This window comes from Pipistrellus hanaki, assembly GCF_964339955.1.
Source record: "Pipistrellus hanaki genome assembly, chromosome: 1".
Lineage (NCBI taxonomy): Eukaryota > Metazoa > Chordata > Mammalia > Chiroptera > Vespertilionidae > Pipistrellus > Pipistrellus hanaki.
The window spans coordinates 64,825,185-64,897,273 of NC_140503.1; the positions used below are offsets into that span (position 1 = coordinate 64,825,185).

The window sequence follows — 72,089 nt, forward strand, 5'->3', positions numbered from 1 at the left end:
TAATGGAGACAGACAAGTAGACAGCCATCTATAAAATACTATTACTGTTTATAATCACTCAAAAATAAAATACTGAAGGTATATATCTAACAAAACATGTCCAGGACATGTGTGCAAAAACTATAACATGCTGATGAAAGAAATCAAAGAAGATTATCTACATGGAGTGACATGCTGTCTTTATTGATTGGAGGACTAAAGAGTGTAAAGATGCAATCTCCCTAAATTGATATGCAGATTTAATGTACTCCACATCAATGTACCAGTAAGATGTTTATGTAGATATTGATTAGACTATTCTAAAATTTATGAGGTAAGGCAAAAGAACTAGATCAATAAAGCAATTTTGAAAAAAGCAAAAATCAGTCTACCTGATTTCAAGACTTATTGAGTTGCAGTAATCAAGATTGTGTGTTATTGGTGGAAGGATATACACATAATCAATGGAATAGAATTGAGAACCTAAAAATAGATACACACAAATATGCCCAACTTACTTTTTTAAAATATCGATATGTTTTTACTAGAGGCCAATGCATGGGGTAATAGGCCTAAGCTGGTGGTCGGTCATCCTTAATGCTGCCATGGAGGCGGTAGAGGCTCCTGCCACTACCACTGCACTTGCCAGCAGTGATCCTGGCTTCTGGCTGAGCGGCACTCCCCCTGTGGGAGCACACTGATCACCAGGGGGAAGCTCCTGCATTGAGTGTCTGCCCATTATAGTGAGCTGTTGAGCAGAGCACATCACAGTGAGCTGTTGAGCAGCCTTAGCATATCATTAGCATATTATACTTTGATTGGTTGAATAGCTGATCGGCCAACTGGGCACTTAGCATATTAGCTTTTATTATATAGGATTGACTTTAGAGAGAGATGAAAAGAGAGAGACAGAGAGAGACAGAGAGAGAGAGACAGAGAGAGAGAGAGACAGAGACATTGATGAGAGAGCAATATTGATTAGCTGCTTCCTGCATGGTTCCTACCAGTGATTGAGCTGGCAACCCCAGGCATGTGCCTTGACTGTGAATTGAACATCAACCACTTGGTACATAGGATGACATTCAATCTACTGAGCCACACTGGATAGGCATGCCTAATTTATTTTTGACAAAAATTAAAAATAAATTTATTGGCAAGTTACTGACTGGTAGAAAATATTTACAAACCACATATCTGACAGAGGACCAATACTTAAAAAATATAAAAATCACTTAAAACTCAACTACTTAAAAAATCCAATGAGAAAAATCCATGAAGAGATATTTCACTAAAGAGGATATACAGGAGGCAAGTAAACACATGAGATGTTCAATATTACTAACCATTAGGAAAATGTAAATTATAACCACAATGAGCTATCACTCCACACCTAAAACAACAACCACAAAAACAAAAATACCTAATGCTGGAGAGGATGCAGAGAAACTGGATTGAATTATTCAGACATTGCTTGTAGGAATGTGAAAAATCATAGCCATTCTGGGAAATGTTTTGGCAGCTAAAACAAAAACTAAACATGCAGCAACCATATGGTCCAGCCATTATATTTTCTCAAATTTTTTATCCCAAAGAATAGAAATGTTATTTTCATTCAAAAATCTTTAAATGAATATTTGTAGAAGCTTTATTCATTAAAAAAAAAAAAAACCACAAAAAAACTCTGAACAATCCAGATGGTTTTCATAAGTAAGTGATTGAATAAACCATGGTGCATTCATTCCATGGCATATTATCAGCAATAAAAAATTGAACTGTTGATATATGCAACAACATGGGTGATTTACAGAGAATTATGGTGAATGAAAAAAAGTCAATTTCCAAAGGTTATACACTTATAACATAATTTAAATAACAATCTTGAAATAAAATTATAGAAAGGAAGAAGAGATTAGTGGCTGCTGGAGGTTAAGAAGGATATCTGGGTAGGAAGGAAGTAAATAACTATTGTAGGAAAATATGAGTAATCCCTGTGATGAAACTCTTCTACATCTTGACTATATCAATATCAATAGGCTCTGGTATTATACTATGGTTTTTCTAAGATGATACCATTAGGAAAGCCAGGTAAAGGGTACATGGATTATCTCTTATCTCCTTATTATGTCTTACAATTACATGTAAAAATTTAATTAAAAAACTAAACTGTTTTTAAGATTGAGTTATCCTAGAGGCGACAGGGGAGAAAGGCATTCCAGGTAGGTGAAAAATGAACGGAAACTATATGTCAGCAAAGCTGGAGTGCAGGGTGTGTGTTGAGTGGGGAATAAGGTTGGTGGGGTCAATCAAGGCCAAATTATAAAAGTCATATTTTAAGAAATTTGAAATTTTTAAAACTTAACAAGAGCATTTAAGGAATTTTAAGTAGCAGAGTAATACAATCAGATTTTTTTTGTTTGTTTATAGTGATAATTGGAGTATGACTAGAAATCCAGTCAATAGACAGGAGCTGGCATATGGGGGGAAAGATGAGATTAAAAGTTTGGAGGTGTTGATAAGGTATAAGAGTAGGGGTAGTGAGAATAAAGAGTAAGAAAAGGTGGGAAGATGCAATTTGGGGTTAGATATCAGAATTTTACTTTAAGAGGTAGAATAGTTTTAGAAAATAGTTTTAGAAAGAGCTGGATTTGGAATAAGAGTAAATTGATAAAATAGAATGGAGAGTCAAAGGACTGTGGTCAGCTAGATAGTGTACTTGGACATCAGATTCATCTGGAACCTAGAATGGTGGCAGATCTAGAGAAGAAAGAAGGGTAATAAACACAAGCCAGGCGCCCAAATATGTAATAAATGTGACTAGTAACTGGAAAGTCAATAATAACAATGACAATGGGAAGAGTGGGAGTTATAGATAGGTGCTATAACCCTTAAAGGAAGTATTTTTCTACAAAGCGGAAGAGGTAGTAATCTGAAGGCAGCAACATTAAGCAAGAAAAATGGGATTTTTATCCCTCTTATCATATGGGCAGTGAGGCAATGAATACTTTAGGATTGGGAGGTGGAAATAAGCAAGAAGAGGGAGTGTTTGGGGGGATGGTAAGAAAATAAAGGATAGCTTACAAAGAACGAGGATCCTAGAGAGTAACATGAGAAGGGTTGAAGGATTTGTCAACAATGGATGGGATGATAGGTAGATTTGGGGGCAGAGACACTGAACTGAATGGGGTGAAAATAGGAGAAAAGGCACATGACCAGAAGGGCTTGCATTTTGGAAAGTGATGAAGGATGATAGTCAGTAACAGGCATGGTTGAATTAACAGGCCATGGTTGAATCAAATGGCTTTTAGACTGGCAGAGCCATTAGGTCCTGGTGATGTCTGAGACAGGATGACATATGTTGCTTGTGTCCTAGTCAGTGATTGCAGTGCAGCCTTCAGAGAACAGTTCGTTTCTGTTCAGTAAAGTCCAATACAAAGGATGAGGTTGGAAAGAATTTCTAGCATTGGCTTTGGTAGAGAAGGTTGATGTGGTCAAGTTCAGGCAGACTTATCTCTAATATTTGTGGGACCTGGAGCAAAAGGACAAATGAAGGTCCCTGCCTGTGTTTCACCCCCTTGTCTTCACAGCCCTGGCTTTGTTCTATAACAAGAGGAGTCCTGGGGATTCCCCAGCCCACACATCCAAGCTTTGTCCACTAAATCCTGGCAGCTGCCTCTTGGCAGCCATTCAGGTCTAGGGGAGAGGACACTGTTGGACCAGCCCTTGCTCAGGAGGACTGTTCTGGAAAAAAGTCCAGGCAGGCTTTGAAATGAGTTCCAGGCTATTGGTTGAGCAAGGTATTCTGAGGTTCTGGGCACCTAGACTCTTGTCTAAATAGGGGTGAGTATGGGCATCAGATTGGCATGTTCTCATGAGCCCTTTGCCCCTAGGAAAGGGCACAACTGGATGATGGTCAGAAAGGGGCCATCCAAATGACAGATAGTTCTGGACACATGGGCCTGAGTCTGAGGGTGGTACTGGGTTCGAGTCAAGGTGAAGTGATGTTCTTGAGGTTTTTGACCTGAATAAAGCACAGCATGTGGCAGAAGGCAGTGGCACGTTTAGAGCCATTCCTTTACCCTTCTTTCTCCTCTCCAGTTTCATCCTCTAGAGGTAACCAATGTAGGTGGATGAAGCATTCTTCCATTTATTGTTCAACAATTGCTTTTTATTATTCTAAAGATATCATGGATATGCTTATCAGCTGTTGTACATAAATATGCAACATATTTTAAATGGTAACCTTTTTTTTTTTGTAATAGAGTTACTGTTATTTATTTAGCTAACATTAAGGTTGTTTCTAAGTTTTTTCACTATTATAAACAATGTTGAAAATTACCCTTTTATTAAACATGTACTTATTGAGCACTCACTCTACAAGGAATTATTTTGTCACTGGAAAAACAAGCAATGGACAATGACAGCAAAAATGGAGTGTACGTGCCACTGGGACAAGTCGGGCCGTAAAAAGAATTAGATTATATAAAATATCAGATGAGGGTAAGTGCTACAAAGAAAAATAAAACAGGGAAAGGTGTTGCAATTTTAAATAAGATTGTCTAGGGAAATTAAGATTCCTGAGAAGAACAAGGAGGGGAGGGGACAGAGGCAACAAATGCCTGAAAAGAATATGCTTCAAGCAGAGACCAGTAGTGATTCTCTTTATGTCCATGGGTATTCATGTAATATAGATTCTTAGATGTGTCATAGCTGGGTCAAAAGCCACGTACCTTTTAAATGTAACTAATTTATACCTCTTAGCTTCGTCTTACAGAGACTCTTGTCAAAACTCTTGAAAGCAACTATTTTGGTGGGAATATATTTGGTAAGACTTTTAAGGTGGGGGATGTACCTCCAAATGAACCTGCTTTAGATATAATAGTCTCTGAATTGTTTTTTATGGAGGTTCCATTTAGCTATATGAAAGACTTTTATTGGTTTGTAGTCATTTTTTGAATATTTTGGAGACCAACACTCCTTTATGTGTGTTGCAAGTATTTCCACGCATATAATATTGCCCCTAGGGGTGGTGGACCACAATGTGGGTGTATGCTGTATGCCATCATAGAGAGTTACCTGCTGACCAGCCGCACTTCCTCTGAACCCAAATAAACTTCTTGTCCTCCAAGCAACTGAAATTTTGTCATTTATTTGTGAGGGCAGCTGAACCTACCCTAACTAACGCGTTGGATTTTCTAGGTAGATAATCATATCATCTAGTAAGAGTATATTTAGTTTTGTAAGAAACTGCCAACTGCCTTCAAAGTAGCTGTACCGTTTTGCATTCCTACCACCAATGAATGACAGGACCTATTGCTTGACGTCTTCACCAGCATTTAGTGTTGTCAGCATTTACATTTTAACCATTCTCATAGGTGTGCAGTGGTGTCTCCCTGTTGTTTTCTAATCCCATTTTGACAAGGTCTAAAAAATGTCTTTGCTTAGAGAATCTTTAAATACCATAAAATTAATTATGCTTTCCACTTCCTCTACTGCCACATATATATTGAGAAGCAGGATGAGAGTAAAGAGAATGTGGAACAGAGATGGAAATAAAATAAAGCAGTTTTAGGGTTGTGGGGCAGGATTTTGTGTGTGGGCATACACATGTTCTTACACTAGATAAGCCATTTTCCTTCTGTTTAGTAATCCAGAAATCTTTCCAATTCTTGACAGTTTAAGACAATTCCAGAACACACAGAAAGGTTGATAGAGTAATTTAGTGGTATGTGGGAGGCTCTTGAGTCATTAGGTCTAGTAAATTTATAACCTAAAATATTATCTATTTTATTGTTTAATAAAAAGGAATTATAAGGAGGAAGTTGGTTAAATAAAATTTTCTTAGAAACATTAAGAATACTGGACCTGAAGAGAAATGAAAGGTATCTGTTGACTCATTATGGCACTTTGAGAACTAGGTAGGAAAGTTTAGAGACCCTTTTATGTGAGAAAATATACATGAAGCAAAATCCAGGTTACACTCAAGGGACTTAAAGTTTAGGAAGGACTGTATGATAGGCAGAACAATGGCCTCCTGAGGGTATACATACATTCATCTCTAGAACTTGCATGCTGAACAGAAAAAGGGTTCTGCCAACAGAGGGTCCACGAGGATTCTCAACTCTCTAGGGGCCCACCAAGAGCATCCTTGCTAGCATACACTCAGGTATGGCTGACATGGGCTTATTATGAGTAACTAATGATAGCCTTTTACTCCCATCACTTAGGACATTTCAAGGGTTTCAGAAATTTTTGTGTTAGGAACTGGGGAAAAAGACTGAAAATATATTTCTTCTTATAGTTACAATATCACAAGCAGCTGTAGAAATCAAGTAATAATTATTTTTCTTAAAGTTTGGTATCTGGCAAAATAAAATAGAAAAAAAATACTATTCGTGTGGGCTCTAGGAACCTTGCTAAGTGTGTTTTGTTTGTTATCCTCAGTCATTACGTGTTAAATGAATAGACTGGGACATTGGAACTATCAAACTCAAAATGTTCCATGGATTGAATTAAGGAAAGTAGAGAGCTACCAAGACATCAGGCATGGAATCATGTGTTTAAGACTTCCTGGGTGTTAGCAGGTGGCCTCTTCAGGTGATGCAAGTTCACCCATTATTGACTTATTGCCTCTCAGCTCCGAATCCACCCTGCATTGTCATGCTTCAAATGGATTTTGTAATCAATTCTTCTTTACCTCCCGGCACTATGTTAAGTTTTGCCAGTAGAGGGCAAAGAGGAAACCCGCCAGGCAGGGGCTTTCCTTCCTGGTTCAGATGTGCTTTTCTGCCCTTGTTCCTGCGGTGTTTGGCCATCCTGCTGCAGAAGTGCCAGTGGAGGTGCTGGGCCAGCACGTTTCTGTGGTCCCAACGTCATGCAGCTTCCTGGAAAACTGGCTTCTCTGGGAGATAAACAGCCTCCCTGTGGGTGGCTTCCAGGCGAGGCCTGTGGGTGCCTCTGAGAGCTTCCCAGTGAATGTCACAGCCGCCTCTGCTGGTGCTGCCATTGGCACCCAGGGGTGGTTCCCTGCATCCCTGCCTTGGCCCTCTGACTGCAGAACAGCTGTGGCCTCAGGCAGTCCAGCCTCTTGCATCCCACAGGCTACCCCACAGCCTCTCACCAGGTCTGCTAGCCAGCCTTGGGGAAGGGCCCCTTCCTCCTTTGGGTTCTCTCACTCAGACCTAAAGCGATCTTTAGGGTTCGCTTTCATCCCCGTTTGGTAACTGATCCCCTGGAAATAGTTCGTAATTCTCCATATTAAAACTTTCCTATTCAAATTACAATGGGATTTCTGCATCTTGACTGGCCTTTGATATTAGGACATGAAGCCAAGGAAAGAATTAGATAGTGTTCCATGTAGGGCTAAGTTCACACATTAACTGCACTTCCTTTCAGAATCCTCATCACAGTGTTGTTTCTTTCGGATATATATTTTTTTGTTCTGGCTTGGGATTTGATGTTGCTTACAAACATTTCCTGAGTACATTTTGTATGCTTGAGAACTAATCAGAGTATCTAAAAGCAGTGCCTAATGAACAGTGCAGGCACGCACATGAACATACACACACACAAACACATTTCATCAGGAATGAGATAATAGGCTCTAGACTCAACTCTGACCCTGACTCTGAGAGTAAAAGAGGGTGTCAGAGAGAAATCACTCTGAGCTTTTCTCTTACAGAGTTTGATTAGACAGTTAAGATATTTTCGGCTCAAAGGTTCTATGAAGTTTGATCTAAGTGGTATGAACGTTCAAACAATAAAATGTTGCTGAAAGTTTTGAAGCATAGATCCTGGGGTAGAGAGAGACACACGTGACCCTGAGACATAGAGAATAACCACTGAGGATGAGATGAGCCCTGGCTGGTGCGGCTCAGTTGGTTGGGCCTTCTCCTGTGCACTGAAAGTTTGCCAGTCTGATTCTGGGTCAGCCCACGTGCCAGGGTTGTGGGCTTGATCCCCAGTAGTGCATGTGTAGGAGGCAGCAGATGGCTGTTTTGCTCTCACATCAAAGTTTCTATCTCTTCTCCCTTCCTCTCTCTCTAAAAATCAATAAAAATATGTTTTGAAAAAGAGAATGAGAAGATATGTTGTAAGCCGGAAGTTATTCTCATTGGGCCAAAGGCAGGGAAATCTAGAAAAGTCCTCTCATCACAACAGTGACAGATAGATGCCATTTCTAGGCAGCTACATAGCCAACATTTTGTTTAGAGTTGGAGTGATTATACAAAAACACACGGAAACAGGTGTAACGTTACATAAGTATTGTTGATACTTCTTTATTTTAAAGTCTGAGTTAAGCATTTGCAGATTGAAAGACTGGATTTTTGATTTTTTTTAACAGTCCTGCATTTTACAATAAGCAGATCAATGTGAGTTAGGTTAGTTCAATATATATTTTAAATCAGCTGATTATGAAGAAAAACCAGGAAAACTATCAAATAAAAAGATTGTGTGCAGTAATTATTCTGGCTAGTTGATGGTCTTGAACCTAGAGAATCACTTCAAACCAAGACAAAGAAGAAAACAGGATGAGCTATCACGTCTGAGAGGAGGTTAAAAAAGACGTTGGCTTCTATCTTCTTCCTCTCTCTCCGTCTCTCTCTTGCTCTCTCTGAGGAAGTCAGCAGCTGTGTTGGCTGCCCTGTGGAGAAGCACCGGGGACAAGGAACCAAGGGCAACCTCTGCCCAACATTTGGTGAGAATCCGAGGCTGAGAGGCTCATGAAAGCCTGAATGCAAGTCCTGCCTGTTTTTCTCCCTCAAGTGTAACGATGAGACCACAGCCCACACCTTGGTCACAGCTTTTTAAGGCAGGGATGCCTAGCTGAGTTGTGCCAAGATTCCTGACTCACAGAAACTGAGACAAAAATAAATACTTGTTGTTTTAAGCCACTAAGTTTGGTTATGCAGCAATAGAGAATTAATACCCATGTCTAAAAATAGTGTGTTAGTTTACTATGGCTGCTTTAACAAATTGCCACGAACTCGGTGGCTTAGAACAAGAGAAATGTATTCTCTCACAGTTCGGGAGGCCAGAAGGGTGAAATCTTTATCACTGCGCTGAGATCAAGGTGTGGGCAGGGCTGCACTTCCTCCAGAAGCTCTGGGGACAATCCTCTTCTCTCCCAGTTTCTGGTGGCTGCCGGCATTCTTTGTCTTTTTACCATATCACTCCAGTGTTCAAGACCAGCTCCATTAGATCTCTCTCTCTTTGCTTCATCTTCAATTGGCTTTATCTGTGCATGTGCCTGTGTGTGCGTGTGTGTGTGTGTGTGTGTGTGTGTGTGTGTGTGTGTGAGAGAGAGAGAAAGAGAGAGAGAGAGAGAGAGAGAGAGAGAGAGAGAGAGAGAGAGAGATCTCCCTCTGCCTCCCTTTGCTAAGGATACCTGGATTGCATTTAAGGACCCCTCAGATAATCCAGATATTCTCCTTCTCAAGCTCCTTAACTTAACAACTTCTCCAAAAATGCTTTTTCTGGGTAATGTAACATTTATAAGTTCTGGGATTTTGGACATGGATGTCTTTTATGGGGCCATTTTCGGCCTACCACAAATAGCTAACATTTAAAAACTCTTATTATGCTCTAGATTCCATTGTAAACAGTTTAAATGTATTTTTATTTATATGCATTTTATTTACATTCCTCACTATGTACAAAGGAGCTGAGTCTCAGAGAGTTTTATGACTTTAACTATGTCACCCAGCTAATAAGCAGTGAAGCCAGGGGCACCCAAGCAGTCTGACCTCCGAGCTTGTACATCTAACTGCTATGTTGTATTGCCTCCCTATAGGTTCACAGGCTTAACCCAACTAATTAGAAAAGGGAATACTATATATATATTACTGCATGCAATATATTTAGTGACTTCTTATTAACATTGTGGCTTTTGCTATCTTAAATCCTTAAGTTAAAAGAACCCTTTCAATTATTCTTAAGGAGAGACACTTGAACTGAGAGGACCTTACTTAACATTCAGAATAAAAATCCTGTTGCCTATTGAAGATAGACCAAGTAACTCAGCTTTCATACAGAATGGATCTTGAACAAGATCTATTCCTCGTTGGATGTGCCACAGAAAACAGTCTCTGCGGTGGATGATCTAAAGAGCTGAAATAGCCCAAAACCTCATTCTTTTGTGCAAGGCTCTCTAGGAAAACAGATTGCTTTGAACACTTACAAGCACTTCTCCATCATTAGTTTTTGGTGGATTTATTTCCATCTTTCCTGGGAATAGTGGGTCTAAAGATGAAATATGAATGGGGAAAAAAGAAGAAGATGACGAGGTTATGCTTGCATTGATCAATGTTCAAAATGAGAATGCATGTAATGGATTCCAGATTAGGTTCTGCTTAACATTTGTTATGTTATTTCAACAATTTGCTGGTTTTCTATGTATGACCTGGTAGTCTAAAAATTCCAGATCACACAGAAACTCCAGCTCTGGGTAGATTTAAGCTTTAGTCTTATGAATCTCTTTTCCATATGTTTATTCATGGAAGAAGATCCCAAATTTAAGGACATAATGGTTGGAGGCCTTAGAGTAAGTATTGAGCTTTTGCTTTCATTGCCACTGCATTAATGATGGTATGACCATCCCTCCCTCAGTGTGACATGCCTGAGCAGGTGTACAGATGGTTAAAGGAGTCGGAGATGGAACTCAGATGGCAGATGGTGATGCCTTGTCATGCTTCCAACCACACTTTGAACATTCTGTTCCCCCTCAGATTTATATCACTTCAGATGGCAACCTCATTTGGAGGTGAATTGTTCTTTGCTGTGATGTTTTTTTTGGTTTTGTTTTGTTTGTTTGTTTGTTTTTCTTCATGTTGGAGTTAACCTCATGCCTGGCACTGTGTGAAATGTATTGGCCTGCTTTCTGCCCCAGGGATGACAGAAGCTTTTTGGTACTTAGTGTATGCTTTGCCATATTGATTTTAGAAAATGATGCCTGAAAAAATCCTCTAATTGTGTTGAGATTACTCAGTCATTGGCACTATTCTATTTACCTCAGAGCAGTATCTCTCCAAGGACAGGTGCTTCATAGATAAAGGAATTCTAGAGTCAAGTGAGTTGGGATGCTTCATGGTAGATAGAAAGTGTATTGAGGGCAAATGAAGTCGAGAATGTCGACATCACCATTACCTCTGGAGCCAATATGTCGACATTCATACTTTTTGCTCTTCATCGCCTCTTTGAATATAGCCTTGGTAGATGTTTCTGGCAAGTTGGTAGCTTCCTCCCGTAAGCTCTCTTCTTTGCCCAAGGACTTCCTTCAGCACCCTGGGAGCTTCTCTGGGCTCCTGCAGGTGCAACATAAGTGTGAGATTATTTATACCCTCAAGACAACTCTAAACCACTGAGAGGTCATCCTCTGTGGAATAATTTTGAAGCCACAATATAGTTTCTCAGAGAGTTTCCAGTAGAATTGAGCTCCAGTTACTCACATAGTAACTTGTTCATTAACATAAACTATATGACTGTTCTCATTTCCCTATCTCAATTTTCATGTGTCGCTTGTGTTCCCTATTTTGCCTCTGACCAAAACTACCAACACTCAAATTTTTGTCTGAGATTTGGCTTTTGGAAGACCCCTCATGTGGATAGTCCTAATACAAAGGTTAGAGAAGTCCTGGAGTAGAGAAATTCATTTAATCCTGTTTCCTAAATATATTCCATGGGTATTTCTTTTTACTTGAAAATTCTGTGTATATAATGTTCTTCACAATATAATCCCTGGATTACTCTGGTTCCTGGAGCTATCTGAGAGAGATGTTTCTTAATAGGGCAAGTCCACAGATTCCCTTTCAGAACTTATTTTTGTTTACCGTTGGCAAAACCCCAAGGTCAGTAGTCTGCAAGTTGACTCATTTCATATCAATGGAGAAACTAAGACATAGAGTGGTGAACTGTCATCTGGTTCAAACATCTGAGATTTCATAGGAAGTATTATTTAGCCCAAGGATAAGTAACTATGGCTTATGGGCAAAACTCAGCCTGCTGTCTGTTTTTTATAGCATGCAAGGAAAGAACAGTTTCATATTTGTAAATGGTTGAAAAATGTTTTTAAAAAATACTATTTCATGACAAATGAAAGTCAATGTGAAATTCCAACATTAGTGTCTATAAATAAAGTTTTATTGAAACACAGATACACCCATTTGTTTATGCATTGTCTATAGCAGCAATGGAAGAGCTGAGTAATTGTAACAGAGACTGTATGATCCACAAGCTTAAGATATTTACTAGCTGATCCTTTACAGAAAAATTTGGCCAGTCTCTGATTTAGATTCTTAAAAAAATGAAAAGAATTGCATAAGTCCATATGCATATCAGCATCAGCCAATAGATAGTAGCAGATAAGTCAGAGAGTTGGGATTAGTGCTTGCGAATTCTATTCCATGAAGCACTGCTAACAAGCTTCAGTGGATTTTGGACAAATGATACTGCAGCTTTAAATATCAGTGTCCTTATTTATAAAATGGAGGGACTGGACTGAGGCTTCTTAAACTCTATTAATGTTTTAACTTTTTTCTTAGATTCTGTATTTTCCTATTTAGCATTCACTAATCAATCACAGGGTCAAACTAATGGCCAGAGTTTTTTTTTTTACAGCTCCCATGCAATCTGGTTTTTGCAGGTGTGCAAAAATTATATTATAAATTCTCTAGCCTATCCCCAATCAACTCCTTTAACTAACTCTCACCAAAGCCATATTTCCCCTTCCTAATCACCCAGGGCCAGGTACCAAACAACTAGAGATCCCTTCTTATAACCCAAAGGCTGCCAACATTATTCAAACTTACCAATCCTAAGCTACTTTTTCTTCCCCTCCTTTCCTCTTCCATGACTAACAAGCTGTAGACGATGCTGTCTCCTCTTTTCTGCTTCCGCCTCCTGATCCGCTGTGGTGCTTCCCAGTGGCCCTGCCTGGTGTGCCATGACTCTCATTCCTAGGGGACTGTGAGTAACCATGCACTTGTCTTTCAGTGATTCTCACCTCTTCGTGTCCTCACTTAGTCACCTCTGTAAACTCAGACTCAGGCACCGAGTGTTTAAGCACAAATGATTTCTAGTTCTGTGCAATTGTCTAAGAATTTAATGAGTATAATCCTAGAACATGACTTGTTCCTGATGTTCAGCCTGTGCCACACCTCCTTTATTGCAGCTCAGTTCCATCACTCCCCATCCACGAGCTGTGGGAAAGGAACACATAGGCTGTGCCCTGGCCACACAGGGAGCCTTGGACCACTTCCTATGACTTGTCAGTAAGTCTTGTGGTTTACCTCCTCATAAATCGAAAGCTGAGATTCAGGAAGGCTTTCTCATCACATCATATGGTTTTCCAGTTGTCTCTCCTCTTTTCACTGCTCTGAGTCCCTCGTGTTTTCTACTTACCCCAGTGTGAGCTATGCTATATTACCTTTTCTAGGTGTTTTCTTTAGTTCTGTGAGTATGACCATGTCCTTTTCAGAAAGTTGTCTGTTTTCCAGTACCTCCCCACACTGTTGGCATCATCATCTTCCTTTTAAGGATTCTGTCTCTGTGTGGCCCTTAGGAATGAAGATCAGTAAGGACTTACAGGGGAGTGGTGGTGGCAGTGATGCAGACCAAGTAGGACACAGTAAGGGAGATGGGGACTATGGTGAACAAGCGAATATATACTCCGTTGATTTAGCTGCTATTTCTCAGCTTTGAGTAATTAATGTCACATGAAAATCCTGTCCAGTGGTGACAAAATTTTTCATTTTTTAAAGAGATGGCCAAAATCTAGACTTTTAGATGGCATCTCCAGAATTTTAAATATTTGCAACAAATGCAAAAACAACAACAATAAAACACAAAAAACACAACAACAACAACAACAACAAACAAACAAACAAACAGAACTGTATGAACCAAACAAAATGTAACTGTGAATTCGATGGAGCCTGTAAGACATCACTGTGCTAGTATGATCTGTGATAAATGGGAAAATTCTTGCATTCCTATTCTTGCTTGTACCTCAATTTATTTTTTTACTTTTGATCTTAGGACTGCCAGACTTTTTGGCCTTTGTTGGCATTTAATTTTCCAATACACCATCTTCTCAGCATCCAGCTTCTTGCTATTCTAAAGGTGAATTAACCAATCTAATGAACTCATTTATCCTAATAGGAATTTTTCCTAGGGTCTTTCCTTCTTTCTCTGTTAAAATGTATAGTTTGCCGAGACTGGTTTGGCTCAGAGGATAGAGCGTCGGCCTGCGGACTGAAAGATCCCAGGTTCGATTCCGGTCAAGGACATGTACCTTGGTTGCAGGCACATCTCCAGTCGGGGATGTGCAAGAGGCAGCTGGTCAATGTTTCTCTCTCATTGATGTTTCTAACTCTCTATCCATCTCTCTTTCTCTCTGTAAAAAAAATCAGTAAAATATATATATTTTAAAAGAAAATGTTTATTTTATGGAGATATAGAGATGATATTCTTAGCAATTCTTCACTAAAGTTGAGGATTTTAAACATGTAAAAGGGTCAAAAGTCTGACAGGCCAGAAAGCGTATTTGGGTATATTGCAAGTGAAATTTGATCCTGCCTCCCAAATCAGCAAGCTGCCAGTGCCTAGGGCCAGGTCTGAACACACTTTGGACTAGTATCATCGTGCTCATGGTTGTATTGTTATCAGTATCAGCATCTGATAAGGGCTGATTAATAGAGGACGTTAATGAACTTTTGTCAGTTCTCCCTTTCCAAAGTTGAGGGAACACTTTGGTGTTGACAGGTACCATGTTTTAAAAAAACCAACCTGGCAATTGGTTCTATTTGGCATCTTGTACATCGCCTAAGCACTATTTAGCATATTTAACAAGATTCTCCTGAGCTCTAAAATCCTTTAAACGGAAGATTTAGATTCCATGAAAAGAAGAGGCAGCTGGTGAGACTTGGTCGTATGACAGGTTGAGAGCATATTTTTGGGTTGAGAAGCTCAAAACAGACTTTCTAGTCTTTTCTGCCTGTCGACTTGGAAGGCACCACATTGAACCCGCCTTCTTTTATTCAGCAACACCAGTGAAATGTCTGCTGCTCGCATGCATCTTCTCCTACTGCCAGCAGCACTTATAAGAACCTGCCGAGGAGCCCTGGATGGTTAGTTGACCAGCTCCCTGTCAGGCATAGTAAGGTTCTGTGCCAGGACTGCACACATTTAACAGCATAGCGGAGTCACTCTTCTGCCCCAAGGGTTGGTAAAAATTCAATCAGCGACTTGAAGAGAATGGTGATTTGGCTCCTTTTATTACAACTGCCAAATAGGGTGAGGCTGAAGATTAGCATGAAGTCAAATTTTTTAGATGCTTATTCACAGAATTAATGTATAGTCCTCTTAGGGGAGTAGGTCTTGACCACAGTGTTAAATTTTCTCTTTAGTGAGAGGAAAGTGAAACTGTTTTCATTTCCTTTTGGGGTAGTTTTTTTGAGGCTAGCACCACCCTGTGGATAAAGTGGATACAGACTTTTCCTTGGCTTGCATAACAGGCCAACATCATGTCTTTGGAAACGTGATTTTGGTATCTCTTTGCCTATGTCTTATATCTTTTCTGAGTCATCGCAGAGCAGCATAGAGATAAAAATATATTTTTTCAGTAGTGTGATACTGCTCTCAAGAATATGCTTTTGTAAAATGACCGAACTGCATTCAGGAACATGACAGTGGAAGATTCATAGAGCAGCTTTGTACTAGGAGAGTAGAAATCAGACCCCTCATTTGGAATCAGATGATTTGGACCCTAAGAAATCACCAGGAGCTGTTATTGAGGCAACTTTATGACATTTACTGCCCAAGGGATGTGCGCTGTTTCAAAGAAAAGGAAGATAAATAAAACCTGGTTGTAGGATATAAAATAATTTTATCAAATCCCCCCCCCCCTTTGACTCTTTTGGGTGAATGAAAAGAAAAGAAGAGAACAATCAGAAACACTCTATTGACTGTGGCTGTAGGCCTAACAGCATGGTGGGGGAGTGGCTGGCAAAGGGAAATATTTCCCCTCCATAGCAGCCTCTCCCATGCCATTGGCACCAAGAACCCTGGAGAAGGGAAGGCCCGCTTCCTGGACGTTCCTCATTTCTAAAGTGGCTGGTAAGCATCTCAGGAGAGGGCTTTGATAAATGGAGATAGGGAGAGCTGTTGCTTTTCAAGATCTAGTACCACTCTCAGATGTGCTAACATTTTCCTCTCTTTGATGAACTACTAAAGTGATAGGAAAATGTGTAGAACAGTTTCTTGCCACCCGTCACTATTGCCTTAGCACATCCCCTTTACTCTTTCCTATAACCAGTCTTGCTCTTACAGCTGTAGACATTAATATATCTGGAGTTCCACATTGAAAGAGCTTCTTGTGGTTGAATATGGGCTGATGCAAATCTGGGGAGAGTTTCTCGGGACATATTGAGGCGCTGTCCTCTGTAGAAGGCCATTTATCAAACTTAAGTGTGACAAGAAGCTGAGTGAGCCACCTGATACTTGTAGATTTACAGTTAAGTTAGGACTAGAACACAGATAGAAAAGGGCAAGAGAAATCAAAAGTTAGTTCTTGGTAAAAGTAAACAAATTGACAAACCTTCAGTTAGATGACTGGAAAAAAAAAAGAGAAGAATTAAGTAACTTAAGTCAGAAATAAAAGTGGGGGCATTATTACCAATGCTACAGAATTTAAAAAGTATTAGAAGAGAGTGTTATAGCCCTGACCAGTTTGGCTCAGTGGATAGAGCGTTGGCCAGTGGACTGGGGAGGGGGCTATACTGGGTTCGATTCTGGTCAAGAGCATGTACCTTGGTGTGGGCACATCCCCTCCTGTGTGCAGGAGGCAGCTGATCAATGTTTCTCTCTCATTGATGTTTCTAACTCTCTATCCTTCTCCCTTCCTCTCTGTAAAAAATCAATAAAATATATTAAAAGAAGAAGAAGAGAGTGTTATAAACTTTTGTACATCAACAAATTAGAAAACTTGGATGAAATGGACAAATCCTAAAAGTACAAAATCTGTCAAGACTGGATCATGAAAAAGGGTAGAAAACCTAGTCTATGTAACAGATTTATAACAAGTTTGGAGACTGAATTAGTAATCACAAATCTCCCAACAAAGAAAAGCCCTGGACCTGATGGCTTCACTGGTGGAATTTAACATTTAAAGAACTAACACTAATTAATTAGTTCTTTTCAAGAAAATGAAGAGGAGGGAACACTTCCTAACTCACTCCATGAGGCCAACATTTCCCCGATATCAACACCAGACAAAGGCACTATAAGAAAACTAGAGACAAATTTCCTTATAAATTTTGATGCAAAATTTCTCAACAAAATACTGGAAAATCAAGTTCAGCAGCATTTTGAAAGACTGATGCACCATGACCAAGTGGGATTTATTCTGGGAATACAAAGATGATTGAAATGGAAATTGATCAATGTATTATACCACAATAACAGAATTGATACAGAAAAAGCATTTCAAAAAATTCAACATTATTTCATGATAAAAAAACACTCAGCAAACTAGAAGTAGAAGGAAAGTACCTCAACAGAATTAAAAGCCATATATAAAAAAACCTGAGGTGAAAGACTGAAAGCCTTTTCTAAAAAATGAGGAACAGGGAAGGATGCTGGCTTTCACACTTCCATTCAATACAGTGCTGGATGTTTTAGCCAGATCCATTAGGAAAAAAAGTAATAAAAGGCATCCAAATGGGAAAGGAAGAAGTAAAATTATCTCTGTTCATAGATTTTATACACACACACACACACACACACACACACACACTTAAAGATGTCACACAAAAAAAAACCTGTTAGAACTAATAAGCAAATTCAGCAAAGTAGCAGAATACAAAATCAACATGCAAAATTAATTGCACATGTAGATACTAACAATGAACAGTTTGAAAGAAAATTAGGAAAACAATTCCATTTATAGTAGCGTTAAAAAGAATAAAATGCTTAGGAGTTAACCAAGGAGGTGAAAAACTTTAATAATAAAAGCTACAAAACATTGCTGGACAAAATTAAAGAAGACATAATTAAATGGAAAAACATCTCCTGTTCATGAATTGAAAAAAACATAATATTAAGACGTTAATATTACCCCTAGTGATCTACAACTTCAATGTTACCCCTACCAAAATTAAAGATCTCAATGACTATTTATTTATTTATTTATTATTCTTTTATATATTTTATTGATTTTTTACAGAGAGGAAGAGAGAGGGATAGAGAGTTAGAAACGTCGATGAGAGAGAATCATCTATCAGCTGCCTCTTGCGCACCCCCTACTGGGGATGTGCCCGCAACCAAGGTACATGCCCTTGACCGGAATCGAACCCGGGACCCTTCAGTCCACAGGCAGACGCTCTATCCTCTGAGCCAAACCGGTTTCGGCGACTTTTTATTTTTTGTTTTGCAACAAAAACAACACAAAAACCCTTTCAAAAATTTATATATAATCTCAAAGAACAGTGGATAGTCAAAATAATCTTGAGCGGGGACCTCTCAAGATTAAAATCTTGAAAAAAAAAAGAAGAAAAATGTAGAAATAACATTTCCCTATGCCAAAACTTATTACAAAGTTATACAATACACTATTAAGACAGTGTGTTACTAGGATAAGGACATGCACATAGACAAATGGATCAGAATAGAGAACCCAGAAATAAATCCTTGCATATGCATTTAAATGATTTTCAACAAGGATGCCAAGACCATCCAATGGAGAAAGGTCATTTTTATTTTCAACAAATGGGCTGGAAAACTGATTACCCACATACAAAAGAATGAATGAAGTTGGACCCTTACCTAACACCATATAAAAAAATTAGCTAAAATGGGTCAAAGACCTAAACATAAAAGAATTTAAACTATGAAACTTTTAGGAAAAAAACACGATATAGATTTTGTCAATGATTAAATTTGTCAATGATTTTTGTCAATGATTCCTTGAATGTAATAACAAAGGCATGGCAAAAAAAGAAAAAATATTTGACTTCATGAAAATTAAAAATAATTACGCACTAAAAATATTAATAGAATAAAATGCAACTAAGAAAATGGAAATAAATATTTGCAAGATAAACAATATTCTCAATATGTCAAAAATTTCTAAAACTCAAAAACTAAAGAGCAAATAACCTGATTCAAAAATGGGTAAAGGACTAGAATAAATATTTCTTCAAAGAAGATATGGCCATATAAACAATAAAAATGGCCAAGAAACATATAAAAAGCTGCTCAACACATCTATTTATTATGGAAATGAAAATCAAAATCATAAAAACATCACACCATTTTACACCTATTAGGATGGCTACAATATTAAAAATGCTAACAGCAAATAAGTGTTTACATGGATGTGGACACTTTGTGGGAATGTACAATGGAAAAAACCATTGGAAAAAAATATGTTAGTTCCTTAAAATTAAACATAGAAATACCACATGATCCAGCAATTCCACTCTTGATCAAAAGAATTGAAAGCAGGGTCTTGAAGAGATATTTGTCCACCCATGTTCATAGCAGAATATTTACAATAGCTAAAATATAAAAGTAACCCAAATGTCCACTGATGGATGAATGGATAAGCAAAATGTGGTATATCCATACAATGGAATATTATTTACCCTTAAGAAAGGGCATTTGTACAAATGCTACAACGTGGATAAACTTTAAGAGCATTATGCTAGGTGAAATAAGCTAGTCACAAAAGTCAAATATTGTATGACTAGTAACCCTGTGCAGGAATCCGTGTGCCAGTAGCTCTCTGTGGGGCCTGGCCACTCTGCACCTGCTGCCCTGAGGCTCTCTGCAGCCCAGAGACTCATCCACGGCCAGGCACAGAATGTTTGCTTCATCGCCAGGGTGACGAGGCAAGTTCCCTTCCCACCCCTTGACCACTCTGCACCTGCTGTTCAGAAGACCTCTATGGCAGGGGTGGAATGCTTGTCTTGTCGCCATAGCAACAAAGCAAGCATTCTGTCAGGCCACTCACGCTGCTCAGCACTGCCCTCCCAGGACTGGGGGACTCTGGTGGGGCTGAGAGGACTGGGTGCCACCATCTTGTGGCTATGGGAGATGCCATCTTTGTGACGGAGTGATGGTTAATTTGTATATTACCCTTTTATTAGGTAGGAGGATTCCAGTTATATGAGGTACCTAGAGTAGTCAAATTCAGAGAGACAGAAGTATAATGGTGTTTTCCAGGGACTGGGGGGAAGGTGATGGGAGTTATTGTTTAACGGTTATAAAGTTTCAGTTTTGCAAGATGTAAAGAATTGTGGAGATAGATGGCTGTGATGGCTGCACAACATAATTATAATAAAAACCACTGGACTATATACTTAAAAGTGGTTAAGACAGTAAATTCTATGTTATGGGTACTTTACTACAATAAAAAAATGTTAATGGATGGTCCTGGCTGAGTGGCTTAGTTGGTTGGAACATCATCCTGTACACTGAGGATCAGTGAGTTTGATCCTCAGCCAGGGCACGTAGGAGAGGCAACTGATTGATGTTTCTCACATCAATTTCTCTCTGCCCCATCCTCTCTTTTAAAACCAATAAAAAGCATTTCCTTTGGTGAATATTAAAAAAAAAGTTAATGGATAATCCGAACAGACCAATAACAAGTAAGGAGATTGATCAAAACTCTTCCAACAAAGAAAAGTTCAGGACCGTGGTTTCACTAATAAATTCTACCTAGCATTTTAAAAAGAATACCAATCCATTTCAAACTTTTTCAATAAACTAAAAAGGAAGGAACACTTCCAACTGGCTTCATAAGGCTTGCAATACCCTAATACCAAAATCAGGCAAGGACACTACAAGAAAAGAAAAGTATAGCCAATATCCCCAATAAACATACCGTAGATGCAGAAATCCATGATAAAATTCTAGCAAAACAAATTTAACACATTAAAAGTATCATACACCATGGTCAAGTGGGATTCCGAGGATGCAAAGATGGTTCAACATATGTAAATCAATCCATATATTACATCGCATTAACAAAATGAAGGATAAAAATCACATGAACATTTCAGTTGATGCAGTAAAAGCATTTAGCAAAATTCAACATCTTTTCATGATAACTCTCAACAACTTAGCTATGAAAGGAGTGTACCTCAATGTATAAAGGCCATATATGACAAGCCCACAGCTGACTTTATACTCAGTTGCAAGCTTTTCCTCTGATTAGGAAAAATGGGCCTATTCAAATTACTTCTCTTAAATGGAGTGCTGGGAGTCTTAGCAGATTAATTAGGCCAATAAAAGAAATAAAAGGTATCCAAACCAGAGAGGTAGAAGTAAAATTGTTTCTGTTTGCAGATGATATGATCTTATACAGGGTGTCCCAAAAATGCATACATACTTTAACAGCTGATAGCTCAATTTTGAAAATGAAATGTATTTTAATAAAACTTGCCTTTATAATTATTCAAAATGTGTGCATATATATATTTGGGACACCCTATATATAAAAACTCATAAAGACTCCACAAAAAAAGGCATAAAAACAAATGAGTGAATTCAGTAAAATTGCAGGATACAAAATCAACATACAAAAATCAGTTGCATTCCTATACACTAACAATGTCTTATCTAAAAGAGAAATCAAGAAAACAACTCCATTTACAATATCATAAAAAAGAACAAAATATTTAGGAATAAATTTAACCACGGAAGTAAAAGACCTGTTCACTGGAAACTATAAAACACCGATGAAACTGAAGAAGACACAAATAAATGGAATTGTGGAACTTACAAATTCAATTCAATCTCTATCAAAATTCCAATGGCATTTTTTACATAAATAGAAAGAAAACAATCCTAAAATTTGTATGAAACCACATGAGTACCAAATGGTTCAAGAATCATGAGCAGGAAGAACAAACTGGAAACATCACACGTCCCAATTCCAAACTGCATTATAAAGCTGTAGTGATTAAAAGAATATGCTGCTGGCATAAAATGAGACATAGATCAGTAGAACAGAATGGAGTCCATAATTAAACCCAGCCATACAAGGTCAACTATGTTTTGAGAAAGGCCTCAAGAATCCAGAATGGGGGAAATAGTCTCTTCAATAAGTGGGTTTCCCAAAAGAATGAAATGGGATCTTTATACCACAGGTTAAAATAAACTCAGAATGGATCAACTCAAACCACTTAAATGTAAGACCTGAAACCATACAATTCCCAGAAGAAAACATAAGGAAAAAGCTCCTTTGACATTGGCCTGACTCTGGAGAAAGCTAAGAGGAAAGAAGAGAATGATGTAAAAGATTCTTCTATAATCTAGGGGTCACCAGGCACCCCTTCCCCCCCCATTCTTTGATATTAGCTAAGATTGCCTTTCCTTCCATCCTCCACCTTCCAGGTTTTTCTTCTTTTCCTGAGAATTTTTTAATTTATATTTTATTGATTTTTTTACAGAGAGGAAGAGAGAGGAATAGAGAGTTAAAAACATCGATGAGAGAGAATCATCAATCAGCTGCCTCTTGCACACCCCCTACTGGGTCACATCTGGGAGAGGAAGCAAGAAAGCTGAGCAATGGGATGAGATACTGAAATCCAAGGTGGTAGAAATGATAAAGGGACTTTTAGGTGTTCATTTCAGTTTTATTTTCTAAGTGGTGCTGCAACCTACTGGGGATGTGCCCGCAACCAAGGTACATGTCCTTGCCCGGAATCGAACCCAGGACCTTTCAGTCTGCAGGCCGAAGCTCTATCCACTAAGCCAAACCGGTTTTGGCTCCTGAGAATTTTTGCAAATCTTTTCTCCTAGTCACTTCTCCATTCTGTAACTTTACAAGGCTGTTGATCTCTGATCCAGCATCGGTTTTAACTTGAAACATAATCCTTTCTTTTCTCCCAAAATTTGCTTGTAAGAGTCAACACAAGAAAACTTGGAGAGGCAAATATCTACAATCATGTGTGGTAGATTTTACTAGCAATTGAAGTAAGTGTGTGGGAGCAGAGGTTGCAGCACCACTTAGAAAATAAAACTGAAATGAACACCTAAAAGTCCCTTTATCATTTCTACCAGCTTGGATTTCAGTATCTCATCCCATTGCTCAGCTTTCTTGCTTCCTCTTCCAGATGTGACAAAAATTCCTTTATATTATGATTTAAAGAGCATTCAGCTCTAGCACTTCCCCTTATTCCCCCACAATTCACACTTTGCATAGCTCAAGATTAATGCGCTCTGCAAACAAAGGTTGATGTGTTCCAAGTGTCACTCTTTCTTTTCTTGCCTTTGCTGCTAGTTTCTATAGGAGAGGGGACAGAAATATGGAAATTTACTTCCCCAGAAGTAAGAATGATACCTTTATTTTAGAAGACAGGAGGGTAAAATTGATTTTGGTTTTAAATAACAATTGCAACAAAATTGCCATTATGTTGGTACCTCACCTTAAAGAGTCTCGGGATGCTAGTTTACTAAAAAGACCACTGAAAAGGGACTCAGGAGACCAGATTCTTATCCTGGTTCTGTTAGTAACTAGTTGAGTAATCTTGGGAAAAGATCACTGGGTTTGAATGAGCGGTCCCCAAATTTCTTGCCAATTCCATGAGTCTATGCTTTGTTTTAGAGTCTCCTGGTTGCCTGATTCTTCTTATACATGCAATCGTGGCTGAGGTTTCCCCCTTCACAGATGGGTGAATATACCAACACTCTGGACTATGCCTCAACCTCTCCTTGGACAGCTGTCTGGTTAACATCTGCTGTCAATAATAGGGGTTTTACAGGTCAAGTTTTGGAGTCAGACATAGGCATGGATTGTGGTTACTTCATCTCTGAACTTCAGTTGCCTTATTTGCTTTTAGAACCAGCTTTCTTATTTGTAAACTGGACATGATAATATCTACCTTGTAAGATTGTGTTTAATATAAGAATGCAAGAGAAACACTGAAGTGCCTGGCCTACAATAAGAGCTCAATAAATGGGATTTATGATCATTAACATCATGTCTGTTGTAAAGGGGCTGGGTGAGTGTCATTGCAGACTCATGCTGTGCTCTTTCTGGATCTGCTGAGGCATTTTATTGTGTGGTAGAAAGAATCGAGTTAACTATTTAGGTAACACCTAAGTTGTAGTTTTGTTGAGTGGAAAATATCAGAGAGGGAGAACTGAAAGGTTGTAGGCAGCAATATTTTTTAAGGCTGTGTGGAGTAAGAAGAGAGTAGATTATGGAAAGAGTTGGGAGGTGAGAGGACTTTAAAAAGGAAAAACAAACATTACCAAGAGGGAATTTGATCTAGTTTCTGTAGAGTGATGAGCACCATGCACCCTTTCCCCTCTGACTTCATAATTTTTAAGTTTAAATATTTATAAAATTTTATTTAGCACTAAGGAGTGAGATCTGTTTTGGGGATTTATCAAAGTGTGGAGTCCTGCTTCAAGGTGGGCGTAGGTGTAAGAACACAGTATGTTACGGAAATCTACTCAGAACATCTATTTTGAAGACTTTAGGCAGGTTATAATATCTTGGGTCAGGGCACTACATATATCATCTATACTCTTGATGTTCAAACCTTTCTGACCTAGGAACCTGTGGGGGAAAATGGGACAGGTTTACTTTTATTGTGGGCTTTCCCCATCTGGTCTGCAATGAGCAGGCATATAATGTAAAGAAATTGCTGGATGGCACAGTTATCGTGAAACGGTGCCCTCTACTGTTCCTGAGGGAATCATTCAGCTGTGGTCAGATCATGAGGGAAGTGCACTGCTCCGGAGCAAAAAAGCTGCTCTGCTGACTGCAATCATTAGGACACTGGGAGGCCAGCTGCTGGCACCGATTGCTGTAAATCCTCAGCAGAAGCAAGACAGCCCAGCCAGCAGCAGCTTACCTCCCTTACTCTAGTTTCTAGGCAGGTGCTGACCCCATGCTGCATATGAATGCTCCCCTCCCACTTCTCCCTGCAAACACAGAAGAGCTCCTATTACAATAGTTTTGCTTCTTAGCAGAAATAATTTTAAAAGTCCTTTAAAAATTGATTCCAGAGAGGAAGGGAGAGGGAGGGATGAAGGGAGGGATAGAAACATCAATGAAGAAAGAGAATCATTGATTGGCTGCCTCCTGCACACCCCACACTGGGGATGGAGCCTGCAACCCTGGGCATATGCCCTGACAGGGAATCAAACCTCAACCTCCTGGTTCATAGGTTGATGCTCAACCACTGAGCCATGCTGGTCATTCAGCAGAAATAAATTTTTTATTTTTTATTGTTATTTTTAAACTAGGTTACCAGTTTGTTATAAAAAATATAACTCAGGAACAGATAAATGGAAGACATGTGAGGTATGGGGAAAGGGAAGGAGCTTCCATGACCCCTGAGCACATCACTGCCCCCAAATCTCCACTTCACCAATCTGGAAGCTTCGGCAGGAAGAAGTTTTAAAACAGTGAGTTTAACCATTGAAGTTTGCCTTTAGAAGACCTTAGCTTCTCAGTATTATAAAATTAAAAATTTTAAACCACTTTAAGGAGGCTGTCGTAGAAAACAGTTCAAAGTTTATACCAGCAAGGGATCAAAATATTATTTTTTCCTTTCCTTTCCTTTCCTCTTCCTTTCTTCCCCTTTTGCCATCCCCCTCCTCCTGCTCTTTTTCTTCTTCTTCTTTTTTAATAAAACCATCTAAAATACCACGGAATCTTTTATTTTTCTCATCTTTTATTTTCAAAGGCCACAGAACCATTTTCTACAGTAATGATGTTACATGGGGGAAACTGTTTTTGCTAACTTTTCCTACCTTCTGGGAACAGGTTAGATTTATTTTTATTTATTTGTTTTGCTGGCCCTCCTTACCTTCTGAGCAGACATCTGCTCTCTGAATTCTCTCTCTCAAATACTGTATTCTGGGTATGACCTCCAAAAGTAGTCAGCGTGTTCTTTTACTTTAACGAACAAAAAGGAGAATTCTGAGGTTTGTAAGCCTGCATTTGTAGGAATTTGCATTCTTTACAATAACTTTTGAAGCATTATTCTACTTAACTACGCCCCAAAAATACATAGTGATGAGTAATGAAATAGGCGTGAAAGGAAAAATTTTTAAAAGTTTTCTTAAATGACTCTGAAGCTTCAGTGTGTGAAAGTGCATTTTCTTTCATGATTCCAAGTTTCAATTTATGAGTGTAGATGGCATGCATTTCTTACTCTATCATATGGCAGGATGTTGATAAATGGAAACTGGCCACATCTTATCTTTCTCTTTCATCAATAATGTAGTCCATTTTGCCAAAACCGGTTTGGCTCAGTGGATAGAGTGTCGGCCTGCGGACTGAAGGGTTCTGGGTTCAATTTCGGTCAAGGGCATGTACCTTGGTTGTGGGCACATCCCCGGGGGGGGGTGTGTGTGTGTGTGCAAGAGGCGCTGATCGATGTTTCTCTCTCATAGGTGTTTCTAACTCTCTGTCCCTCCCTCTTCCTCTCTTTAAAAAATCAATAAAATATATATATTTTTAAAAGAGAATGTAGTCAATTTTAATGCAGCATTGGCCACCCCGTGGGAAAAAACTGCCTGATTCCACTGGATCCCAGAATTCCATTGCCATTCATTAGAGGAATAAGTGGTGGGGAGAATGTAGATTTTATTGACATTGTGGAGGGTATTTCCATTTAGGGTGCTGGGTAAATAGCTCAAGAGTTCATTGTGTTGTCAGCCTACAGGTATTTGTGCATTACGCTACACACACGGAAACAGCTTTGGTGTTCTCTGAAGGCGAGAGTTAGGAATTTACTCATTACATGAAATTTACCAGATTAAGAAAGTTGTTCAATTGTTTGGTATTTCTATTTGATCACTTCTATTTAGTTACTTCTATTTGGTTGGTCCCACTTAAAATATTCATCTTATGTAGAAAATTCTTTTAGTCTTTCAGTAAAGAATGGCTTTGCGAACACGCGACCAGCTGACTTAGTGCTTTGTATGTCATTCCCTGTCTCAGACTAGCATAATACATGGATCAGATCTCACCTCTTGGACATACATAGGTATGGAAATCCCTCCTCCATTTTCTCTATTGTGGGACACATCATGTATGCATGTGATATATTTGTCTCTCCTTCCTACCTTCCCAAGGACTTCTTGTCACTAAGAGGAGAATGCCTTTCAAAGAGAGAGGAGAGATGAAACCCAGTAACATTGCTTTGAGGCTTCTGGATCCAACCGTACCTGAAGCCCAGAGTTTTAGTTCCATGAGGCAATGATCTTTCTGATATAAATTTATAAATTAGTTTAAGTGAAGGTCACTTGCAACCAAGGAGTTCTAACATAAGTAGTGAGCAGTCTTCTGCATTGCAGGGATCCAGAAGAGTTGATAAACTCTAACTTTGCTTAGCATCCATGACATTATTCTAAAAATGGTCTAGTTTGTTTACTGTCTGGTACGGTTTAGCGTATCCACAGAGCCACAGAAATCTATTGACAGAGCTCTTTACTGGGCAAGTTCAATCTTGGAAAGACAGTATGGGGAGGAAAGGTAATCAAGCAGGCCAACCTCATGGGGAAAATGGAAGAAAACCTTTCCCTCCTCAAGGTCTGCTGTCTCCTAGACTGATACCACTTGCTTCTTTCGCTCAAGGATATTTCTTGGGGATCAGTGGGGTAGCATGTCCTCTGTCTCAAGCGTGAGAGATGGAAACAGGAAGCTTCTTAGCTTCCACAAGATGCCCCTGCTCAGTATCTTGGGCAATACGTTGATAAGTACATCTGGGTTTATAAAACTTATATGGAAAAACAAGTAGCCCAGAAGTCTGATGAAGAACAGGGTGGTGAAAAAGGAGTATCGAAAAATCCTGCAAAGATAAAGCCAAGAAACTGTTAACTAGAGGTTAGAAAACCTGAAACAAAATAATAAGTCATATGTAAATGCATGTCAAGCTTCTTCTTGGTAGTCAGATGTCTCCTTTTATTCTCAACAATCCCTTATAAAGGCATTTACACACTACTAAGAGATACTATTTTATTAAGAGTTTATGATTAGTTAAGAGAATATTTACACGCTAAAGACAGTGCAGCTTCCTCTTTACCCTTAGGAGGAAGCCAGCAGTCATTTATTAGCCCTTTCTTTAATTAGAATCAATGATTTTTGTGTCATTAAAAAAAAATTACTTCTTACCTGAAGCCCTAAGAGATACTATTTTATTAAGCGTTTATGATTAAAAATATGTCCACAATTTTTTTTGATATTTTTCCCTTCAAGAGATTCCCCTCCATTGGAATGCAGACTGGACTTAATGACTTGTTTCAAAAGAAGAGAATATTGTGGAAGTGATGGCATGTGACTTCCCAGACTGCACGCTAAAGAGAGTGCAGCTTCCTCTTTACACTTAGGAGGAAGCCAGCAGTCATGCTGTGAGGACACACAATCAGGCCTGTGGAGAGGTCCATGAGATGAGGAACTAAGATCTCTTGCCAATAACCAATAAAATTTGCCAGATGTGTGTATAAATTACCTTAAACATTGACCCTCTAGTCCCAGCCAAACCTTCTACGACTTTGGCCAAGATCTTAACAGTAACCTTCTAAGAGGCTCTGAGCTAGAACCATCAGCGAGGTGGTTCACAAATTCCTGACTCATAGAGATTGTGAAACAACAAATGTTTGTTGTTTGAAGCCACTAAGTTTTGGAGTCATTTTTTTTTTCTTTTGAAAACCTTTGTTTTATTTTATTTTATTTTATTTAGTTTTGCCATCACTATTTATCCCCTCTATGCCCTCTTCCACCTCCACCCACCCTCACAATCACCACACTTTGTCCATGTCCATGAGTTCTCTTTTTTTCTTTTTTTGCAGCGGTAGGTAACTAATGCCCATTTTTTTGTTTTGTTTTATTTTTGACATTTCAGTCCTCAGCACACCTGGACTTGCTTTTTGTATATACTGAAGAGTAATAATCTGGAAAACCATTTTCTCCTCACCATATTTACTGAACAATTCTTCCTTTCCCCTCTGACGTATAATAACTGTCACATATCAACGTTCTATAAGTGCACTGTTTCAGAACTTTTTGTTTTATTTCATTGGTCAATTTTCTAAGTCCTGTGACAATACTACACAATCATAATCGCTGTAGCTTCATAGCAATTCCTGGAAGAGCATCGCTCCTTGCCCTTCTTTAAAGTTGCCCAGGTTATTGTTAATCCTTACTCTCCCATATACAGTATTTTTTAGAACTTTATTCAGGTGCATGTAAAATCTTTTCGGGAGTTTGGAATTGAATTGACTCTATTAATAATTTGGAGGCAATTGATATCTTTTTGACGTTAAGGCCTCCTATCCATGACTATGGTATTTCTCTTTCACTCTTGTTACTTTTAATATTTCCTGATACATTTTTACAAATTTCCCTATGGTATTCTTTATTTCTTCTTTAACTGATTATTTTGCACATGTGGTTTTAAAATGATGTGCAGGAGGAAGCTTCCACCGTTTTTGTTTGTTTTTGTATTACCCTTATCTACCTGTGCTGGGCTTTCGACTGCCCCAGGACAAATTCACTATCCACTTTCACACACCAGTCAAAAACAGTCCGTTCCCACCAGCTGTTAAAGTTTTCCTATAGAGTCAATTTTGGTGACAGGATCCATGATCCATTCTAGTACAGCATCTTGGTCAGAATTAGAATCAGAAGCCCTTTACAAGGCTCTTCCCACCACTCTCCCTGAAGCTGCATATAACATTCATGAGAAGGTTTTGCGCTAACATCTCTGGAATGACATTTCCAGGGAAAATCCTAGGAATAACCTAGCTTTCTTATCTCTTGAGTCAGTGCTCCACAGGATGTCAGAGCAGAACAAGAGGAAAGACATTTGTAGTTTGATGTGATGAACAAGACTTGCAGGATGTTGTGAAGCTCTCTTCTGGATACCAACTCTCTGTTGAAAGTATTACATATGTCCCCTTTTTCCCCCCACCGACCCCCTCCAACCCATCCCTACCCCCAGCCCCAGGCCCTCACCATCCCATTGACTATGTCCATGGGCCATGCATATATGCATACAAGGTCTTTGTTTGATTACCTCCTACCTACCCACCCTCACCCTCATTCTCTCGGAGATTCTGCACTCTGTTCCATGCTTCCATGTATCTGGATCCACTCCATTCACCAGTTTATTTTGTTAATTAGATTCCACATATGAGTGAGATCATGCGATACTTGTCTTTCTCTGACTTACTTATTTCACTTAGCATGATACTCTCCAGGTCCCTTCATGCTGTCTCAAAGGGTAAGATACTCTTCTTTTTGACTGCTGTATAGTATTCCATGGTATAAATATACCACAGCTTTTTTATCTACTCATCTATTGATGGGCACTTTGGCTGTTTCCAGATTTTGGATATTGTAAATTGTACAGGAAATTCCAGGCTGGGTACTGGTATTAAAGTATATGTAAAGAAATTCTGCTAGTTGTTCAGAAAACTTTATATTTAGATATATCAAAATAAATAATGCATCACTTATCTGGTATGAAAATTTCCAGACAATTGAAGCTAACCTTTAACTACCAATAATTTCATGTTAACTATTTTGATGGAACTCTTTTTACATCCTATTTCAAACCACTTTAAATATATGTTTCTTTATGCCTTCTTAAACAGATTGTATTGGACACAATTTGACCTTTTCTTGGAAATTCAAGGGCCTCATGAATACCAATTTTACTTTGCTATCACAGTGAGTCCCTCAGAACTAATAATATCCACTCAGTTGTTTGAATCTTGAGTTCTTATTTAGTTTAACATGTATTTTGGGGCAAATTTTATGTGCTGGATAGTGTTAGGTGCTAACTCTTTTCATAGTCATTTCTCTCTCTCTTTTATGTGCTGTTAGATAGTAGTATACTTGCATTTAGAAGTTCTCTCATCATTTTTCCATCTCAGAGGGGTAATGTACTGACATTGTAACAAGGTTTGAAGGAGGACTATTGTACAAAATAGCATGAAAACCCAATCATCATGCTTATGAATCACAGAATGATCTCCCCATTTTCAAACTACTGATGCTACTGAGGAACTAGATACATCAAGCTGATTCAAATTATTAAAGGGAAAATGGAGTAAGATGAGATGTGCTGTATCTGTTTTAGGTGAATGATTCTTGTTTCTGATGGTCATTGGGCCATTATTTTCTAGTATTGGAAAGTTGAGATTAGTAATTGTCTTTGAAGAAAGAAATCATAACATTAGAACTGAGAAACATAGTCATCTATGACATTAATTTGTTGATCTGTGTGTGTGTGTGTGTGTGTGTGTGTGTGTGTGTGTGTGTGTTTATACAAGGTTCTCCTTGTCTAGACTTCACTTTCTGCCAGGATGGCTAAGCATAACTCTTAGTTTTCCAGGAAGTGTACTCAAAGATATTTACTTACCTTTTACAGAACCATATTCCATTATTTTGGAGAGAATTAACCTGGGAGAAGAAGAAACACTGATAAGCAATTTCTGGAAGCTACCACCACTGTAAAATAATATTCAGTGAACATTAATGTTACATAGTATTTAGGTAATATCTTATATTTTAATATGCATAAATAGATAGAATATTAAAATGTTTTTATTGATTTTTAGAGAGAAAAGAAGAGGGGGAGAGAAAGAGGAAGATGGAGAGAGAGAGAGAGAGAGAGAGAGAGAGAGAGAGAGAGAGAGAGAGAGAGAGAATATTGATGTGAGAGAGAAACATTGATCAGTTGCTTCTCACATGCACTCTTACTGGGAAGTGAACTTACAACCTGGGCATATGCCCTGACTGAGAATAGAATTGTCGATCTTCAGGTGCATGGGGCAGTTCTCAATAAACTGAGTCACACAGGCAAGGGCAAAATGTTAAAATTTAAAATATAAAAAATATATAAAAATTTTATGTTTTCTTTTTACATACTGATAGGAATAAATGAAGGCATACAAAGGTAAAGCATGTTGCCAATTCTGGGCTCTCTCAGGTGCACCCTTACCTTCTCCTCAGCCAGTAATCCTTAAGAGAAGTTACAGGCTTTGAAAACCATGCAAACTTATTCAAAGGGATAAGTTTTAAAAGTTATAAAAATGTAAGGGTGACAATAGATCCTGAATTTATGTGGTATCTCTATTCTAAAGTATATTCTTAGTTGTTTCATTTTAGTTTTAACTTTAAAATAAAAATATGTACAGAAATTATAATCATTCAAAGTGGGGTAGTGAGGCTCACAGACCTGGAATTAGAAACTTCCTGGGTTACAGATTTGGTTACAGCTGGAGTGAGATCAGGTGCCATGCTAGCAGACAGTTACACAGGCAGTCTCTCTATACAGATTGCTCAAACATCAGTCAGAAAACCATTATGGGATTGATAATCTTGATAAAGATAACTGTTTTTCCTCTGACAGGTGGTCAGAGGGAACACTAATAGCTACTGGAAGTAAATGGTGGGACACATCAGGGAGCATGCCAAGCTTGGTTCAAGAGAGGTCAATTTCAGTTTTGTTTGCTGAGGGGTTATGCAAGCTTGGGGCCAGACTATCTTGTTCAGGACAAAGAGAACCATGGCCGCTATGAACATTGTCTAACATATATCTAAACATCTGGATGACTCCAAGGACAATCAATGGTTAGTTATTATTATTTTAAAATATGTTTTTATTCATTTCAGAGAGAGGGAGGGAGAAAGATAGAGAGACAGAGAGAGAGAGAGAGAGAGAGAGAGAGAGAGAGAGAGAGAGAGACATCAATGATGAGAGAGAATCATTGATTGGCTGCCTTCTCACATCCCCCTACTGGGGATAGAGCCCACAACCCTGGGCAAGTGCCCTGATGGGGAATTAAACTGTGACCTCCTGGTTCATAGGTTGACACTCAATCATTGAATCACACCTGCTCAGGCTCAAAGGTTAAATATTGATACTTGTTTATAAGGAACAGTTAAGTTCTCTTTTGTTAGATTATAAAGTCCAAATATCTCCACAACATAACATTTCTGGTGAATGCCAACCTTGGCTCTAAAGCCAATATAAATTACAAAAGTAAAGTCCAAAAAGTTTATTTATTTTTTTGTCTTATGTACTTGCTGCTATAAGATGTCACATGGGCCAAGAGGCCTAGTGCTTTATATCTAATTCTATTTCCTTCAGACCTTTGCATATATCCTGGTGACATCATGATGTTATATATAAATAGACACAAAAAAGCAATGACTTCCTATGTTTTAACTCAGGTCAACTCTGATTAGATGGTGAGAGATGCCCAATGTTCTGTGTTGTGAAAGATTCAGGACCATGTTGGGATCATCAGGAAAGACTATGTGGTTGTGGAGATGGAAGGAATGTGGGAGATGGAAGGAATGAGTGGTGTACGTGTTGTGTGCTGGTCTCCTCTCCATAAAGCGTACCCTCAGTTATATGTTCCTTCTTGCTTCCATTCTGCATTCCCTTAGGTCTTAGGCTAGTTAGAATGATGTCTGGTACTATTCTTGGAAAATACACATAGGAAGACTGATAGATGGTTGGTGACTTGTGGTATTTTGGAAAACTCGTTTGAGAGGCAATGGCCCTGAGAGAAGCTGAAGGGTCAGTGGAGTGCTTACCTTATTATTTTTTCTGTTATGCCCTTTTCTTGACGAGCTCATGCTCAAGACTTTTGATCTTGGGGAAAAGAACCAAAATAGGGATTGAATAAAGTACACTCAAATATTCATATTATGGTTATTTAAAAATAATTTTAGATTCTTGTTTTTAAATAGCTGTCCACTATGGTAGCTACATGTAGATATTTACATTTAAATTAAGAAAAAAATCAGTTACTCAGTGACAACGCAATAGGTGACTAGGTTTCACCTATTGGATAGCACAGAAAGTTCTTATGGGCAGCCCTGTTCTAGGATCTTAGCTTAGAAGTCAAGCCATAGCTAATGCTCAAGAAGTTGGGCAAGCTTGAAGGTGTCCTTTAGAGGTGAGGATCTCCCAGTCCTGGTACCCTTACCCCCAGGCCATAGTGAGTATTTGGGCTATTTAGAGACTAAATGCAGTTTGGGTCTCCTTCTCTTGATTCCCAAGATTCAAAACTATTTAATAAATAGAAATACTTCTTGACTAAACTTAGATTTGACTTATAAGGAGGGTCAAGAAATGGAAGTGAGATTTTCAGTTTTGGTTTCTCACCATTTAGACTCTTATTTATTATTTCTATTTTTTAAATTTTGTTTCCCCTCCATCACCATGTATCCCTCTTATATCCCCTTCCACCTCCACCCATCTCTGCCCCTCCTTTCTAATTTTTAGTGTTCATAGTTTAATATAGTTTGAGTTTTATACTATGATAGATTTAATGTTTGTCTAGGGATTAGTTTAATTTTTATCCCATATGGTTTTGTTTTCATATATTTGGGGGAAATAAGGATGGTATTAAGTTTTAAGATACTTTCTGTATATAAGGAATGTCTTACTTATCAAGGTGACTGACCAATAACCCTTTCTAAAGCATATGTTCTTGACCTTAATATAAACTTGAATAATTGGTAATATGATACACTTATAAAAGGAGATGTGTTTCTCAAGTCTTTTAAGAAGAAGGGGAGGAGGACCTGCACTTTAATGCTGGTATGGTTTAATGGGGGTCCACCAGATCACTGGCAGGGAAAGCTGGGCACCCTCAATTCCAACTAAGAACTGGTCAGAGAAATGTTTGCTCTGACCCAGGCTGAGATGGAGTTACCACTAAAACCAGGATGTTCCTTTGTTTGCCAAAGCTCACACTTCTCTCTCAAGGAACCGAGTCTCTAATTCTTCTTCTATTTTCCTCAAAGTTTCCTGGTATTTCTTCAAAGGGAAAGAAAAGAAACCAAAGTTACTAATGAGAAGCTTTATGCTTTTTCTAATCGTAATAAGCATGTATTATTACATTGTAACATGAGTGTGTGGTATTCCTATTGCCCCTTTGTCTGCTTTCCTTGCCCCCACCCCACCGCTATTGATCTCTCACTACAATTCACCATTGGGCAGGACCCTGGGGTAATAGGGATTATAAATAGGCAAAGTGCTCATTATTAATTTAAGAGCAGACAGGTTGGGAGACCATGGCAGCAATAGAATTATATTAGCGGTGGTGACTCGAGGGCCCTGAATGAAGTCTTTTGTAATACCACCTTGAAGAGTTAAAATTGTTCGAGATAGTATTCTTTGAAAAGCCTGGTTACATTTCATCCTGTGTCTTAACAAACCCTTTGCTAGCCCTTTGCTTAGGAGCTGTACCTTTATGCAGAGGGCCTGGTCTTCACAGAGCTGGACCACAAATGCAAAGTCTTCCATTACCTGAGAAGCCAAAACTCAGTTTTCAAGTTCTCTCAGTAAATTGCTATAAGAATAAGAGTATGCTTGTTTCGTTCTACATGAAAACCCCAAATGTGAATTGTTCTTAGTATGTTTTAGCTGCATGTATGTACTCATTTCATTTTTTTTTAAAGGATAAACAAGTGATATTTTCCAATCCCAATGGGAAATATTTGGGAAGAGTTGGAGAAGAATAGATACTAATTTGTGGATTTTATGGATTATGGGATGTACCCTGGAACAATGTCAGAAAGAAGTACACCTAGGGGACTGTATTAATGTTTCTTCCTCTCCTCCATGGCCCCCTCATGGCCTGGGTCTGGAATCCTATTCCAACTCAGTCATTTGAGGAATGCATTAGAAGGTCTGACCAAGGATTAGGTTTCCCTTCCTTTGGGAGAAGTAACGTTTAAATTCCTGCCGTTACCTTGGTCAGCTTCTTCTCTTGGTCAGCACAGGAAACCTCCAACTGCTGTAACCTAGCCTGTAGGAAGGAAAGGAGATTGGTAACACAGCAAAGTGAAAACCAGAGGGGACCCCATTCTGAAATGCTCTTTCGAAGGTGGCTGGAGTACATCAGGCACGATCGCAGATGTCTTTTTGATGGAGGAGCCAAACCATCCAGCATCCTTTGCGGCTGCCAGGGGACCTGCTTTTCTAAACTTTTGACCTCTTCTATCCATCAGTTCTTCCTTCACCCCTAAACTTCAATTCTCAACTTCCTTTTTAGACTTTTCTCTTAGGGAAAACATCAATTTTAAAAAAGTTCACTATTCCTTTTCCTTTTATAAATTGCTCACCCTCTCCTCACTCTCTGCGTCCCTTCATCCCTCTTTTTCCTCCCTTAAATATTTGTTGAAAGCCAATTCTCTATTGGCCACTATGCTGGAGTGACAGGAGGGGGCAGGGGGAGCACTGAAGATACAGGGGTGATAGGATTGATCGGCTCTCTGCCTTGCGGAGCTGACATTCTAGTTGGGGGACATAACAAATAAGTCGACATGATAATGATAAGTGCTATGAAGGAAATGAAAACAGAGTAATGTGGTGAGAGTGAGTGATGGTGTAAGAGCTATTATAGGTGGTTGGCTGATGCCTCTCTGATGAGATGCTATTTGAGCTGATGTCTAAGTGATAAATATTAGACAAATGGATATCTGGAAGAAATATGTTCTACGCAGAAGTTACAGCAAGGGCCAAGACTGTCGAGTAGCACAATTTGGTGTGTATGGAGAAGTTATGTGGCTGGAACATGGGAGAAAGAAAAAAAAAATGAGGTGAGGAATGCTAGACACGAATGAGATTATGTGGGGTTTTATAATTTCTAAAATTAGTTTGATTCTTTATTCTAATTGCAGTGATAAGCCAGGAAAGATCTCAAAGTAGTAAAGACACAATCTGATTTGTGTTTTTTAAAGAGGACTTTTCTATGCATGGAACATTGCTTATGGGATGTACCCTGGAAGTAAGAGTAGAAGCAGGAAGACTAGGTAGGAGGCTAGTGTGAGAGGTTATGGTGCCTTGCAAAAGGGTAGTAGTAGTGAACAGAGAGAAATGGGTGCATTTGGGGTTTATTCTGTAGCTAGAGAAGTCATGACTGCATATCCCTCCTTTTATTTTCAACCCTATTGTTCCCACTTTCATCCAGGTACCATTATGTCACATCTGTACTCTTCCAACAGTTCCTTTCCCTTCCAATCAGTTACATCCAGGGCCAGACAACCAGGGCCAGATGTGCTCAGGACTCTATTTTCAAGACAGTGATCTGAGTCACAAGGAATTGAAGCAAGCATCCTATTAAACTGCTGAAGTGATCACCAACATACAAGAGGACCAGAAGTAAAAGAAATGTTGTGTATTTCATAGAATTAGAGATATCACCTGATGATTCTAAGATGCAGATGGGCAAAAGGGAATGATTCAAGTGGATAATAACCCTCTAAGAACTCTTTAGGACTGGGTTGATGATGGAAAAAAATAGCCATTGTTCTGACAATGCCTGGAACTCTCTATCTATTGTCTATCAGCTCAGCTCACCTGACATAGCCAGCACAGCCAGACTTAAAAGTGTCACCACTAAATGCTGGCTGGGTTACTGTCAGAAAAACTTGTTCTGGAGAGAAGAAGGAAGAAAAACTCCGGATCGCTGTAGCTATATGGCAAAGGAAGTCAAGGGGCTTCTAATCCTTTTTAGTCTGAGCTCTAATTTCTTCCCAATGTGCACTATACCTGCAGGCTCCAGATTTCTTTCTTTCCAGATAAATTTCCTGGAGAAGCATGGCCAAGCAAGTTTACTTGGTAGATTTGGACTTCCTGTGCTTTTTTTCAGTCATCAACACTAACTGGCCAGCAGAAGATAGGGGAGCAATTCCCTGTTCTTTCCTCTTCTGTTTCTATCTTTAGTGGGTTCCTATCTTTGGAGATCTCATACATATAGTTCAGTGCTGGCTTAAGTGTGGGTTTAAGAAACAAAAGAGAAGTTAGATAAGGCAAGGACAAAGACTAATTCTACAGAAAGTATTTAGAATTATATCTGCTCTCTGAATAAAATAAATAAGTCTTTAATTAATCTTGTATCTTTGATCAGATGGTTGTAGTTGTGCCCAACTACACTTAACTTTGGATCAAAATCAGAGAAATGCCAAGCATTGTGTGATGAGCTTAGTAGGTAGAGGTCACTATATACATCATATAGACAATGGGTATACTTTTGCCATGCTCAGAAAATAACAAAGTCTTATCAATCCAAGTAAATAAAGCAAACTCTGGATGGAAGGGTGGATTTTTCTTTCTTTTTTTTTTTTATTGGTGTCAGTATTATAGATATTTCCCTTTTCTCCTTTTTTGCCCCCCCTCCACACACCCCTGCTCCACTCCAGATCTTCCCAACACTATGATCTGTGTCCATGAGTTAAGCATATATATAATCTTTGGTTAATCACTTCCTGGCCCCTCCATCCCCTTCCCCACGGAGATCTGTTAAGTGTGTTCCATGCATCCATGCCTCTGGACCTATTTTGTTGTCAGTTTATTTTGTTCCTTAGATTCCACATATAAGTGAGATCACATGATATTTGTCTTTTTCTAACTGGCTTATTTTGCTTAGCATAATAGTCTCCAGGTCCATCCATGCTGTCACAAAGGGTAAGAACTCCTTTTTTATAGCTGTATAATATTCCCTTGGGTAGGTTACAAAATATTTAAGTGAACAATGGAACAAATTCTTTCTGGATTAGAATTATTGGCAAGGTGTGTGAATTGTCTAATGCACAGTAGATTTCAAATCCTAGTTCTGCCTCTGAATTGATACATATATTTCAGTCACATTTTTAAACACTTACCTTAAAATTATGTGACTTTTAAAAGTTTTAGCCCTCCAAAAAGGGGGAAAATATTTTATCCACACAAATTTTTATATACACGACCTCATTCAATCTTCAAATCGAGGCTGGCGGTAACTGATTAAATTGCCCAGCTTCATACATCAACCACACTAAATGCTGGGGCCAGGATTTAAACTACAGACTCCGATGTTATATATGCATTTGTGCTCTGCTTTTTCTGATGGAGGTGAGAACAAAATACAATAGGTGGCTTCAGAGTGAAAATTCTTACTGAGGGCAGAGGAGAATTCAGCATTCAGTGGCTCTGTCTTAAGCTTGACAGGGACTAAAACTACAAACAATTCATTCCAACCTTGACAACTGTTTCCACTTGAAGGCTTATTTCCTGGTCACATACCCCAAACCCATTTAAAATAGTTTTTTTGTTTTGTTTTTTTTTTTCATTTACCTGTGACTCTTTTGGGGTTCCCTCTAGATTGCCTTTTTCAGACCTGGTTGCTTTAGGTGATTTTCTTGTAAGCTATGGTTAAAAAAAAAAAAAAAAAAAAAGCATTTCAAAAAAACAAAAATACATCAAATTAAAAGCTATAGAAGACAAAGGCGTTTTCTGATGTATGGGGGCTAGTAACTTGGTCTTAATAAAAACTCCCAAGAACCCTAGTTGGTTTGCTCAGTGGTGAGAGCACTGGCCCACAGACTGAAGGGTCTTGGGTTTGATTCTGGTCAAGGACATTTATTTCAGTTTTGGCTCAATCCTGGCCCAGGTCAGGGAATATATGGAAGGCAACAATCGATGTGTCTCTCTCGTGTTGATGTTTCTCTCTCTCTCTCTGTTTCTCCCCCACCCTTAACAAAACAATAACAACAAATAAACAAACTGCCAGGAGATGGTCCCTTGGTGGATACACAGGAACATCTTAATTCTACTTTCATCTTCTCACTAGTCTTAGCCACCAAAGCTAGAGTCCACTCAAAACAGGACTACTTCCCTGAACTCAATTTTGGGTCACTCAGGGTTGCAGGTATTGGTCATAAAGTAGGGTAACCATAGGAAATCCACTGTACTCAGAGTAGAAGTTGGGGTAGAGGGAATGCCTGGACAACAGAAAGAGACTTCTTGAAATTTGTTTTTTAAAAGTCTCTGATGAAAGTAAAACTTACTTTACCACAAAGGCTCTAGTTAATTACTTCAACGGAGTGTCTGTTGGAATGCCTTTTCTTGTGGTAGAATGAAGACCCCATGGGGTCACTGAATACCCTGGATATCCCACCCACTGCTCTCACCTTGTGCTTCCAGGGAGAATCAATGGCATTTAAGTCATGAAGTTCAGCCCCAGGAGAGTGGAACAGGAGTAGTACCCACCCCCAGCTCAGGCCTCCCTGACATCTGGGTTCCTCTATAGTGATTTTCCCTCCTTGCCTCTTTGATGACTGGGAATGATGTGGGGACACTGGGGAAACACAGCACTCCATCCTACCTTTCTTTGAAGTTCTCCTATACTGTGGACCAGAGTCTCATTCTTCCTTTCCTGTTGAAAGAGGCAGAGTGTAAGTGTGCATCCGTACTCCACCATCCTTCTTTATTCGGTGGATTGTTCTCCATTTCACCCCCGTGATATTTTCCTGCAGCAATTCTACCTTGCTTCATAAAGCACCTGTGGTTTGATCTCAATATATACACACCAACTCTCCAGGGATAGAGATGCCCACCCTGTAGGGCCTACCAATATTAAGTGTTATCAAAGAAACTCTGTTTTCCACACATTCCTTTCCATGCATGAACCCATTCTGCCATGGATTTTTTTGTTTGTTTTAATTAAATACTTCTAGTTCTTCTTTTTCAATTTTATTGTTGACACTATTACAGATGCTCTGCATCCCTCCTCCCCTGACCCACCTTCACACAACCCACAACCCCATTGCCCTTCTTCTGGCCATCACCACACTTGTCTATGTCCATGGGCTATGCATATACTATGTTCTTTGTCCGCCATGACTTTTCAGTTGACTCTTTTTTGAATAAAAAAGGGAGGACTAGCCTTTCTGGCAATTGATGAGGGATAGGATGAGGAATAAAACTTATCCAATGGCGCTCCCCAGTGTCTAGCTTACAAGTCTATCTGTTTCTTCTTCCACCTCCTGCAAGACTCTTTCCCTTTCCAGTGCGGTGCTGTTTTCCTTCTCCCACTGCTCATCTTCTGCCAAATCTCTGGTCTGAGTGATCTCACTTTCCAGCCTGAATGGCACAAGCACAAACTGTGAGAACCTGGCAGTTTCAGAACTGATAAAACACAGAAATCAGTTTTAAGGGTACTTCAAAGAAAACAAATACAAACCTCAGGTTTAGAACCCTCCTTTCCTGGATCCTTAGAATCAGATTCACTTTAAAGGTAGTAGAAGTAAGACTCCCCAGCTTTCCAAGTCACACACACAATGTTCCTCCTACTCAGGTAAGTGTCACCTAGTCTCTTAGAAATCTGCTAGAAACTTACCATATTTCAGGGCATAAGTCAAAGAGAAATGCCAAAGAATGAAGAAGCAAGTTTTTGCTGTACAAGATAGAGGTCTCTAGAGCAAGCTTGAAAATTCAGTTTTGACTCTTCTTTACCCTTCTCCCCTCTTTTTAGATTGGGAGTTTCACATATGAAACCCTAACACTCACCTCTGAATCTCATCTTCTTTCTCGTGGATTTTGAGGAGAAGTTCCTGATTTGCTTCGTCTATTCTCTGCATATCCTTTTCCAGGTCCATGTTCAAACTGTCAATGTTCCTCTTTGACTGGGCCAGTCTTAAGATTTCCACTTTATTTGACCTATAAGCTCAGCCCCCCCAAATGAACAAGGGCCAGTTATCTTAAGATCAACAAACTTTGGGCTAAAGGGAATCTCTAATAGACCTATAATTCATTAATATCACTCTCTCTGGGAGGAAGCCTTTTATTTCTCATTCTTAAGAAGTTATATTTCTTAATCATGCTTTACAAACTCAGTCACCAGTGGAGTACTTTCCTCAAGCTTTTTCAGAGTGCTCCACTCTGCTTCCAGGAGCTTTGCTTCCCTAAATCTCCTTGTGCAATGAAGAGAATGGTTTGTCATACACATTTTTCACAAACATCTGCTCATACAATGCACTTTTATTGAGTACTTTTCAGGCAGCTGGCACATCACTATGGTTGCGCCCAGCTTTGTGCAGAGCCACAAGAGGTTTCCACCAGCAGGTAGGGCTTTAGTCATTGCCCTCCCTCCTATCTCAAATTTTCTCCATTGCCTAGTAGAGAGCTTGAGAACTACCATGGGAAATCATAACATTGAGCGCACAAATATGACCGAAGCATTCACTTTCAAGAATGCAAACATTGGTGACATCAGAGGAATGACAATGTGAGAGGTTCGCTGCTCTCTCCCCTTAAAGTTACAACAATTTAAAACAGCTATAATTCAACAAAAGATTCCCTGCTCAACACACAAACATGTCTGAGAGACAAGCTCACTGAAACTTCTGAAGGTGGGTGAGTAGGAGTGAGCTAGGGAAGAGGGATGGGAGAAAGAAGTGTGGGACAGTGCCATTGACTGACAACCTGTAGCTCACAGTGCGTCTTGGGAAGGGGGAAGAACCAGATGGCTGCTTGCACTCCCTGAGCTTAGAAAAGCAAGGCGATACTGTAAGCTCTGCCAGAGTGATTGGTGCACCCATGACCCAGGTGGAGACAGAGCACAGAGGTTACTGCAATTATCTGGCAGCTGCCATTGATAGGCAGAAAAACAAAGCCAAGGAGCCTGGCCATTTCCCTTCATCTATCCAGAGTTTGCTCCCCCTCACCCTCTCAGAGCTTGCAGCAGGCCCCAGAAGATGCTGTAGGGGTGAGTGCTGGACTACAGAGCACACTGTATTCAACCCTGAGACCTGGAACAATGGAGGTATTTTTTCTCCTGAGTCATGGGTAAATATTGCTGCTGATCTCTGTGACAGGGGGTAAAGACACAGAAGTGATATCTGGCAGTCACCACTACTGGGGAGAAGACAAAGCTACAAAGGTGTCAGGTGGTCTCTCCCAGCTCATCTCACTCCCACTCATTGTGGCTACACTGTTGGCAGAAGCTGGTTGCAGGGTACAGCTTGGTACATTCCCCCATTGGGGTGGTGCCCTGAGACCAATGAGTCCTGATCACAAAGGAGATGCCCACCTCACTAGGGAATAAAGGGCATTTTTCACCTTCAGAGATGCCAGAAAAAAAGATAAAACGGCTATAGGAAATCCCAGAAGCCAGTGCAGCGCAAGAGAAACTAAAAGAACCATCAGTGCTTCAGTGCCCCTAAATGGAAAACAAAAGAAAGACTTCTCCTTATCAATCTACTAGAGAATGTCACTCTTAATAATATAATTCCCTCAGATGCCTGGACAGAGAAGGAATCCATCGAATACCTAAAATAACCGAAGTAATGAGGTAGCTCAGAAAGGAAACAAAAAATCTTCAGAAAATAAATGTAAAGACAGAAATATATGATTTCAATGACAAAGACTTCAAGATTTCAGTTCTGAAAAAAATTCAATGAGACACAAGAAAACACAGAAAGTTTAATGAATTCAGAAATAAAATAAATGAACAAAATGAATACTTTCCCAGAGATTGAAACTTTAAAAAAGAACCAAATAGAAATTCTGGAGATGAAGAATTCAGTAAAATACATGAATGATTAGCATGCTGAAGAAACAGAGATGACTAGATGGAGGAAATAATTAGTGATATTGAAGATAGAAATCTAGAAATGATGCAGATGAAAAAAGAATTTGAGAGTAACAAACAAACAAACAAACATAAAACAAAAGATGAAAAAACTACAAGAACTATCTGACTACATCAGAAAGAGTAATAGGCTCACCGGAAGGAAAAGAGAGGGACAAGAGAATAGAGAGCCTATTCAAATATTTCATGAAAACTTTTCAAACCTATGGAAAGAGCTAGATCCTTGAATCCAGGAAGCAAACAGAACACTTAATTATCTCAATCTATAAAGACCTTCTCCAAGGCACATAATATTAAAATTGTCAAAAATTAATGACAAAGAATTCTCAAGCAGGCAAGGGAAAAGAAGACAGTAACATGTTAAGGAAATCCCATTAGATTTATCAGCATAAACCCTACAAGCTAGGAGAGAGTAAAATCAAATATTTAAACTATTGAAAGAGAAAATCTACCAGCTAAGAATGTTATCCTATATATATGAAAAAAGAAATGAAGGCTATTCCAAACATACAGAAGCTGATAGAATTTATCACCACAATGAAGTGGGTTAATTACATCTGAAACAAAACTATGAGTAAGATTATTAGACAGACAGAAGCAGTATATTGTACCCCTTTTTCAGAAATGGGTATTATTCATTTAAAATAAATTTTAAAGGAAGTAAAAACATAAAAAATGGAGAGAAGGCAAAGACAATATTACTATAATTTAGAAATGGACTCATAAAAAAATAGAGATAATTTGTGACAATAAAAACATAAAATGAGAGGAGGTAAAGGTCTGAATTTGCAAAGGGGAATGGAGATAAGATGCATTCAGAAGAAAAAGGGCTTCCTTTTGCATATATCCAATGGTAACCACATACAAAAAAACAAAACAAAAAAACAAACAAAAAACAAAACAAAAACCTAAAACTGAGACACATTAGTTAAAAAAAAAAGAGAAAACAGAGAAAAAAAAATCATAGAATCCTCCAAACTAAAACAACAGACACACACACAAGGGAAAAGAAACAATGGAGACACAGAATTACCAGAAAATAAAAGATAAAATGGTTAAAGGAAATCCTCATACATCAATAACCACCCTAAATATTAATGGACTGAATTTAGCAATAAAAAGGCAGAGGAACAGATTAGATAAAAAAACAAACCCAATCATATGTGACGTTTAGGAGACACATTTAAACTGTAAGGACAGATATTGACTCAGAGTGAAAGGGTGGAAAATGATTTTTTGAGCAAATGAGCAGAGAAAAGTGGATGCAGCCATACTTATATCTTTCAAAACAGATTTTAAGATAAAGAAGTAACAAGAGACAGCGGTGGACATTTTATAATGATAATGGGAACAATACTTCAAAAAAAACCCCATATTTTTCAACATACATAACCCAACCAGGGAGCACCAAACTATATTAAGCAACTGCTAACAGAATTAAAGGGAAAAAACTGACAAAAAACACAGTTATATTGTAGTAGGGCATCTAAATGCACCATTGACAGCTATTACCCTAACAGGAAGTCAGTAAGGAAACATTGGCTTTGAATGACACATTAGACCAAATGCACATAACAGACATTTACAGAGCTCTTCATCCCAGAACAAGTTATACATTCTTTTCCAGTGCACGTGGAACATTCTCAAGGACAAACCATATTTTGGGATGCAAAACTAGCCTCAACAACTTTAAGAAGATTGAAATTATACAAAGTATGATCTCATAGTTTTTTCATCTTTTGTGTTTTTTTTGTTCATTGTTTTTTACTCTCAAATCTTTCTTTTTCCCCCCATCTGCATCATTTCTAGATTTCTGTCTTCAATATCACTAATTCTTTCCTCCTTCTAGTCAACTCTTTTTCCTCAGCTTGCTAATCATTCATGTCTTTTACTGAGTTCTTCATCTTCAGAATTTCTATTTGGTTCTTTTTTTTTTTTAAGTTTCAGACTCTGGTAAAATATTCATTTTGTTCATTTATTTTATTTCTGAATCCATTAAACTTTCTGTGCTTTCTTGTGTCTCCAAGTATGTTCACAATGTTCTGAATCTGGAAATCAACTGCACAAAGCAAGGAGGGGGGATACCACAAATATTTAGAGATTAACAACATGCTACTACAAAACAAATGGGTCAAAGAAAAGATAAAAAGATCCATAGAGATAAATGAGAATGAATATGACATATCAAACTATTGAGATGCAGCAAAAACAGTAATAAAAGGGAAGTTTATATCATTGCAGGCTATCAAGAAACAAGAAAAATCCTAACTAAACAACTTAATATTACATCTTAAAGAACTAGGGAAAGAAGAAATTCAGCCCACATTTAGCCAAAGAAAAAAAAAGTTAAAGCAGAATTAAATGAAACAGAAAATAAAAAGACAATACAAAAAATTAAGGTAACAGAGTTGGTTCTTTGACAAAATTAATAAAATTGACAAACCTTTGCCCGGACTCACTAAAGAATATAGAGAAAAGACTCAAACAAAACCAGAAATGAAAGAAAAGTAACCATAGACATCACAGATATACAAAGGTTCATACATGAATACTGTGAAAACCTATATGCCACCAAACAGTAACGTACAATATGGGCAAGTTTTTAGAAATATATAACCTCCCTAGACTGAATCAGGAAGACCTGGAAAATCTAAACAGAATGATGGTCAACAGAGAGAAAATTAAAGCAACCATCAAAAACCTCTCAAAAAGTAAAAGTCCAGCTAAAACCAGTTTGGTTCGGTGGATAGAGTATTGGTCTGTGGACTGAAAGGTCCCAGGTTCTATTCTGGTCAAGGGCATGTACCTTGGTTTTGGGCACTTCCCCAGTAGCGGGTGTGCAAAATGCAGCTGATAGGTGTTTCTCTCTCATCGGTGTTTCTAACTCTCTATCCCTCACCCTTCCTCTCTGTAAAAAATCAATTATATATATTTATATATAGTAAAAGTCCAGGGCCAGATGGCTTCACTCATGAATTCTACTAAACATTCAAAAGGGGTTTAATACCTATCCTTCTCAAACTCTTTCAAAACATTGAAGAAAAGGCAATACTTCCTAACACATTTTATGTGGCCAACATTACCCTGATACCAAAATATGGAGAGAATAACACACCAAAAAGAAAGCTACAGATGCAAAACTCCAAAACAAAATTCTAGCAAATTGGATACAATAATACATTAAAAAGATAGTACATCATGATCAAATGGGGTTCATCCCAGGAGCTCAAGAATAGTTCAACATCAGTCAATACGATGCATCTCATTCACAAAATAAAGGATAAAAATCATATGATCTTATTAATAGATGCAGAAAATTAATTTGACAAGATATAATATTCAATTATGATTCAAGCACTCAATAAAATGATTGTGTAAGGAAAATATCTCAACATAATAAAGGCCATATATGAAAACTGCCAGCTAATAGACTCAAGATGAAAAAGTGAAAACTTTTCCTCTAAGATCAGGAACTCTCACCACTGCTATTCAACATAGTAATGGAAATCTTAGCAGGAGCAATCAAGCAAGAGAAAGAAATAAAAGTTATCCAAATGGTAATGAAGAAGTAAAAATGTTACTTTTTGCAGATGGCATGATTCTTTATATAGAAAACCCTAAAGACTCCAGGTAAAAACTATTAGAAACAATAAACGAATAAGATAAATTTGCAGTATACAAAGTCAATCTACTAACAGCAAAATTTCAGGGTAAGAAAAAACAATAATTCCCTTTGCAATTGCAACAAAAAGAATAAAATACCTAGGAATAAACTTAACAAAGGATGTGAAGGACATATACACTGAAAACTATGATATTATTAAAATAAATTGAAAAAAGGCACAAAGAAACAGTAAGATATTCTGTGTTCATGGATTGGAAGAATTAACATAGTTGAAATGGCCATATTACCCAAAGCAAAATACAGATTTAATGCAATCCCCATTAAAATCCCAATGGTATTTTAAAAATAACTAGAATAGCCAGCTGGTGTGGCTCAATGGTTGAGCATTGACCCATGTATGAATTAGGGGGTCACAGTTTGATTCCAGGTCAGGGCACATTTCCCAGTAAGGGGCATTCAGGAATAGCTGGTCAGTGATTTTCTCTCATCATTGGTGTTTCTATCTCTCTCTCTCTTCCTCTCTGAAATTAATAGAAATATTATTTTTTAAAATAGAACAAAAATCATTAGATTTTCATGGACCCACAAAAGACCTTGAATAGCTAAAGCAGCCAGGAGAAAAAAAAGAACAAAGCCAGAGGTATCACACTCTCTGAAGTCAAAGTGATATACTACAAAGTGATAATAATCAAAACAGCATGGTATCGGCAGAAAAAGAGACATACAGACCAATGGAACAGAATTGAGATTCCAGAAATAAAGGCACAGATATATGAGCAAATAATCTTCAACCAAATAGCCAAAAGCATACAATGGAGAAAAGGAAGCCTCTTTAATGAATTGTCCTGGGAAAATTGGAAAGCCATATGCAAAAGAATAAAACTAGATTGCTCTCTGGGACCATACATAAAATAGCTCAAAATGAATCAAAGACCTAAATACAATCCTGAAACAATAAATTGCGTAAAAGAAAACATAGGTACTAAACTTATGGGTCTTGATCTTAGAGAAGATTTCATGAATTTGATTTCAAAGGCAAGGGGAACAAGAAGCAAAAATAAATGAATGGCACTATATAAAGCTAAAAAGCTTCTGCACAGCAAAATAAACTTTCAACAAAACAAAAAGGTAACCAATCAAATAGGAAAAGGTATCTGCAAACAACACCTCCAAGAAAGATTTAATATCCAAACTATATAGAGAACTCATATAACTCAACAACAAAAAATAATTCAATTAAAAATGGTAAGAGGACCTGAACAGACACTTCTCCTACGAAGACATGCAAATGTCCAACAGATATATGAAAGAAAAGATGCTCAACATCACTAGCTATTAGGGAAATGCAAATATAAACTACCATGAGATATCATCAATAAGACAAGTAACAGTAAGTGTTAGCGATATTGGGGAGGAAAAGGAACCCTCACTCACTGTTGGTGGGAATGTAAATTGGTACAGCCACTATATGGAAAACAGTATGGAGTTGCCTCAAAAATTAATAATAGAGTTATCATATGACCCAGCAATCTCTGTTCTCAGTACCTACCCAAAACATTTGAAAACATTTGTAAAGATAGATATATCCCTATGTTCATTGAAGCATTATTCACAGTAGCCAAGACATGGAAACAACAGAAGTGCTCTTCCATAGATGATTGGATAACGAAGGTGTGGTACAAATGCACAATGGAATACTTTCAGCCATAGGAAAAAGCTGAAATATTGTCATGTGCAACAACATGGGTGGATCTTAAGAATATCATGTTAAGTGAAATAAATCAGACGAAAAAAGTTAAGAACCCTGTAATATCACTCATATGTCAGATATAAAACTGAAAACAAACAAGACAAACAAACAAAAACTCATGGATAACAGTTGGTTGTTACCAGAGGGAAAGAAGGGTGGGGAAGAGATAGTAAAGCTCAAATATATGGTGACAAAAGGAGGTTTAACTTTGGGTGGAAACACACAGTGCAATATACAGGTGATGCATTTTAGAACTGTACACTGAAACCTATTTATTTACCAATGTCACCCCAATAAATTTAATAAAACATGCAAACATCTTTTTTGAAGTAAATTTGAATGGTAACACTAGAGTAGTCTAGAAAGGGTGTTTGGCACATGTGAAGCTCTCAAGAAACTTTTCCTTTGAAATTGTCTTTGAAATGATTAACCAGAATTAAGGTAGTGCAATAAAAGGACTTTTGAGTAGGAATGGGATGATTTTGGAAAAGAAAGTCCTAACCTGGAAAGCTGGCTTAGATAGGAAATTTGCAAATGTTCTCATTTCAGGTAGGCATAAAGGCCTTGGGGTGGAGTACAGTGGAAGACAGATAGATAAGAGGAGGAGGTGAAAGGGAGACTAGAGGACGAGGGAAAGCACCAATAGCAGACCTGCTTCATACCTTGGTCCTTGGATGTGGCTTTGCATAATCATGATTACTTACTCATAATCTAGCTGATTTTCCTTCTGTTCTTCCATGGTTGATTCCCTAAAATACCAGCAGAGATGTTTCTAATGAATTGGGGAAATGGGTCTATGTATGAAACACAGAGTAACTAGCGAAGAGTCCAAAATATAGGAACAAAATTAAATTAACTGGTTTTCTCCCTTCAATCCTCACATTTTGGCCATGACAAAACCTAGCCTTTTGATATCTGATTATGCCTTAGTAAGGATAACGTGAGGAGATAGGGATAATGCTGGCAAGTTAAATATATGTCCTGCTAGGAGGTATATTCAGAGATGGATTACTAACCCAAAACCTTTGGAAGTTTATACACAGAGGTAAGAATAAAGTATAATCTTTATTCTTACCTCTGTGTATAAACTTTTTGCTCTAGGCCTTGCTGCTTTCTTTAAGGCCTCAATGAGGATGGTGTGCATAACCACCCTAAAAAGTAACCCCTCTGCTCTCTAGCCTGGCCTCTGCAGGAATCTCTATATATTAAGATCTTAGATATTAAATTGGCTAAGAAAAACCAAGCCAAAGTTTTTGGCTCATTCTGCCCCTCAGTTTCCTCTTTTACTTCATTTCTTCAACAAGCTCTACCTCCCCTGATGTATAGGATCTTTCTGATTCTGCCCTAGTCAGCTTTCTTCTGAAGAGTCTAATCTTTTCCCACCGGAACTATCCAGTAGAATCTCAGTACCTCCCAAGTAGTCATGGCTCTGCTGTTGTCATTAGGTGGGTGGGGCAGCATGTCACAATGGGGAGGATGACAATGGGTTCTCAGGATTGGTGTAGAGTTCAGAGCCTAGATGGGCGCCCGTGTTTCATGGCCGAGTCTTCCCTCTGGCAGCAGTTGATTTAATGGGCCTGATTTCTGGGGTGCATGAAGGGGTAGCCCCTTTCTTTTATTCCTCTGGGAGGTTGAGCTCCCTCCCAAGTGTGACTAATGTGAGAACTCTGAGTCCTAAGACCAGCAGTCTGATCCCATTATGTAGCTAACTAACCATTCATTCATTCATCATTCATTCATTCATCAAACACTGAAACATTGAGAGAGCACCTGTATATGCTAGGCAGGCACTGTTCTAACAGGAGGCAGACAGAGTGAACAAAACACTGAGCTCTCATGGAATTTACATTCTAGGATGTGTATTTATGGGGGAAGGGTAGCACAAGCAACACTTTTTATTTGGTGCGATAACAGAGCAGAATGCTAGGAAGAAACAAATGGGCGGAGTGGGTAAGAGGAAATGCATCGTGTATTGTGTGTGTGGGAGAGAAGGTGTTGCAGTTTCAAACAGGGCAGAGCAGAGAAAGCAGATGAGCATTTTCAGAGCTGGTCATGTAGATGTGTTAGGAGTCCTAGTAAATTGGACACCTTATGTCCTGCTGAGATAGATGCACAATCCACAGACATCACAGTCACGGGTAATAGCGAGTCTGTGGTCAGTAGTAGCATGGGCCAGCATGCTGCTGGGAAGGCCAGTGGGTCCAGGAGCCCAGAGGGGAGGCATGAAGACCCGAAGCTCCTCCTTCAATGCTTTAAGGATGTAGAGCTTTTCCCTATCCCTCCCACTTCCTGAGAAAGAAGAGAGCTCTGAAGAGGGAGAATCTTCTTAAAATACCGGGAAATTACCCAAAAGAGATTTTTTAACTGGGAAAAGTTCATGATTATCTTGAATTGGCCCCATTGAGTCTTCACCCCTCCCCTCAACTATAGGCATAGGAGCTAAAAGAGGATGATAAAATCAAGTGCAGAATACATACAATGAATATGTTTCTACATACCGGAGTATGTATATTTGGCCCGATTCCGCACCACTGGTAACTTTCTGTGTGTGTGAACCATGTTAACCTGGGAAGTTTGGATCTTGACTTGATAAGGACCACATTGAGTTGATTTGTGGTCCAGAGTGACTTCTTAACACACTGTAGTTTCCAACAAACTATTTGTAAAATTAATGGCCTCTGATGACCCCATTACCATCTCCCTTCTTCCTGAAAGAAGGCATTTCATTGCTTTATGAAGCTGTACACAGAAGAGTAATTAAGTAACAATTCAGGCCAATGGCCTCTCCCAGGAATTAATGGTAGGGAGAGTTCATTAACCCCAGCAGGTTATAGCGTCTCCAGGAAATGCCCGGGACCAAGGTTATCGTGGCTATTAATGCATTGGATGGGGACTTTAACTGGGATAAAAATAAAGCTCTCTCTCCTTCCAGGGGAGCTTTTCTCCTTGAGGAGCTACCAAAGACAAGCCCACAGGAGCAGCAGAACCCCAAGGTTGGGGCCTCTTATGGGATGAGGACAACAGATTGCTGGGTAGTGAGAATTGTTAAATCAAGGTAAAAACAGGGCCTTGGGGGCAAATTAAGGTCCTTGATATAAGCCTTCCTGCTATTCAGGAGGTGGCTTGATTAACGCCCAGTGGAGCTTAGAGCAGCTGTTTTCACCTTGCTAACTTTTGCATGTCAGGTCCTGCCCTGTTCAGAAGAGTCGCTGAGAGAGGTCAGGCTTTGCCGCATTGCTGCCAGGCGTGCAGTGGCCTTTGTGTGGAAATCTGTTGTGAAAACAACTCTCTCTTCTTCCAAACTGGGCATTCAGGCTGTTTGCTGGGCCTCTACCCTTCTGCAGGGAGGGGACTGGCAGGGGACATGAGCCATAAATGGAGGTCCTGGGCCTTGGCCTTCCTGCTGCCTCACAGAGGTGGAGAACTATTTCTTCTGCTCACCTTGCTTGCCTGCATGTCACTTTGGCAATTTTTTCTTAGATAATTTATAAATGAGCCCAGTTTTGAGGCTCACATTCAGACAAGGCTCTAAAACCTCTTTTTTTTAGTCACTGTTTTTGAATACAGAATTAATTTTGCTATTTCCCTTATGTCCCTACTTATTTTTATTTTTACTTTTTTAAAAAAAATCCTCACCTGAGGACATGCTTATTGATTTTTTTTTTTTTTTTTTTTTTTTTTTTTTTTTTTTTGAGAGAGAGAGGAAGCATGAGATTGGTTGGAAAGTGTGTAAGGAGGACATTCTTAGAAAAGGAAAGTTTGTGGAAGGTCGCCTGCCCTGTTTATCAGAATTCCAACTTAAGGGAGACTTAGGGAAGTGTCAAAAGTGATACCCCTAATTACTCCTTGACCTTTCCAAACATGTCTGGGCTTATGCAGGCCCCTGGGTACTTACTGGAATCCTTATTATTATCTTTGGGTGACCTGGCCAAGAGGACAATGCACACACATGTGTCCTCCCTAGATTACTCACCCTATCTAAAGATAAAAATTCCAATATAGGCCTAATGAGCAGGCAATCGAGGCTGCCTGCCTACCATCAGCCACGTCGTCCCTTAGCCTTCTCTTTCACAGTGAAACTGTGTCCGAGTAGTCTGTTCATCTGTCATTCAGGGGCTGCTGGTCAACCCCAGCAAGAGAGAAACATCTATCAGTTGCTTCCCGTACTTGTCTCAACTGGGTATCAAGCCTGCAACCCAGGTATGTATCCTGACCAGGGACTGGACCTCCAACCAACCACGCCACACCAGCCAGAGCTATTTTTATTTTTTGGTCCCCTAGTTATTTTTAGTGACTATTTCTGTACAATATTTAGGTTCATAAACTTTGTTTGAATTTCCTTTCAGAATCTTCTCAGAGTAGCTTTTTCAAAAGTAAAAACTTCAATTAAAATGTGAAGGATAAAAAGAGAGATGGAGAATGCCATTAACAATCAATTATGGTAGTTTGAACCAGTAAAAAAAATATGTATTTTCTTTTAAAATTAAATGTTTTTAAGTTTATTGCACCATTGCAATTAGGACAGCAATAAAAAAAAAATAAAAAAGAAAGTTTATCAAGGATCTCTCCTTAGCAAAAACCTTGTATTTTTCCAAGTTTCTTATATATTTTTTCTATTACCAAACCATCTTTTATTGTTATCATAGACTAGATATATTGCTGTGTTTTTTTCTTTCTACTTAACATTTTATAAACATTTTCCAGGTTCCTACATATTCTCTATAATTATTATTTCATTCACTGCTTAAAATTCTGCTAGTTGATCAGATTCATAATTTGCTTCACCATTTCTTTCTAACCATACAGTTTCTCTGTTTGCTTACCCGTATCCTCTTGAGGGCCAGGAGGATGCCTATGTTCATTTTCTAAGGCAGCCATAGCTGAGTTCTACAGATGGGGGAGTTTGAACAGCAGACATTTGTTTTCTCACATTTCTGGAAGCTGTGAGTCCTGATTACGGTGTTGGTAGGATTGTTTCTCCTGAGGCTGTTTTCTTTGGCTTGCTTCTCTCAGTGTTCTTACATGGTCATCCGTCTGTGTGTTTCTGCCCTAATTTCTTCTTCTTATAAGGATACCAATCATATGGGATTAGGGCTCACCCCAACGTCCTCATTTAAAATTAATTATCTATTTAAAGACCCTATTTCCAAATAAAGTAACATTCTGAGGGATTAAGACTTTAATCTATGAATTTTGGGGACGCAACTCAATCTACATGAAGTATTCAACAAGTGTTAAACTGTGACCACGTTTATAAACACTCGGGTGGTTTTCCCATTCCCCAAAAAGAAGCACTTCAAAAATTACATTTAGCCTGGCTGACATGGCTCCGTGCATGGTTGAGTGTCAACCTATGAGTCAGGAGGTCATGATTTGATTCCCAAAAAGGGCACATACTCGGGTTATGGGCTCGATTTCCAGTGGGGAGCATGCAGGAAGCAACCAATCAAGAGGACAATGCAAACATATGTGTCCTCCCAAGATTACTCACCTTACTGATTGTATCTAAAGATAAAAAATCCAGCCAAAGCTGGTTTGGCTCAGTGGTAGAGCATCGGTCTGCGGACTGAAAGGTCCCGGGTTCGAATCCGGTCAAGGGCATGTACCTTGGTTGCGGGTACATCCCGCGTAGGGGGTGTGCAAAAGGCAGCTGGTCGATGTTTCTCTTTCATTGACGTTTCTAGCTCTCTATCTCTCTCCCTTCCTCTCTGTAAAAAATCAATAAAATATATTAAAAAAATCCAATAAAAACCAACAATTCTGTCTCATCATTGATGTTTCTATCTCTCTTTCCCTCTCCCTTCTTCACTGAAATAAAAAAAAATATTTTAGATACACACACACACACACACACACACACATATATATACACACACACACACATACATATATAAATATACATACATACACACACTAGAGGCCCAGTACACGAAATTTGTGCAAGGATAGGGTCCCTAGGCCTGGCGGTGATCAGGGCCAATAAGGGCCTTCTGGCTACCAGCCCAGGGCCCTCCTCCCCTGGCTGCTGGCTGCTGGGGTCTTCCTTCATTTTGTGCCCCCCCCGGTGGTCAGCACATGTCATAGCGAGCAATGGAACTCCTAGTCTCCTGGTGGAACTCCTGAGGGGACACTTTGCATATTAACCTTTTATTTATATAGACAGTCATTAATTTTTTTTTAGGTATAACCAAAACATGCACTTAGATTTTTTTCCATTCTGAATTTTTATACATTCGCACATCAGTCAACTGCTTTTTATTTTACAGATAAGGAAATAAGGACAAGAGAGTTTAAATGTCTTGTTGGGATTAAAAAAGAAGATTAAAATATCTCCTGGATGGTTTGGCTCAGTGAATGGAGTGTCAGCCTGAAGACTGAAGGGTCCCAGATTCCATTCTGGTCAAGGGCACATGCCCAGATTGTGGAGTCGATCCCCAATGGTGCATGCAGGAGGCAACCAATCAATTGATCATTGATGTTTCTATCTCTCCCTCCCTTCCTTCTCTGAAATCAATAAAAAAAAAATCTCCTCTACCTGAGTCCATACCTCTTAACACTTTTTCAGATTTATTCTTCTGAAAGACTGAGAAAGCACAATAAGAAAAAGAATTTCCTTACTTATAATATGGAACTAATATTATAGAGCAGTTATCAATATTTCCTACATATTAGTGACATTATTTTTGTTTTCAATGAGGTCATTTCTTTTGAAGTTAATTGATGCTTGAACTCTGCTTTAATCACCCTTAGCTTTATTTTAAATTTGCTTCATTGGCTTTCCTTTTTAAAATTTACAGTTAGAAAGTGAGCAATAAATAGGGGATTTCTAAAAAGGATAACTAGAGTTTCTGCAAGCAAATTTTTATCAAAATATTACACTGATATTTGGTGTAATTTTATACTACCTTCTCAATTGTCCTGTGTTCTTTTGCGCTACACTGGAAACACAGCCCTTTAAATTTTTTTGTTAGTCCCGTTTGATAATTATAGAGAAGTCTTTTATATGTTGAAATTTTAGGATGTATTTTGTTTGACAGAAATAATTTAATGTTAGAATACTCATAGCATAAATGATTTATGATTGGCTTAGCTTTGGCTATATACAGTCATGTGCTGCTTAATAACAGGGTATGTTCAGAGAAATAAATCCATAGGCAACTTCGTCATTGTGCAAAGATCATAGAGTATACTCACACAAGCTTAGTGTAGCTCACCACTATAATTGTATGTGCTGTACTTCTATATGATAGGCAGCACAGTAGGTTTGTTTACACCAGTACCACCACAAACATGTGAGTAACGTGTTACGCTATGACATTATGATGTGATGATAACTATAGTGTCATTAGGTGATATGAAAATTTCAGCTCCATTATAATTTTATGGGACTACTATTGTATATACACTATATCATTGACAAAATGATATGTGGTGCATGCCTGTATTCCATCATTCTTCATTTATTTAGCAAACATTTTTATGAGTAACCAATAGGTATTGATCTAGATAATGAAATGACCCAAAGATGACTAGAGTACTAAGTTTCATACGGCACTACAACGTGATAAATGTTACAGTGTTGGCAGGTAGAAAGAGTTTAGGAATACAGAGGGGAACATGTAACTATGATTTAGGGGGGCTTCAAAGGGGATGTGTCTTACAGGTTGAGCTGAGTCCTAAAGGAAGCGAGTAAGTTTACAGATAATAGGAAAGGATATACTAAGAGGAGGGAACAACAGATTCAAAGGCACAGTATGCTCACTGGTAAAAAAAACCCACCAAACTCACTGTTGTTCCTGTCTAGAGTAGCATATCCCCGTGTGTGTTGCATGAACAATTGGTGGTGAAACAGATGGTTTTAGGTGGGACACAGAGGTAACATTTTTAATTTTAAGAATGAATTTTAATAGCAATAGCTAACTAGTAACACTATAAGCAGTACATTAAAACTTGATTTAAAGACAGCTTTGGAAGAGAATAAATTATTTGAGCAAAAAAAGTACTAATTTAATATAAATATATTAAGTAGAGAATTCTCATAGGGAATGTGAATATCGCAAACACTGTGAAGGTGGTCTGTAAGTAACTGAAAATGCCCTACGAGCATCTGTGGCCAGGTCGGGGAGAGACAGCTAGGTCAAGTGGGGAGCACTGCATACACTTGTTTAAAGAATTTGGGTTCATCTTAAAACACCCTACGAGGCTCAGATAAATTTTAGGTAGAAGAGTGGCATGGCCATTGCATTTTAGAAAGATAATTCTGGGGCAATGTAGGGTGCATGGGAGGAAGAATCCCCAGTGCTGATTGACACTGTGCATTGCAATGAGACATCTTAGGGGAGCGGGATTACCTTATGTTTCCATTTGGAATGGGGTTTACATTTTTATTATCATTTTTTTTCTAATTGGAAATTGTATATTGAAATCTCCCCCCCCCTTGTATTATTTATTCTTCCTGATTGAACAATGTCCACCAAACTTGCAGTGCAAGAGCTTTTTATCCCTAACTCTTCTACCTAGACCTATGTGACCACTGTGTTGAACAACCGAAGTATGTAGATTATTTGGTCCCCCATTGTTCTTTTAAATTGTTTTTATTAGGGACAATTCTTCCCCAAGTGAAAATCTGGCATTCTCATGACATTTTCTGCTTGCTTTCAGTCATAAAGCTATGTTCCAGTTCAGTAATCAAAGGATCCAGTACCATGTCATAATCAAAACTCTAAATTTGATGGAGTCAAGGGTTCTTTCCTTTGGCAGCTGAGGCCTACTGTTGGGTAGGAAGGCAGCGACTGGGAATGGGTTTATTTGACTTACCTCCTTCCACACAGAGCACCTCTACTTCTCCTCACCAAGCTGGCCACACTTTCAGACACCCCCTGGGTCAAAGAGGAAGGAAGGACTTGAAAGTCTTTACTTGATTGATACAGATGTGCCCTGGCACCCTGTTCCCTGAGGCCTGGTTGGTGACTAAACCCAATTCTTTCTCTTGGGGGTGCTCTTTCAAAGGAGGTGGAGGCCGCCCAACCACTGTCACGATGTACCTACAATCTCTATATCTGATTTGGGCGATTGCATGTGTAGTCCAGCTAATCACTTGCTTTTTCCTCAACCACTAAGACTTTTGTTATTCTGCCAGCTTCTCTCTGCTAGTCTTTGGCCCTTCCATGTGTCCAGCACTGGTCACCTAATTTGCTAAACTCAGCACAAAAATGAAAATGTAGAACCTCTTGCTCAAAAAGAATTAGGAATTTCAAGTCAGTGACAGAAGAACATTAAACCAAGTACAGGTTTCTTTGGAAAGCAGATCCCTCTGTAACTGCAGAAGTCCTATGTTCATGAAGCGGCCCCTCAAATAGTTTTCATGAATAAGACTTAAGATAATCCTATGTAGGCAGCACACACTCATTTATTCTTTGTCTAAACAGACTCTGGAACATAGACCAATTACCACTTGTTTACTCTGCTGTCAAAGCAGTTAGCTAACCTGTGTCATATCTTTAGATCCCCCAGATGAGAGTCAGACAGCCGTTCCTAGTACTTCCTGTGCTTTAGAGGTCATGTAGAAAGATCTCCCAATGAGCTCCCCAAAGCCTTCTTTTGGTGTATTAGTTTCCTATTGCTGCTGTAATACATTACCACAATTTTGGGGCATAACACAATACAAATGTGTTATCATACGGTTCTGGAGGTCAGAAGTTTGACAAGGTTCTCACTGGGTAACCTCAAGGTGTCAGCAGAACTGTGTCCGTTCTGACAGCGCCAGGAAAGAATCCATTTTCTTGCCTTTTCCAGCTTCCTGAAGCCACCAGCGCCCTGAGGCTGAGGCTCATGGCCCATCCTTCGTTTCCAATGCCAGCAGTACACGATCGTCAAATCTTGGATTCTCTGACCTTTGCTCCTATCATCACATTGCCTTCTCTCACTCTCACCCTCTTACCTCCCTGTTAGAAAGACTCTATGATTACCTCTGGCCCATCTCAAGAACCCAGGATAACCTCTTTATTTCCATATCCTTAATCACATCTGCAAAGACCCTTTGTGTGAAGTAACGTATTCACGGAGCCTTCGGACAGACATCTTTGGGGCAGACTTGTCTTGAGGAAAGGGAAAAGCAGCTCCCATCCTTCCCTTTGGCACTCACATCTCCCTGGCCTAGGGGGGTGGCACTCTCACCTCCCCATTGTGGGCATCAACTCACACACAGCACAGCCCTCTGAAGAAGTCTTCCTTCCAATCCTGGCTCAGGTTTAATTCTAAAAGCAGGTGAGGGTTTAAGAATCATCTAAGAAGTTTTCCAAATAAACTATTTACACTGAAGTCCTTATCTCACGGTCTGCTTCAAGTTCATCTTTTGTCTTAAGCTTTCCTAATTTAACTGTTAAAATATTTCAGTAGCAATTTATATGTCAACTTTGATATTTTAAAAAAATGTTATAATCATGGTTAAGTAGGAAAAAATTAACATAGTGCTTCAGTTTTTTTTTCTTCATTTTTTTTTATTAAGGTATTATATGTGAACATATTTTACCATTGCCCCATTGCTTCAGTTTTTATGAGTTAACTGATTTATTCCCCTCCAATAAAGAGTGAATGTGAAAATTGTGGGAGGTTACAGTATTTTTTTTTTTTCCTACTTCCAGCTTTGAGTCCTAATTCCTTGCACTTTTCACATTTATGTGACCCATAGTAAAATCTTCTAGTGGCATTTCAAATAAAAGGTTTTTGCCCCCCTCTGAAATTGTAATATTGGAGCAGATAGCTGTGTGTCACCGACAGATTCAGCTCCGAGTCAGGCTCCAGAATGACTCCCTCACTGACCATGGGAATCTGAATTCCGCTATGATCCAGTTAGCCTTTCTTCCTGTCTTCTCTGGCTGTGCTCCTGGTATGGCACCTCAGCTTGTGCCCAGTCTTGTGACCAGGGACCTACTTTATTCATTCGTTTCAGGGTCTGGGACTCTGTCATAGTCCAGTTGAGAATGCAGTTCTGCCTAATGCTGTGGTTAGGCTCAGTTCTTGCCAGAACCACTATGCATGGGTCTCTGACCCAAAGCTGGGGCAATCTGGTGCTTCCCCACATTTCTAAGGTCTGCCTGTTTGCTGGGGCATGCCCTGGTTTCCATTTATTGGATTTCCTTGGATTTAAACGTCTGCCCTGCCCTCCTCTTTTGTTTATACCAGTTCTCTAGATCTCAAATGCTTCTTGGGCCAACATCTTTCCTTTGGCTGCTGAATCAGAACATTGAAGGCTGTTCCCTTCTAGAAGTTGTATTTCACCCACGTTTCAGCAGCTGTGGGCAGAATGCTTATTGTACTAATGTTAATGTATAAAGTGGGTACTTCTTATGGAAGTGAAAAATGAGACTTTAGAATTAGGATGTATTTTGAAAATTCTATGCATGGAGTGTAGTCTGGAGACACATAAATCATTTTAGGGAGCTATTTTCACAAATCACGTAGTATTCTCAAAGGTTGAGTTATGCTACTGTCCAGGAGAGAGTGTGCTTCCCTTTGTAGCTGACCTTTGTCTTCCAGTAATCACCGATTTTTATTTGGGTCCTTGTAATATTTAATAGTCCTCTTTCCTGAGGAGATGTCAACAGATAAAATTGCATGTTTTCTTAAGGCAACTTTAGTTTTGAACAAAACATATCTGAAAGGTGAAACGTAAGATAATTTCAGAATTCTAAACAGGTTTTATAACCTCTGTTGGCAAGAGACCTGTATTTGCAGAATCCATAAAGCTTTTAAGGTATAGTTGATATTGAAACAATAATGACCCTGGAACAGGATATTTCCTGGAGATTAATGACGGGCTGGGAGGGGTTGATGGCCTGAGGTGTAGTTGAGGGCCATTAACCTCAGACAGTCATTAAAGCCCAGGAAATGTCCTATGTCTAGGTCGTTATTGTTATTATAAATTGAAAATGGAAAAAAGAAACAGGCACACAGATGATCTGAAGGGCGACTCCATTTCCAATGGTTTGAACAGGGAGAGTTCTGGGAGAATTTATTCCCTGTCCATTAGCCAACCAATCTCTCTCAAGCCTCTGTCACTTCGCCCTTCAACTGATGGGTCTTTGTGCTGGAAATCCCTGAATTCCCCAGACACTGGAGTGGAGAGTATGGTTCCCTCCCTGTGGCTACCTTTGCTTAGAGAGACTGGATTAAACAAATAGTAATGGTGAATTACTTTGCCACTGCTCTTAATCGCATCCTACATTGCCGTCTACTTGCTTCCCCCTGGGATCAGCTGTTTTCTTCTCTATTTTGCTGCAGTGAATTTCCCACACCTATATTTTAAGCCCTTGGATATTTTATCTGTGCTTATTTCCCAGGTATTCGGGGTGAAAGTGCATGTTATTCACTTTGCAGTTATCCTGTCTCTAGTCATGCTGGATATGGCACACCTGTCCAATTCCTTATTCACTTTTCAAAAGGAACTATAATTTAGGGGTGTTTTAAATTCCCAACTAGTAAGTATTGCTTAGATTAGAATGTACTAAATTTCAATTTTATCTAATTCAGAGTAACGCTGCAATAATAGTGTATCCTGAATTCCATAGAGTATCTCACACTCTCTCATTGCATTCTCAAATATTTATTGTTTGCTTGGTGGAGTCACAGCTGTTTGAGAACTATTCATTCAAAAATATTTTTGAATTCTTGCTGTAGTATGCCTAGCCCTTAGGATAAGAGAATAGAGAATTACTTTGTAAAGAAGCAAAATCCCATAAATTTTGGTGTGTTGTATTTTTTCTTCTTTTTTTGTATTTTCCTTTATCTTTTAAAATTAAATGTAGTGAGGTGACAGTGAGAGAATTAATTTTCAATAAGTACTGTGTATACTTATACTAGGTGCTTTACAGATGGGTCCTCTTTTACTTGTCTGAGAAATAGGTATCATTATCTCCATTTTGAGGAAACAAAAGTTCAGAGTTGTGGTCCAAGATCATAATACTAGCACAATGCTGTAGCAGAGATTCAAACTTTAATCTACCTGATGATAAAACCATGACTTTCCCATGACATAATTTTTATTCTTCAAAAGATAGAACTAGGGTTAATGATTTGTAGTTACCAAGGGGCGAATCAACGTATAAATCCAGCGTAAGATGCTGTCAATATAAGGGGTAATTCTCTACCACTTAGTTATGAATCCTCTTGAGTATGAGTCAGCTTTGTGCCTTGCTTCTCCCACTGTCTCTGCATGTCTTCAAATGGAGAAGGAAGGACTATCTGTCAGAGGTGCTGCAGATGTGGTAGCAGTATTGGGGAAAATGTTGATCCACATCACCTCTGAAACCCTTTCCAATTGGAGTACCTATTGAGTCTGACAGTCTGCACCCTTCAAAAGTCCATAGACATCAGAAAAAAAGGGACAAAGAGGCAAGTAAGTTTTAAAAAATAATTTTTAAAATTTGTTTTGGTTCAAGATTATACTTATTATAGAGAATTTGGAACATTTAGAAAAGTAATATGAAGGGGAGAAAAAAACCAATACCCAACCACCCAGTGACAGTCACCATGAACATTGACTTACTTTTGTTCTTTTTTTCTCTGTTCACATAATTTTTTCAGTCACAATCATATTAAACACAAGTTTGTTTGCTGCCTTTTTTAAAGGATATAATGAAAATATTTTACTAAGCTTTTCAAACTTTTTATAAATGTAATTTTTAATGACATACTTTTTGGAATTTTTAAAACATAATATTTTATCTCTATTTCAGATTATTTCTTAGGATAGATTTCTAAATGTGGAATTATTTTAACAAAGTGTTAGAGCCTTTAAGTGTGTGTGTGTGTGTGTGTGTGTGTGTGTGTGTGTGTAAATGGTTCTTTAAAAAGTTGGAGGAGGTTATCAAGAGGATGTTGGACCTGGGCAGTCGGAGACTGCTCACCTCTTCCTCCTTCCTTGGAATGTACGCTCTACCCACTGTCCTTACAGTGAGGCTCATTCTCAAGGATGCAGTCTTGAGAGACCAATGTGTTGTTGAGACCATTCAGACGGTATGCATGATGGAGCCCAGATAAGGCCTCTATATAAACTTTAAATTCTGTCCAATGGATGCAGAGATGTATTTGTCTCGTCACCCAAAGCAAGCCTCAGATTCCCTTGCTGATTAAAAGTGCCACCTACCAATCTGGAGTGGCCTGCCTCTTTCTTCAGTCTCTCCCTGCCCTCCATGTACAGGGCCAGTGTCATATTTCACAGGGGAAACCCTGGAACTAACCAAGTGTCTGTCCAGATGTAGACTCCCACAGGCAGTGCTGGAGAGTGCTCCTCTACCTCATCTTTGCTCTCATTTTGGATGATTAACTTCAAAGGTGAAAATGATACTTAAAGTATGCTTTAATTGCATTTCTTTGATTATTATGGTTTATTTTAAACTTTTATGCATGTTTATTAGCCATTTTATCCTGTTATTAAATTGCTAATCTTCTATGAGGTAAAATACTGATCAATCTTTGTGAATAATTTAAATATTCAGAAAATCACCACTCTTCTGTAATGTTACCCGGTATATTCTATCCCCCATACCTCCTGGTTTTGAGTTTTAATTCCTTTATTTTTAGTGACAAGAGACAGAAAGTCAATTCAAATTAGCTGAATAAAAATGGGAACTTATTGGCTCCCTGAAGGCTTCAGAGAACTGCCTCCAGTTAGAGCTGAGTTCAGGGACCTAATAGCATCACCTAGACTCAGAATGTGTCCATCTCTCAGCTTGGATTTCCTCTTGATTGACCCCATTCAAGCACACCTTCTCTATCGGTGGCCAATGGCCATGCAGAGGGAGACTCAGCTCTCTCTGCTACCCTAGTGCAGGATTCTCTTTCCCAGCTATTCTAGTACAGTCTCTTGAATTGAGTCTCACTAGGACATGACCAACCATGTGCCCATTCCTAAAATAGTCATTCTTTTGTTTTTAATTAAAAAAAATTTATAAACCCCAGTGACCAGATATTACATAACTTAATATGTGGTCATCTCAATGAATCCCGCACCCATCCAGAACCACACTAATTATTAGAATACATCCCTGTGACTATTCTGTAGCTACCAATTTGAACTTCTTAATAACCGTGGTTGAAAAATAGCCATAGATATAGAATATAGGATAGGCCACACACTTCCCTCAGACACCATTTTTAGGGAACTGGAGATAGACCTAAATAAGCCAGAAGGGAGCATCATTTGCCCATAGAAATATAAAGTTGGTACTACCTCCCCAAAACTAGATGTTTATTGTATTTTTAATTTGTTCAAGGTGTTTTCCGATATAAAGACAAAGTATTCATATTGTCAAATTTAACCGTTTCCCCTGTAATTCTTACTTAACTTTAAAACTTAAAAACCTAGAAAAATTGATAAACCTTTTTATTTTCAATTTTTTCCCTGCTATATATTTTTGCATTTATTATTTATTTATTTAAAATACATTTTTTTTTTTTGTTGATTTCAGAGAGGAAGGGAGAGGGAGAGATAGATAGGAACATCAATGATGAGAGAATCATTGATTGACTGCTTTCTGCAGGCCCACGCTGAGGACTGAGCCCACAAGCCAAGCCATGTGCCCTGACCGGTAATCAAACCATGACTTCCTGGTTCATAATTAGAGGCTCAACCACTGAGCTACGGTTGCCAGGCTGCACTTGCCTTTTAAATGGATTAGGAATTAAGTAGATTTGAATTCCTCTAAGAGTTAACTAATCATTTCAGTAATATTTACTGGTAAAACTGATTTAGGTTATCACATTCACAATATGTAAATTTTAATAAACTCAACTTCCTATTTCTAAGCCATTTAATAACTTTTTTTTCTGTCAATTTGTATACCAGCACCGCTGCATACTAGTTATGGCAGCTATGTAATATGCTGTGATATTTGGTAGGTAGCTTGAATGAGAGGGAATAAAGATAACTAGAGGCAGGAGTTGTATTTAGCATAACAGAGCATTGTATTTTTTTTTTTAATCCTCACGAGAGGATATTTTTCCATTGATTTTTAGAGAGAGTAGAAGAGAGAGGGAAAGACAGAGAGAAACATCGATGTGAGAGAAACACATTGATTGATTGCCTCTCGTATTCCCCTGACCAGGGCCCTCGTGGAGCCCACTACCGCGTATGTGCCTTTGATGGAAATCGAACCCGGGATCCTTTGGTCTGCAGGCTGATGCTCTATCCACTGAGACAAACAGAATAGGGCAACAGAGCCTATTTTTACTAATAAACAGCTGTCTGTGTACATGGGTGCTCCTGAAGCTGTAATTAAAAAACAATTGAAAGGAATGAAGGAGAGGGTAAGGAAGCAGGGGAACATGGGCCAGAGAAATCAAACTTTGCTACTGCTTTAAAGTATGGTGGGCCCGTGTGTTACAAAAGCTATCTTCTCTGCTGGAAGCTCCAGGTAGATTCAGTAATTCACACGTTCCTTTGGTTTGTTTGCTTGCCTGTTTGTTTGACCTCACCTGCTTTTGACATATCCAAATCAAACTATTAATGCCATTTATCCTTCAGAGAGTGACGTCAGTTAGATGTCATGAACTTGCTGCTTCAGGGCCATTTACGAGAGAGAGAGAGAGAGAGAGAGAGAGAGAGAGATATGCCTAATGCTGAGAAGTGGTCCTTCCATATTTAAACAGATTCTGTAACCTATAGGGTTCCCACCTAGGTCCACTCTGTGGCAGGGCTTTCCCCCTCTCCAATGGCCAATGGCTCCTCCCTCATCCCTGGCCTGGCTTCATTAGTGTGCAATGCTAGCATCTTTTCTGTTTTTGCTCATGATAATTTGCCTATTTTTTCAAACTCATTATGCCCCTTTTCTAATGTCAATGACAAGATTTTCCTACCCTAGATATCTTAAATCTGAAAGCCTGAGCTCTCACTTAGCCATATTGTTGCATTCTTAGAGTTGGGGGTACTTAATCATTACATTTTACACTATTCCTATGGAATTCTCTTGTTAACAGAGACCTTCTGGTCGGTCGGAAGATGAACTTGTACTGTGTCAAAATCATCTCCCTCTCAACAGGTCAGAAATTCATCAGCTCTGGATGCTTCTCAGTGGCCAGGGATATGCTTCTTTCTTCATTGATCCTGTTAAGTGACAAGATCCTGTCTTTTGGGGTGAAAAATATCCATGTGATTATATGCTTTAATTTATCTTGCAATGACCATATTAGCTCTGTCGCCTTCTTACATTCTGTCATCTGGGTCCAACTGAGTGGTGAGGCTATTACCCTTCTCAGGAAGGCTCTGACTCACTCATCAAGGTGGGGGACTTCCTGTCCGTACCGCTGTGTCTCCCTGGAAGCTTTCCAATGGGGACATCCATCCTTTACAAATGGATTTGCACTGTCTTGGCCAGCATGTAATTGCAATTCCGATTTCATCTCCTCTAGGCCTCCTACAAAACTCCACTTATTCTCTCCTGACGTGCCCCTTCTTGTGGTACAATAGTTGCTTTTCAGTTTTGTTTATTTGCTTTGACAAAATTTACCTTAATTAAGTTTACTGATCCCTCCAGGCCCTATTCTATTTTCCAGCTCTTCCAGGAAGCTTACCTGAACTACACTGACTGACTTTAAAGTAGTAATAGAGGTAATGGTTTGGTATTTAATTAGTGCACACCTTGCATCACAGCATAGTAGTTATGGTCATGGGCCTTCCAGATAGATTCTCTGGGTTTTCAAGCTGCTTGACCTTGAGGCCAGTTATTTATTTGCTATCTTTGAAATTCAGTTTCTGTATCAGTGAAATGAGACCAGGAATGACCTTTTTTGCCATCTATAAAGAGTCTATCTAGTGTTACAATATAGTAGATGCTCAAGAAGAACATAGGGAGTGCTTCTTTCTGCCAATGATGGGTTTACTTTTGAAAATGTTCCCCTGCTGCTCTAGGACACAATTTCTTATAAATATTGGTAAGAAATAAAAAGAAAATCTTAAGGATGTCATGGACTGAGGATTATGGCCTAATGGGATATATCCTCAAAGTTTCTGAATTAACAATATAATGAGAGACTAATACAATCCCATTGCAGCTCAAATCAGACTGATAAAAACTCTGATATATGTAACTGACAGATGTCAAAAGAATGAGTAGGACATTGACAAAAATGTGGCTACAAATAAATTATATGGTTTATTGAGACAGTCAGAATGACTCACTTTTCTCATGAAAAATATTCAAGTGAATCTAGACAGACTTTCAGGAAGTTTTCTTTGTTTTGTCTGATAGATTTTCCCAGCAATCTTGATCATGTTTAATCATAGATGTATAAATGAGCATTGATTTAATAGAGGGGATTTTTCCAGAGAACACCTGATGCTGTTTAAAAAGAGTTACTGGTTGGTCCCAATTTGGCCTACCCATTAGGTCAAAACATTTAATTTCACATTCTCCCTTCTCCCTTCAATGAAGTCCCCCTCTCCACCCGACTTTGCTCATAATTTCTAGTTTGAGTTCTGTCCAAGTAAGCTGTGGAACTTTAGGACCTTACTGTTCAAAACAAAGGATTGAGTAAGATGATTCCCAACAATTCTGAAAATAAGTCTATTTCCTCTGATATTCCCATCGACTTTTGTTGTCGGTGGTGGTGCAAGAAACAATTTACACAGGTTTTATGTATGATGCTTTTAAAATAATCATTGATACATATAATTTCATGCCATTTTCATGACTATCACAATCAAAATTTGTATTTAACTTTTTTCACTCCAGCATTGAAATGCTCTCAGCCACTGGCTTTCATAAATGACATGGTGTTACACTGCTCTTCTTGTACATAATCTCATTCTTTTTAGGATTTGGACTATAATCTTATTGAGAGTACCAAGGTTTTGTTTGCATTTCTATTTTTTTTCCTGGTAAAATTCATATATATATATATATATATATATATATATATATATATGTGTGTGTGTGTGTGTGTGTGTGAAAAATTATATATACATATAAAATATATATTGAATATAGTATAATATACATCAATGAATATATATGTACTATATAACTGAATTAGGGAAAACTATATACAATAGTATTTACATTATGTAATTATATGTTAACTAAAGGCCTAGTGCACAGATTTATGCACTAGTGGGGTCCCCGGCCAGCTGGGAAGGGACCATGGGAGGGCTCCAGGGCGTGTCTGGCGAGTCTCACCTAGTCCCCATCCCAGCAACAAGCTAACCTACTGGTCAGAGTGTCTGCTCTCTGGTGGTCAGTGAATGTCATAGCAACTGATTGAACAACAGTTGAACAGTCAGACACTTAGCATATTAGGCTTTTAGTACATAGGATTATATTATATATTACATTTTATATCTTACATATAATTAATTATATAACGTTAGAGGCCTGGTGCATAAAATCGTACATGGGTGGAGTCCCTCAGCCTGGCCGGCGTTTGGGGCTGATAAGGGCCATCTAGCCCAATTCCCATCAGGGCCGATAAGGGCTGGCCTGCCTGGGGAGGGACCATGGGAGGTTGGCTGTGGGAGCACACTGACCACCAGGGACAGCTCCTGTGTTGAGCATCTGCCCCCTGGTGGTCAGTGTGCATCATAGCTACAGGCTGGTTGTCTGGTCATAATGGTCACTTAGGCTTTTATGCATATAGATAATATTTTCTATATATTTTAGGTATCTATTTTATGCATGTAGAAATGCAATTCTAGAAATGTTTTAATAGAAAAATTATATCTTAGAACCAAGAAAGTATGGTGGATAACTTTGTTAATTAAGTGTGACTGACTTCCCCTTGCCTCCCTGCTCCCAAAGACAGGTTAGTATGATTTACATTGGTTTACCATATGTATATGGTCCTTAAGAGATTGAAGTGTTTGAAAGCCATGAATTCCAATGATGCAGGATGTGACCAACATGAAGTTCATTAGTTGAAAAGTTTGGTGAGAGTCTTGGTATCCTCTCACTCCTCAGGGGAGCCTTTCTGCTAAGGTATCAAAAGCTCTCCCCTTGTTTAAGAAGCCCATTGTCCTGCCCAGGATGTGAAATTCAATTAGTGGGGCACTTTGTAGATCTGTCTTGTTCCTCCGGGACAAAAAAAAAAAAAAAAAAAAAGGGAAAGCCCAATACTTGACACTTGCTGAGCTTGAGCCTCTGAATGAAAAATTGCCATGAATTTGAATGAAGATAAGAGGGAAGGGGACAGTGAAAGATGTTCCAGCGGTGAGGGATTGTCTGTGTTGGCGACTGCCCATCCCTCTTATCTCACCTAATGGCGGGTGCCTGCCAATGTTTATTTGGCCATCGCCATTCACCAGCTGCTCCTCTACCATGTTGTTTTTCTCCCCAGATGGCAACACGATGTTCCACGATAAAACTGACACAAAAAACAATGCAAAATTTGTCTAAGAGAGGTTCAGCAAGCATGAGAAAAACATCTGATCTCTCTCAGAGCCCGCCAAGTTCGCTGCTTACGGTGCCAGGGTAATTACGGGATGATTTGAACAGAAGCAATGCAAGGGGAAGCCACTTCCAAATGGATCAGGTAGGCTTCCAGAGGAGGCAAAACATTCGGCGCTCTCATTCCTCTGGCACCTCGACAGAATCGATGAGTGCCGCCCGTGGTCCCGGAAGCCTCCTACATTACCGAGTCCCTGCTTTACTCAGTGCCGCCTAATTAATGGCCCACTATTTTAAAAACTCTCTTATTCAATTAGACTCTGCTTTCAATAAGACCAACACGCCTGCTATCAAAATCCTGGGAAAGCAGCATTGATAGCCTGCCTTCTCGCCAAAGCATCTGCTTTTCTGCTGCCCGGGCCCCTTCTTCTGTCCAGTGTTCACTTGGCTGCTTGGTTCTGGAAAAGCTGACTGCTGTCTGGGGGATTGATCTGAAAGGAGTGGGTATCGCTGCCATCTTGTTACTCTGAGGGCTATTTCTCCCACACCCTCTGCATGAGAACACACAGAGAATCATTTTATTATTATTGATAACAAAGAGCCACAGATGTTATTTAAAATGGGGCATTTCATATTCATCACTACTATTCAAAGTACTGACTTTTTATGTGGGTGACCATTACGACCTGCTTTTCCCACACAATTTTATATGAAATGCTAGAGAGCTCTTTTTTCTTTCATTTAGCCTCACGCCTGATGCAGAACTGTCTCCTAGGGGTGATTGCATTCAGGTCTGCTTGGTTAGATTTTCCAGTTATTACAGTTTTATTTGACTTACTTTAGAGACAATACTGCAATAAAAATAGGTTTTAAAAAATGCTGTCTAGCATTTACAGGATCTGCCCCCAAATGGTTCCTCTGTACGATTGTTGGTTTCATAAACTGTGGTTAATGCAAGTATAGAAAAAGTCCAGTAATCTTGGCATTTTTGAAAATATTATTTTAGTGAATGAATTTGTCCTATCTGAATTATGAGTGCTACAAAAATCGATACAATTTGAAAACAGACTTTGCATTTATTTGTTTTGGGAAGGAAGTTTTCGTTGTAGGTTGCATCTAACAGGAAAACCTGTTCAAGAAACAACTGACACATTCCCACATCCTGGGAAAGGCAGTTGAAAGGGCTCAGCGTTTCCTGACTGGGACCTGAATTCAGGTCTTATCTGTGCCGTTAACATTGGGTGAGTCACTTGACCTTTTGCGATCTCTATTTCCTTATTTAGAACATGGAAATATGAGTAACAGTCACCAAATACAGCTGTTGTGAAGGTCAACTGGCAGATACACAAGAGTTTTGCAAATTGTAAAGCATGTCACAACTACTAGGCGTCATTGTGGGATCCATGACATGTCTCGCTTCGTCTTCATGATGTCTTCCTTTTTCTTGGACTATAACTTTCCTTTCATAGAAATTTCTTTTTCTTTAGTTTTTGTAATTTGTTGCTGCAGCCTCAGAAATCCTGGGAGGATAGTTCAGTGTAGACTTTATGACTGATGTGAATATTTGACCTTCTAAGGGCAGAGGAAAGATCTGCATATATTAACATTTGAGGTTACACTCTAAATTCAGTTTTGTAGGAAGCAACGTCATTTGACATTTCAACCTTTTTGTAGGACAGATTGTTGGGCATTTTCCAAGGCAGCAGGAGCTGAAATTTCCATCCAGCACTGAAATCACTTGACTGTTTTAATACAGGTGGGATTAATATGATGTACATAGTCTAGTTCATATTCATGTTGGATTGAAATGATTCCATGGACCGGAGCAAGGTCAGGTTGAAGATCCTCAGAATTTGGAGAGAGAGGTTGCTCTTACTAGCACACCCCCATTGGGGTTAGTATGCATCTGGACTAGAGCAGTAGTTCTCATTCCTGGCTTATACATCATCTGCATGGCATGTGTGTCTCTTTGGTTCCAGTGTTTCATAGCTACTGTAGCTTAATTATGTAGGATGAAATAAGGGATTAGCACTGATACCCAGAAGTTCAAACATTCTGACCTAAATGGTTTGGGGGTTGTGTCTAGTCACCCCCAAATTGTAAGCTCCCCAAGTGATTCTAATGCACAGCTAGGTTGAGGTAAGTGATAATAAATTACCTACCAGGAGATAGGCACTGCATAGAGTTTCAGCTCCATGTAGTTTAGCTAGGCATGATTTAATATATATATATATATATATATATATATATATATATATATATATATATATATATTTTATTTTATTTTTTTTTTTTTTATTTTATTTTTTTTACAGAGAGGAAGGAAGAAGAATAGAGCGTTAGAAACATTGATGAGAGAGAAACATCAATTGGCTGCCTCCTGCACACTCCCCACTGGATATGTGCCCACAACCAAGTACATGCCCTTGACTGGAATCAAACCTGGGACCCTTGAATCTGAAGGCCGATGCTCTAATCACTGGGCCAAACCTGTCAGGGCAGCTAGGCATGATTTTTGAGTGATCACTTGAATCAACATTCAAGTGATAAAATAGTGTAAAAAGTCATGATTTTTTTTTTGTCTTTTTGAGTTATAAGTGTTGACACTAAAATTTTATATATTTCTAAGCATTCATTCATTTAGTTTTTTTATATTAAACTTGGTGTTTCCACATGAAGCATTAACACATGTCACCAATTTTTGAATTTTTGAATTTGGAATTGGTAAATAGAATGAGTTTTTGAATTTGGAATTGGTAAATAAAATGACAAATATATAACCCTTATATATAAAAGTTTGGGGGTTCAAGAGGAAAAAGGGATCCTGAGACCAAAATGTTTGAGGACCACTGTTCTAATTCATTATTTGACCATTTACCGAGCTCTTTTGTCTATCTAAAATTATTTTGTTTTTTTTTATTTCTTTGCACATTTATTGTGTGACTTTCTCAAA

The 72,089-nt window shown here is 38.8% G+C and overlaps 1 protein-coding gene across 1 annotated transcript; it reads right to left on the reverse strand.

Moving 5' to 3' along the window:
- Positions 1 to 27,592: 27,592 nt before the first annotated feature.
- Positions 27,593 to 50,183, reverse strand: TMCO5A (transmembrane and coiled-coil domains 5A; the record flags this gene model as incomplete). Its single annotated transcript, XM_084863982.1, has 12 exons — positions 50,069 to 50,183; positions 49,463 to 49,507; positions 41,301 to 41,450; positions 40,751 to 40,874; positions 40,117 to 40,167; positions 39,087 to 39,158; positions 35,722 to 35,778; positions 35,217 to 35,276; positions 34,720 to 34,784; positions 33,554 to 33,611; positions 31,368 to 31,408; positions 27,593 to 27,791 (listed from the first exon to the last, which is right to left on the reverse strand). The coding sequence occupies exons 2-12, from the start codon at positions 49,495 to 49,497 to the stop codon at positions 27,593 to 27,595; spliced, it is 912 nt and encodes a 303-aa protein (XP_084720108.1). The 5' UTR covers positions 49,498 to 49,507; positions 50,069 to 50,183.
- Between the last annotated feature and the right edge of the window lie 21,906 nt (positions 50,184 to 72,089).